Source organism: Typha latifolia, chromosome 3, assembly GCF_019914945.1.
Source record: "Typha latifolia isolate L0001 chromosome 3, TyphaL0001v2, whole genome shotgun sequence".
Lineage (NCBI taxonomy): Eukaryota > Viridiplantae > Streptophyta > Magnoliopsida > Poales > Typhaceae > Typha > Typha latifolia.
Window position 1 is genome coordinate 7,170,322 of NC_133088.1, and position 72,089 is coordinate 7,242,410.

Below are 72,089 nucleotides of genomic sequence, written 5' to 3' on the forward strand. Positions count from 1 at the left end.
GGATTTGCGAACGCGATGCAGGCGTTCGAACGCGCAATCGAACGCGCCTGTCGGTATTTGCGAACGCGATGCAGGCGTTCATAGTGCGTTCGAACGCACCGCGTTCGAACGCATAGTACATTCTCTTCACCACGTTCACAACCCCGTTCACAAACCGCGTTCGAACTCACTCCACCCGCGTTCGAATGTGATTTACAGAAAACTTATTTTAATGGAAATTAAACACTAAAATATGAAATAAAAACACTCCTAAAGTGAATCCATGCTCGAGACGACGTCGGTGAAGTCTGAATCGTATCATAAACATATACCAATCCAAGATCAAGTGAAAATAACTTGAAATGAATAAACAATCCAAACACAAGTTATCAATGGAGCATAAGTTCAAAAGTACTTAAATAGACAAAGTTCACAATTCCTCCAAGCGAAGTTATAAGCAATTACAAAGACAGAAAGACTCTAATAAACTCCCCCTATTACCATGCTCCCCCTACACACCTACACACCTAGACACTCTCCCCCTTTTTGACACAAATGCCAAAGACTAGGAACTCGGAGAAAACTGACGATGAAGAATCATCAACACAGAGTCAAGTACAGTCCCCTGACGAGCTTGTTCAGCTCGTAAATCATTCACTGCCGAATGGAGATCCTGCACTTGAGTACTAAGCTGATCAAAACGGTCCGAGTACTGTGGTAACTCCCCCTCAGAGTGAGATGTGTCACCGTCAGAGCTATTATCAGAACTGTCGAGGTGCGATGAGCGACCAACGGCGGAAGAGGACGGCTTGAGAGGAGATGATTGGTCGTGAGCTTGACTCTGCTTAAGAGTAATCCGATCCAACGGTTTGTGCGAAGTAAGAGAAGGTTCCGAAGCATCCACACGCACCCCACTCTGAGTGCACAAGTTTGTAATAAAGATGCCAAACGGTAACCCCTCACGAGGTGCTTCTTTCTGTGGAGCTGAGAGTATTGAATCATAGATTACCGCAGCCAAATCAACCGAGACTCCAGATAACATTGCATGAAGAAGGAATGCACGATCCAGACTAATACTTGAATGTCGAGTCTTGGGGGTGACATTGTACAGACAAAACATGTGAAGCATGCGAGCCACGAACGTCAGCTTCGCATGCGGCATCATGTTTCCCTTCCAACGTTCCCCTTTGATCAGTATAATGCCAGCATATTCATCGACATCTGGAAGTGGAACAGACGTTGGATACTGGAACTCACCATCAGGAAGACGAAGTTCAGCACGAATAACATCTAAGTCCAAGTATACAGACACCCTACGAATAGTAGAACGTATACAGCGGTCTAAGACCATGGCATTAATAAAAAATTCCCGAACAACTTCCACATAAGCAGTCCCTCTCATCCCACACACCGATAACCATCCTCGCTTAGTAAATATCTATTCTATCCCCAAAGAAGAAAAATCAGAAATGACCACAGGTCGTTCACAGATAACAGGATGGGTGCCAAAGTTATGTTTGTAACGAATGCCCCGCGGCCGTAGATGTCGAAAAGTTAGGAGCCGAAGTAGGTGAGGAAGGCGGCCTAGGTTTCTTAGAAACTGCAGCTTTTCTAGGCATTCTTGAGAAAGAAACAAGATGCAAGATTCAATACATGCCCAAAGCAAACAAAAAGATAGCAAGAAATAAAAAAAATCCAAGAAATCATGAAGACCCTAAATGAAATCCATCATCCACTTGAAAACGCTAAGATATCACGTTCAATCACACAAGAAACATCAAGATAGTAACTTTAACGTGATCAAAACTCGAAAACGCACGAAATCAATCAAGATCAAGAGACTTAATTGAATAAAAAGTAGGAAAATTGATGGATGATCATACCTCGCAAAAGTGAAGAAAAACTAAGAAATTCTGCCGAAAGATGCTAGATCCAGAGGAGAACTACCCTTTAAAAGGGTTTCTGGTGAGAAATTTGATGAAAAATACCAAGATCTTGAAGATTTGAGAGGGAGAAAATGAAGGGTTTCTAGGGTTTGGAGGATGGAAGATGAAAACCCTTGGGTTCGGACGTAATATATAAAGAATCCTCGAGTGCGTTCGAACGCACCAGTCTGCGCGTTCGAATGCGCCAGTCACCGCGTGCGAACTCAAAAATTTGTGTTCGAACGCCCTTTTTATTTTTTTAAATAAAAAATCTAAGAAAAAATTAAAAAATCTTTTTGGAGATGCACCTCTAAAAATTCAAAATAGATTCAAGACATAGAATATGACAATCGAATGAAATAAGTCATACACAAATCAATCAAATCATCAAAAACATATTATAATCAATTCTAATGCATCACTCAAAATTAAATTAATCTTGATTGATCATATAACAATATACATATGCAAGGTGAGCATAGATAACATAAAACATTCTTCTTAAATAAACTTTCCTATTTAAACAATGATACAACACAGTAGTCAAACCGACTTAGTATTTAAATTTGCACTTTTCGACTTATTCTCCATAACCAAATAGGAATTTTTCTTGTAATATTTTTTATACATAAACCATATAGGTGCAATGATGGCTTTCACACATGAGTAGGTAGCCCTTTTCTTGTAGTACATATCAAACAATGTGCAAGAAGATATTCACAAACATCAAAAATTTTATTTAATTTGCAAGCAATGTACCGAGTCAAACTGGACTCTAAACAAGATGGCTTTCACACAAACTCATTGTAGCCCTTTTCATTGATCTTTTATGAATACATTTGTGATGACTAAGCATGAGGTCAAACTATGCAAATCAACGTCAATAGTGAGCTATTTAAAAAAAAAATTCATGATGTCATGCTCACTCAAGAATATACACACATTATGAGTGCATTAAATTTAGTTTAATAATCATAGAAGTCGAGAGAGTGAACAAATCAGAAATGATATAATATACTGCAAGATGACAGAATTGATTACCATAACTCATAATCAAGAGAAAAATCATATTTATATGTCAAGAGTATATTAATGAATCTAGAGGTGCATCAAATTTTTTTTATGACAAAAACTCTTGACAAATCTGAAACTAAAACCAAAGAAAAGTTCAGAGTAAAGAAAACCTAAAAAGAAACGATAAGAAATAATAAAAAAAAACACGCAAACCAAACCAAAAAAAAAATCAATCCAAAGCACAAATCCCTAAAGAAGTACAAAGATACTCAAATCTTTGTAATCCAAAGGTTTTGTAAATAGATCACCTAACTGTTTCTCCGTCTCAACATGTTCTAGTGCTATTGTTTTGTCTTCAACTAATTCGCGTATAAAATGATGTCGGATATCAATATGCTTTGTACGCGAGTGTTGAACAGGATTTTTCGAAATATTAATAGCACTCATGTTGTCACAATAAAGCACCATAGTATCTTGTTCAATGCCGTAATTTTTGACCATCTGTTTCATCCATAGTAACTGAGAACAACAACTTCCCACTGCAATGTACTCGGCCTCCACAGTAGATAAAGATATCGAGTTTTGTTTCTTACTATGCCAAGCAACCAGATTGTTTCCAATATAAAAACATCCACCTGAGTTACTTTTTCTATCATCACATGAACCTACCCAATCAGAATCCGTGTATCCAGATATGATAGCTCCCGAGTCATACGTAAACCAGATATCTAAGTCAACTGTGCCACCGACATATTTTATAATACGTTTCACAGCAAACAAATGTGTCTCCTTAGGTTCAGACTGAAACCTAGCACACACACCGACACTAAATGCAATGTCTGGTCTACTAGCAGTTAAGTACAAAAGACTACCAGTTATGCTCCTATATAGTGTCTAATCAACACTTTTTCCTGAAATATCCTTACTTAGTTTGGTAGTTGTACTCATAGGAGTTCTAGCATGTTTTACATTTTCTAAACCGAACTTAATCACAAGATCCTTAGCATATTTGGTTTGAGCGATAAATATCCCTCTTTCCGATTGAGTAATTTGAAGTCCCAAAAAGAACTTCAACTCACCCATCATGCTCATCTCAAAATGACTATGTATAAGATTTGCAAACTCCTTAGCTAATGATCGACTCGTTGCCCCGAAGACAATGTCATCCACATATATTTGTGCCACAACTAAACTCTTGTTTGACCGTCTAATGAACAATGTCTTGTCCACTCCCCCTCGAGTGAACGGGATCCACTAAAAAAGTGATCAACTTCTCATACCAAGCTCTTGGAGCTTGTTTTAGCCCGTAGAGGGCCTTTTTTAGTTTAAACACATGAGAAAGAAATTTTTGATCTTCGAACCCTTTCGGTTGTTCCACATAAACATCTTCATTCAGAGTACCATTCAAGAAAGCACTTTTCACATCCATTTGAAACAATTTAAATTTTAAGTGACAAGCAATAGCAAGCAGTATACGAATAGATTCCAATCTAGCAACAGGAGCAAATGTCTCATCATAATCTATACCCTCAACCTGAGTATATCCCTGTGCTATGAGTCTAGCTTTATTTTGAACTATATTGCCATATTCATCACTTTTATTCTTGTAAATCCATTTTATTCCAATGACGTTCACATTCTTAGGTCTAGGAACTAAATACCAAACATCATTCCTAGAAAATTGCTCTAATTCCTCATGCATAGCATTAACCCAAGAATCGTCTAACAATGCTTCCTTCACATTTTTAGGTTCAAAAGAAGATGTATAACAAGTAAATGATACCTCACTTTGGATTTGTCGTCTAGTCTTAATTGGTTCATTCACGTCTCCGATCACTTGTGACAGTGGATGATTTGATTTCACTCTGGCAGATGGTTCCGGTACATTGCAGTCATCTTTGTTCATTTCAACTTTGTCCTCGTCCTGATTCTCAATTTCCAAATCAAGCTCCTTTCCTATTTCTTCGTCATATGTATCTGCAGAAACAGAAATAGGAGTAGCTTCAGTTAAATCAGTCATGGATTCATCTATCATAACATTAGCATATTCCATAACAGTAGAAGTGTCAAGATTAAATAATCTGTAGGTTCTACTATTATTCAAATACCCCAAGAAGATGCCTTCGCTACTTCTAGTGTCAAATTTAGTCAAATATTCTCGATCACGCAAGATATAACATTTACTACCAAAAACTAGAAAATATTTAACTCTAGGTTTCTTACCTTTCCAGATTTCATAAGCAATCATTTTTGTACCTAGTCTTAGATAAACACGATTTATCACATGTGCCGCTGTATTGACCGCCTCCGCCCAAAACCTTTAACCTTTTTAGCGTGAAGCATAACCCTAGCCATTTCCTGCACAACTTAGTTCTTTCTTTCAACAATCCCGTTCTCATGTTGAATACCAAGAGAATCGCAAAATATAGAAAAATTTTCATTTTCAAATTCTCTAGCATGATCAGAACGAATCCTAACTAGGGTTGTAGATTTTTCATTCTGCAATTTTAAGCATAGTGATTTAAAAACTTCAAAGGTTTCAGACTTCTCACGTAGAAAGGTAACCCAGGTATATCTGGAGTAATCATCGACCATTAAGAATATATAGCATTTACCTCCAGGACTTTCCATTTTTTTTGGACCCAGCAAGTCCATATGAACTAATTGAAGCACACGGTCGGTGGTAGCTGCATTTACCTTCTTGTGTGAGATCCGAATTTATTTTCAGTTTTGACACGAACCGCACACTCTTTTTGACATTTCTTTCATCCTAGGTATTCCTCTTACCACTTCTTATTTAGACAGAGTAAATAATTCCTTATGATTCACATGTCCAAGACGTTGATGCCAAAGATCTGCAATGTCGAAAGAGGCACTGTTACATTTCAGTTTATGTGATGTTCCAATAATATAGCAATTATCAGATGTTCTAGATCCATAACATATAATATTACCACCATGATCTAGAATAGTACAATCATTTTTGGACAATTTTACCTCATAATCTTCATCACAAAATTGACTGATACTCAGAAGATTTGCTTTCAAGCCCTTAACATAAAAAACATTTTTAAGAATAGGAACCCCCGGAGAACTTACCTTTCCTTTACCTATTACCTTGGATGCATTACCATCTCCGAATGTCCCAACTCCCCCTTCATGTTTTTCAAGATTAGAAAATAACGACTTGTCACCCGACATATGTCTTGAACAGTCACTGTCTAAATACCACAAATCAGAATTTAAAGCTTTCAAGGCTGTATGCACAACATAACATTTCAAATCACTTTTCTTGACCCATATATCCTTTGTTTTCATCCCATAAATGAAAGCAGTTCTAGGTTTTTGCAAAATTTGCAATGAGGTCGAATATGCCCTAGAATGCCGCAATGATAGCATGTTGGAACAAACCCTTTTCTACTCACCTTTTGTCGAGGAGTGTGACTAAAGTTTACCTTTGGTGCCGTTGACGATTCACCAGTTTGTAGATTCACCTTCAGTTTAGAAGCATTCATCCAGGATTGCTTTTTAAATGCGGTTGATGACTTCAGATATTCTTCCTTTTGTATACCTGCAGAAATGAAGACAGTTTTATTATTATTTGAATTACTAGTGTATCCAACACCATACATGTCTTTTCCAGAGATCTGAGCCTTTAGAATCTCGTCAAGTTTGTTCTTCCCTTTTAGAAATGTCACTTCCTTATTCAGTCGCTCTAGTTCAATTTCATCAGCCTTCATTTTATTTTTTGCATTGTCAAGTTGTTTAGAAAGGTCTTTGACACGTTCAAGTTCCAATTCGTACTTCTCCTCAAATTGAATTCTTTCTAGTTCGATTACCTTGAGTCGTTGAAGTAGTCTAAGATTGCTTTTCTTGAGTTTAAAGGACTCCACGTACAGGTCATTATATGCCTTTTGAATTTTAGATTCATCTTCCTCAGCTGGTAACATATCCTAATCATCTGTACTATCAGTATCAACAACAGAATCGATATTAAGTAGAGAAGAGGCAAAAGCAAGAAAGTTTTCTTCGTCTTTTCTAGAATCATCATCAGATTCATCTGAGTCATCCCAAGTAACTTTCATAGCTTTACCCTTCTTCTTAAAGCGATTAGGGCATTCTTGTGCTATGTGTCCAAAACCAGAACATTCAAAACATCGAACTTTATTCTCAGAATTCTTATTTTTCTATTTGACACTGTTGTTGCTCACACCTATATTCGAACTCGTAGTATTCTTCTTTTTCACAAAGGCTTTGCTTTTCTCAAGTTTTTCAGCATTCAACTTGTTTGGCTTCCGAAAGAATTTATTAAACTTTTTGACGAACATGGCCAACATCTCAATATCTAAATCACCTTCATCATCAGACTCCTATATAATTTCTTCAACTGTGGATAGAGCAATCCCTTTGGACTTCCTCGGTTTTGAAAGACTGGACTCAAATGTTTGTAGATTTTCTATCAATTGTTCAACTTTCATAGAATCGATGTCCTTACTTTCCTCAATAGCTATAGCTTTCACCTGAAACCTCTTTGGAAGAGACCTAAGGATCTTACGGACAATTCTATTTTTAGGAATTTTCTCTCCTAGGTTGAAACTGGAGTTGACTATATCACTCAGCTTTGCATAGAACTCATCAAATATCTCATTCTCCTCTATACGTAGAGTTTCAAAACTAGTAGTCAACCTCTGATGTTTAGAAAGTTTTACAGCCATAGTTCCTTCCTGAGTAGTTTCTAAGATCATCCAAGCTTCTTTTGCTATCTCACGAGTAGAAATTCTTCTAAATTCTTCCGAGGAAACACAACTAAAAATTGCATTTATTGCCTTGCTATTCCATCCAACTTTTTCATAGTCTAACATATCCCATGACTCTATCAGTTTATCAGCAAGTTTATCATCCACCATGTACATTGGTGGATTCCAACCGTTCACAACGGCAAACCATACTCGTTCATCTATAGACTTCAAGTAAGCTCTCATCATAGCTTTCCAATATCCATAATTTGATCAATCTAGGATAGGAGTGATACGATTCGGACTTCACCGACGTCGTCTCGAGCTTGGATTTACCTTAGGATAAGATTGAGTTTTAGGATAAGATTGAGTTTTAGGATAAGATTGTGTTTTAGGATAAGATTGTGTTTTAGGATAAGATTGGGTTTTAGGATAAGATTGTGTTTTAGGATAAGATTGAGTTGTTGGTTAGCCTATAAAAGTATGTGTAGGGCAACCAAAATTGAGAATTGAATATTGAGAATTGAGTTTGCCTTGCCTCCTTCATCTTCTTCGCTCTCGTTCCCTCAATCTCCCCGGCGACGCCGCTTCTAATCTCCTCGACGGGCCAATCACCCTAGTCCCTTAGGAGTGGCCCTCTTCTCCCCCTTCTTCCAATTTATCCATCGCTATCCCTAACTTTTCCATCATCCATAACCCTTCCACCATCACTTTTACACCGGTGCCACCCCATCAACACCGGCCCTCCACAATCCACCATTACCCAGGATTTCGTGCCTTCATCCACGGAATCCAAAAACAGAGTATCCTGACGTTCGTCCACTAAACGAACGATATCTCGAGATCCCCAACTCCGATTCGCCTCAAACTAGATCCGTTGGAAAGCTCTTTTCCAGGCCTACATCATATCAAAATTTCACAGCGATCCAACGGTAGGATATTTCGGGATCTGATCTCAAAGTTCCGTGCAAGATCGTAACAATCTGGTATCAGGGCCATAGCACCAAAAGAGGGTTCGTATCAAGCTGGTATCAGAGCCTATAGCCGAGGAAGGATCGTAACAAGGAGGTCTAATAGATGATGGTCCATCTCTATGAAAATCCATGCCTATCTGATCTCTCTCAAAGGGTGAGAGAACCTGCTCTGATACCAATTGAAAAACCCCTAGACACAAGTATGTATCTAAATACTAGGCAATGATATCACTCGTTCGCTTAAGTAAAAGTCCGTAGAAATATTAGGAACGAAAGCAAAGATGAACGCCAAGATTTTAACATGGAAAAATCCAAACGGGAAAAAACTACGGATCCAAACTCGGATCAAAACCAATCACTAGAATAGTAGCAGTTACAAGACTGACTGACAAAACAACCCGTCGATCCAAACGACTTTGTTCTTCTCAGTCTTGCTTGCTAGAACCCACGATTCACTGCTTCTCATGATTGAAGTCCAACCTCAGTAACCCTCGAGATTGATCTTTCATCTAGATAGCCCTTAAGACGAAAGATTAACTTTTGTAGATGAGTGGAATCTTGTTAGTTGAAGAACCGATGTAGCCTCAAGAAGTCTCCTTCAATAATGCTTCTTCAACCACCGTAGAGATAGGACATCACAATCCTTATATATGATCTCCAAGATAGAGCCAAATCCAAGTCTTATCCGTACTTATGAAAGTCCAATTTTATCAAACTTCGTTGGTGCGTTCGAACGCGGCCCGGGTGCGTTCGAACAGCATGACTTGATCTCAGGTGCGTTCGAATAGGCCCGAGTGCGTTCGAACGCGACAACTTGAATTCTTCAGGTTGCGTTCAAATGCGTTTGTGAACGCAGTTCTCAGTCTGTGTGAACGCAGTACCCACGTTCGAACGCCTTTGTGAGCGCGGCTCTCTGTTTGTGTGAACGCAGTATACACTACCGTCTTTATTGCTTTTGTCCACAAGAATTTAAGAATATTGGAGCTGCTAAGTATACTCTGCACCATATCTAACAATGTTCGGTTTCTTCTTTCTACCATACTATTCTCATCTGATGATACAAGCATGGTGTATTGGGCAACTATCCCATGCTCTTGAAGAAACTTATCGAATGAACTAGGTATTTGTCCATCTTCAGTGTATCTACCATAGTACTCTCCACCTCTATATGATCTCACAATTTTAATTTATTTTTCGCATTGTTTCTCTATTTCAACCTTAAATATCTTGAAGACATCTAATGCTTCATTCTTATTATGAATCAAGTAGAGATACATATATCGTGAGTAATCATCAATAAAGGTGATGAAGAGTCTCTGACCATTTGAGTTCACATCTGGACTACATATATCAGTGTATATGATTTCTAATAAACCTGAACTCCTATTGGCACTCTTTTTTGACTTATTGGTTTGTTTTCCCTTAATGCAGCCAACACATGTCTTAAAATCAGTGAAATCTAGAGTACTAAGTACTCCATCATTCACTAATCACTTAATTCTTTCTATGGAGTACTAAGTACTCCATCATTCACTAATCAGTTTTACCAAAGCCATTGGAGGAGACAGCGATCGTAGAGTTAGTTCGTGTACTTGCTAGGCGCCGATGACATCATGGTACTAGATTAGAGATGGAGATTCTAATCGAGTGGCTTGGCAAACCATCTGATGAGGCGATATGAGAGTTAGAGACGGACATCTTGGAGTGTTTCCCTGACTTTACACCTTGAGGGTAAGGTGGGGGATGCTTGGTGGGAAAGCGTGGCTAAGGGTCCATAACCAAGTTCATGGACTAGCCATGAACTCAAATGAAATGCCACCCTGTGCTTTTGGGTTGAGTTGGGTTCTAATGTTTGTGTTGAACCCTATTTTACTTATATTAGGTCTCTGCCATCTCCTTAACAAATAGTATTAGTGTAAAGGTCCTTATTTAGGACAATGTTGCATGAAATTAGATGTATGAGGTCAAACGAGTGAGTTCTTGGTGACATTTGAAGAATCAGTTGATGGTATTGAAGATCCAAACTATTTAGACCTATGCATATATAAAAGAGAAGTTAGGCACAAGACTTAGTTAAAAGTAATAGATTGGACTCGAGAGTGAGCAATTGATGTTGGACTAAACAAGTAAAAGGAGAGATTATTGATAATCATATGTGAGAGTTTAGTCTCACATTAAAATGAGAATAAAAAGTGAAAGAATTAGCTTAGTTGTCCAATTCATAAATTCTTAAGGCTAGCCTCTTTATCTTGCCTATAGCCCATGAGCTTATAATCTATCAAAAAAATCTCTATCTTTAAATAGGCAACAAGCTCAATAAAGGGGCCAGTATTCTCTAATATATAGGGAAATTTATATATAACACCATGCCTTTTAACTAAATTTGCATTTACACCCTACGTTTTCACTATTTGTAGATCGAGCCCTATGATTCAATTAATATTTACAGAAAACACCCTATTGTTAGTTATGTTAGCTTAACTTAACCAAACCCTACGGTTAAGTTAACTACACTAATATGATTACCAAAATACCCTCGTCTAAGTTACCCAACATATACACAATTTAACCCAAACCCAACCCACCTAACCTAGCCTAACCTAACCCAACCTAACCTAATGTAACCTAACTTAACCTAACCAAACTTAACCTAACAAATACCCAAATCTATCTCAGATTTCAGAAAACCATCAATGCGATCATTGTTAATTTAAAATCTTCTATTTTGTTCTTCTTCGTATTATAAACTCGAATTTTGCAAACACCCCTACCACAAGGGCAACTAAAGATATCGCCACATCATTGCAACTCAAATTTGAGCTCATTGATGATGATATTAATCCTCTTGGGAGCTACATTAAAAGTAAATTTGAGCTCATTAATTAGCTAATAACTATGCCATTTCTGAAATCCAAACTTTAACATTTCAAATAGGATGTAGGTTCAGGATTTGATTAGTAAAATTGTTGTAAAAAGTAAAACCCAAGCTGTGCCATTTCCAAAAATGGAAGCTATGCCATTTCCCAAATCTAAAACTAAATCTAAAGAAAATATCAAACCCAAGATAGAGGAGGAGAAGAGAGAATTGTTAGAAAAATAATTCTACCTTTTCTTGATTGAAAGAAGCTATAGGATTTTGCCCTAAAAGAGAGGAAGAGAGAAGAAGTAGAAATAGGGAGGAAGAAGAAGAAGTGTAAGGGTATTTTCATCATTTAATAAAATTAATTGTAAATTTCACGGAATATTCTCATCTGCCCAAACGGTGTTAGTTAAAATCTAACACATGGTGTTTTCTGCAAATATTAATTAGCTCATAGGGCTCGATCTGCAAATAGTGAAAACGTAGGATGTAAATGCAAATTTAGCTAAAAGGTAGTGTGTTCTATACAAATTTCCCTAATATATAAATTGACGATTGAACCAACTCTTCTAATCCCTAACGTATGTTGCAGTTCTTAATCCGACATGCATTCTAATGCCCCTCAATTGCGTTTGAACTCCCAAAAATAGGGCTCCGAATGTGCAAATATAAATCAAGCATTCAAACGAACCTGCTAGAAGTTATCTAATTTCTCTAAAACATAAATAGAAAATAATATAATTTCAAGTAGGTTAATCTTGTCCAATATATATCTAAATCAAGAACTGCAACAACCCACCACGCTTCCCTCACCTTGTCCTCATGGTGCAAAGTGAGAAAAACTGTCCATCAAGTCATCATTCATCTTTCACGTCGCATCATCGATAATCCGTCTAAGACACTCCGCTAGAACCTCCTTCTTCATGCTTTGGTGGTAATCCCTTCGGTTCCTCCTTAGTCTCTCCATCAATCAGCATCACCGTGCCAGTCAGCCATGCACAATGGTGTCCCGAGGTGACTTCTCATCGCACTTAAAGCACAACTCCTTAGCTCTTCGCTCCTCTACCTAGGTAGGTGTTAGAGTTTGCATGGGGTCCTATGGGTTGTTTTCACATAATTAGAAATACGAAAAAGTGGTCGCTGTCCAGTTGCATGTAGGAAATTCGAGCCATCAAGTGCATGCGTCGATAGTAGTTGTAGCTTGCTACTCCATAGTTGCCTCAAGTGCCCTTAAGTGCTCAATGTTTATCCTCCATAAGAAGACTATAATAACCCAAGGTTAAAAAAAAAAAAAATTATTTCTGCACTGCATGGCATGACAGCTCGTGCCATGCAGTGGCAGAGATGGGCGCCACGCGCCCCAAGCGCTGGCCCGGCCAACCTGGCCGAGCCAGCTGGCGCGGTGGGCCCCTGCCGCCGCTGCAGCCTCCCTCCCCACCGCCTCTCTTCCCCTTTTCTTTCTCTCTCTCTCTCTCTCTCTTTCTCTTTCGAGCTCTCGCTGACCTTTCTCTCTTCCTCTCTCTCTCCCAAACACCCTCTCTCTTTACCCACTGTCGCCGCCACCTCCTCTAGCTCCGGTGAGCCTCCCTCCCTCTCTCTCTCTCCCTCCCTCTCTCCCTCTCTCTATCTCTCTCTCTCTCTCTCTCTCTCTCTCTCTCTCTCTCTCTCTCTTTTTCTCTTTTTCTCCTTGTCGGCTTACTCTTGGAACCGTCGGAGTATTGAGCCGTCGGCGAGAGGCCAGCCGCTGAGTGGCCACCAGCGGCCGCACCCCTCCCCCATGGCCCAACCCTCTTTTTCTTCTTTTTCTTTCTTCTTCTCCTTCTTCTTCTCTTCCTTCTTCCTCTCCTCCTCTCCTCTGTCTGCACTCTGCAAGTGGCGCTGGGCCGAGCCCAGCACTAAATGCAATTCTATTTTCTGTTTTTTTTTGTTTTCTCTCTCCTCTCTTTCTATATATATATATATATATATATATGCACAATTAGGTTAGCTTAGTTAATTTAATGTAATTAAGTTATACAAATTAAATATAATTATATCATAGCTAGTATATAGTTCTAATTATACCATGTTTAACAAAATGCCTGCAATATAAATTACTATTTTAATCCTAAGGAATTTTAGGGTTATGTACGTATATTTTTACGTAATTAATTGCAGTAACTTAATTCTTATTTTCTTAATTATCAAAAAGAATAATAGACAGATAAAATATATTCTAAATATACAAATAAATAATATAATTATGATTGATAAATAACAAAAACAAATATTTGAAGAGTACATAATTACAATAAGAAACTATTCTTTTGTCTGGTTAATTTTAAATTAATAGAAAGACGAACATATTTGCTATAAATAATTTTAGATCCCGACCCCTCTGTTCAAGATTCTGTGGACTTAGCTATCGAGGCGTGATCGATAGCGTAATAGCGTGAACGAGTGGTGGTTTGGTATTTGCAGTGGGGTGAGTAGTCTTATCCCTTAGACACCTTTCTCAAATTAGGTTACATTATATATTTGTATATATGCATGTTTTGACATCCAGCATGATTATATGATTTTATCTAGAGATGATTATAGTCGAGCATATTTTATCATGCATTCGATTACGCTGATTTGGAATAAGAGTACATTGGTGATATATATATAGAGATAATCAAAGATGATTCTACTGTTATGATTGTTTACCGAGTTGATCTGTAGCATGAGTATGCATGTAATAGATTAGCATGAGTATGCATATGTTGACGATACAGTTGGAGACTACATTGCATCATTTTCTCTTGATTCCTATTCCACCTAAATTCTGTTATGCATTGACTTGTTATCGTCTTTGGATATATGCATATGATTTGTCATTTAGAAGGAAAGCATGAAATGTGATTGATAGGATAGTTGATAGAAAGCGTGAGGATACCCGAGTGGGCGCGAGGGTTAGGACGCGCTTGGTGGATGATTGATCGCTCGACATGGTCGTGATCCTATTGGCCTTACGTCTAAGGTCGTTAGTCTGTGTGCGCAGCAAACATTCGGACACGTGCCGTTCGCCAGGGCATATGTGGCGAGTTATCCTCACGAGGTTTCTATCAACTATGTGTGTGCCCGGTATGGATGGATGTTGATACCCTAGCAGGTGGCGGGCTATGATTATATTTGAGATACTCCTTGCGGATGGCAGAGTATGCTCGAGCCTTCGGGCATGATGTTGAGACCGGTGCACGGTATTATTGTGCACGGTGGTCTAGTACGACGATATTATACCGAGATGTCGGTAATGATCGTGATGTTAAGAAATGCATATGACTTCATTATTATCGACATACCCGATTATTGAGTGGTCAATATACATCATATATAATTTTTATCGATATCATAGCATTGTCAGGGTCGGCATGCATCGTGTGTCACATTTGAGAGAGAGTTATGATGATCATATGACGTGGTGATCTGTTTATTCATCGTCGAGGATTATGTATTTTTATCATTTATGACATGACATGTGATCTATATTTCATTTATGTAGTATTGAGGACACATTCATTTACTCATTCATGACATGATACTCTTTCTGATTCATATTATCCAGTACTTGATTTACTCTCTGCTTAGCATTACTGATTCGGGGTAAGGTCTATTCACTGAGCCTTTAACTCATGACTCTCTTGTTTTCTACTTTCCAAAAACCCAGGTGATTGAGAAGAACAGGATACTCCCTTAGAGGTCTTGCTGGTGCATGAGGAATAGCGTGTGGTTAGTGTTGTATGCCAGTTGAGTTATCTTATCTGATGTAATAGTAGACATCCTTCAAAGTATATCTGTATCCTTGTCTTATACCTTAGCAGGTGACTTTGTACTTGTATAATTATGTATATACCTCTGTTGTGTATATGTAGTTGTGAAGAGCTCTTGATGATGTGTTGTGGCTTGTGTGGGGCCCAAGTAAGGTTATCTCGTATCTTTGTTGACAGTTAGACTTGGGTTATTCTTAGTTTAGATATTGTGGAGAAAATTATGATGTTACTACGTGTTTATTTGATTGTCAGTAACAAACCGATTGGTCAGGTGCTATGCACGTGTCGTGTGGGCTCGTGCTATGCACGTGTTCAGAGTGTGGGTGTCACAAAGACCATCCTCTATGGCTTGCCCTAGATCTGTAGGTCATAGCGCTCATGCGTCAGCTTGAACGTCCTCTCGCAAACTGGTGATGAAAGTGAATTTGAGCTGAATAATCGACCATGGTGGTGTGCATAGGCTAGACACTAGTTCAAATTCCTCTTAGTAGGCTTTCACCATCATCTTCTAGACCGTCTTCGTCAAGATAGTATGAAAATCTTTGTAGTTTGACGATCTAAACCATTTGTATACCAAATGGTGAAACTCCACCCATGTTTTGATCGGCCTATGAATGGTAGCCTACCAAAATTACCGTAGCGCCGCATCTTTGAGGTGGAAAGATGCAAGGAGAACCTTTGGTCCTTCTCCGTGCCCTGGAAGATGAAGAATTGTTTGGCATAGTAGAGCCAATCTACTGGATCTCTACCTCGAAAAATTAGAAACTCCAATTGAACAATGCACTCATGAATGCCGATATCACGGTTGTCATTGAATCTTACTCTAGCTCAAATCAGAGATGGGTTCTCCTCTAGCCATAAATGATTCCTCTAATGTCCTCTATTAGCTTCACGATCTTTCTCTTCATCCCTCTCAATCCAAGGATCATCATCATCTTCATGTACAAATTGGGCTCGTCAACAAGGCCCACCTTGCCTCGGTTTAGGTGTGGTCTCCCTCCCTTGTCCTTGGTCTATAACGCCCCCGCCTGGCACGGACATGTGCATGCCCACACGCCCACATGGCATGCTCAGCACATGCGACCGGTCGAGCAAGGCTTGTCAGGCACAGTTACACTCCTGTGCCCATATAATCATGGCATCATCAAATAAAACCTGCTAATATATTCATGCTCACATAATTCATCACCAAATAAATTATATTATTAACTAAATAAACATGTTAATATATGCACATCCAAGTTCATAATAATATATTCTAGACCAGTATATAATCTAGTAGGACTCACATAGGCCATGACAAACTAGTAAGATGCAACTAAGACAACTAATATATGAGTACACTATAATCTAACATATATTATACAAACCATCATCTGATACAATAAAATACAAATGTAACAAACAACAATACAACCCAATTTCTATACAAATTATTTTCTACACCGTCTCGCACCTATAGTTCACCTCATAATCCCAAAATATCTGGATACGATCTCCCTTAGGCTAAGATAGATCTATCCTATTTTTTAGATCTAGACAAGATCTGGCACAGAATTTTGAAAAAGGATTTCGAACGTTGCAGCCATTGGAAATTTTTATATATTGTAGCCCTAGAAAAGAGCTTTCCAACAAATCTAATTTCTAGGAAATCGGACAGTGGGATCTCGAGATATCGTCCGAGAAGTAGACGAACGTCAAGAAGTCCATCTATGGATCCATGGATGGAGGCACGAGATCCTAGGTGAGGATGAATGTGATAGACTGGTGGTAATAGGGTGGCACTAGTGAGTGAGTGGTGGTGGAAGGATTATGAATGATGGAAGGGGTTAGGGCAAGGTAATAGATAGATTGGAAGAAGGGGGAGAGTGGGCCTCCCCTAAGGGACTAGAGTGAGTGGTCGGTCAAGGGAGGATAGAAGCGGCGACGCCGGGGAACGAGAGAATGAGAGAGAAGAAGAAGAAGACTAGGGCAGACCTCAATTCATTCAATAATGACTCCTTGGTTGCTATCCACATCTTTATAGGCTAACCAAACAATTCAAAAACGATAATTATTAACCCTAAAAATAGTGGATTTTCATCGATCACGTTCGAACGCGCTCGAAGGCACATTTTGCATTCTCTGTATTTGCGAACCTGATGCAGGCATTCACAAACGCGTTCGAACGCACCCCACCCGCGTTGGAACGTAATATACAGAAAAATATTTTATTTTCTCCTGAAATAAACACTAAAACAAGAATAAAAGACAATCCTAAATTATATCCATGCTCGAGACGACATCAGTGAAGTCCGAATCGTATCAATATCTTCTTAGGATATCTCAAGTCCCTATCACGTACCATATATTTAAGGGGTTAGAAAAGAAATAAAGAGAGTCATGAACAAAGGCTCAGTGAATAGACATTACCTCGTATCAGTGATGCCAAATAGAGAGTAAATCATGTAATGGATAATATGAATCACATAGGAGCATCATGTCATGAATGAGTATATGAATGTATCCTCAATAATATATAAATGAAATATAGATATCATGTCATAACAGATCAAAGTATATAATTCTCGATAATGTATAAATAAATCTCCATGTCATACCATCATTATAACTCTCTCTCAAATATGTCATATTTGAAGCATGTTGACTATGATTATGCTGTGATATCAAATACAACGACATACGATGTATATTGGCCACTCGATAATCAGTATGTTAGATAATAATGAACTCATATGTATTTCTCAACATCTCAATCATCAATATCATATCTAAAATCATCGTCATACTAGACCAGTATGCATAGTCAACATCTAGTACTCGATCTCATAATCCAACATAAAGGCTCAAAGTATACTTTGCCAATTGTTAAGGGTATCATCATCATCCAAACCCGGGTACCCAACTAGCTAACAGAAATCACATAAGGATAACTCGCTATATATGCCCTAATAAATGACATATGTCCGAAAGTCTACTACGCACACAGACTATTTACCTCAGATATAAGGCCAAATGATCGTGACTTTTTCGAGCGATCAATCATCTCCAGGCACACTCTAACCCTTACGCCCACTTGAGTATCCTCATGCTTTCTACCAACTATCATATCAACTAGATTTTATGCTTTCCTTCTAAATGAGATCATATGCCTTTTGTCCAGTACTATAAGAAGTCATGCATATCAGGAATTTAGTTGGAAGAGGAGTCAAAAGAAATGTATGATGCGATGAAATCTCTAATAGTATATGTATCACATACATACTCAAGCAATAGATCATCTCGACATAAAGTCATAATAGTATAGTTATCTCTAATCATCTCTATATATCATCAACATACTCATATCCAAGATCAGTCTACTCACATGAATGATAAAATATGCTCGATTGAAATCATCTCTAGATAAGATCATATAATCATGCTAGAGGCAAAAATATGCATATACATAATTATATAGCATATTGTGATTTGAAAAAGACGTCTAGAAGATAAGACTACTTTTGATCAGAAGACCCAACACACATATCCGTCACGTCCATCGATCAACCACCACTTATCGCTAGTAAAATCTACGGGGTCTTAAATAAGGAGTTTGAGGTCTGAAACTATTTAAGTAGCATAAAGTTAGCCGCTTATCCAATTAGAATTAATTCAAGTAAAATATAAAAGTTTATTAAGTTTAGAATCACTTCTTTTATTTTTGATTACATAAGATATACAATAAATATACGATCCAAATACTATAAAATGCTAGTTATAATATAAGGATAAAATGTTTGTTTCTTTTTATATAAAATTATTTTAAATATATAATTATGAAATAAAATAGAATGCTAAATAACTATAAATAAGGTATAAGTATAGACACGATCTATTTATAATTAATTTTATAATTCTTACTTTATCTTGATCAATAAGGAAGTATATAGTCTTTACTTAATTATACAAAATAATAAATTAATTGATTAATTACCGAAAAGACTAGTATCTTATTCTATACACAGTAGTATATAATAAATTATTAAAATTACTCAAAATGTATATATTATGAATATTAGTATATATCTATAAGTTTCATGATTATAATTAAGGAAACTATTTATTAATCTAACAAAACATATATATATATATATATAAATATATATATATATATATATATATATTAGATAACACCAATATTTATATGCAACAATTTACAATATAAATAATCATTAATTGTACTAGTTTATTAAGAATAATCATGTTAACGAATATATATATATATATATATTAAAGTAATTAATGTCTAAAATAATCTAGTTATATTAAGTAAAAACAAATAAATAGATTAAAAGGAAATAAATAAATAAAATAAAATAAAAATTTCACTACAACAGTGTTGGGCTCTAGCCCAGCATCGAAGCGCTGTGGGCATTGGGCCGAGCCCAGCACCTAAGCGCAACCTTACGCTATAGGGTGCTAGGGCCAGCCTAGTACCATTGCAGCCAAGGTTGCCTGAGAGAAGAAAAAAGAGGAGGAGAGGAAGAAGAAAAAGAAGATAAGGGGGAGGGAGGAGGAGTCGGGCCAATGGGGAGGGGCTCAGCCGTTGCTGGCCAGCCAGCGGCCGGCCTCTCACCAGCGGCTCGGTTCCGACGAACCCAAACCAAGGAGGAAGAGAGAGAGAAAGAGAGAGAGAAAGAGGGAGAGAGAGAGAGAGAGAGAGAGAGAGAGAGAGAGAGAAAGGGAAGGAAAGAGAGAGGTAGTGAGGACATTGGCACTGCGGCTATGACAGTAGTAGGCCTACCAAATCTCGATGGCCCGGCCTGGTTGGCCGAGCCGGCGGTTGGGAGTGCATAGCACCTCGAGCACGCGCCACTACAATATGGCACGTGCTTTTTTTTAGGATAGGTTGTTACATAGTCAACTAGTGGAATCATCATGGGGGATTCTAGTATGGAAGATCTGAGTGCCTCATGTCCTCAGATCGGCTGTTCTTGAATCGTCTGCGACAACTGACATTTTGATATGTGATTGTTTGACTCAAGATTCCAATGATTTGAGCGAGGATAATGGAGAATGTATGTCCCAAAGCTTCAATAGACCTTGATAGCATCTCCATATTTGGATTCGTGAAGGAGGATAGAGAAGACAACATTGTGTGTGCATGATCCTCTTGCCCTTGGGTGCTCGTGTGTGGAGGTGTAAAGTTTCTCACTTTTATGGGCGTGAATGTCTCCCTTTCTTCTTCTCTTCTTTGCACCGCCCTAGATCTAGTGGTTGGCATCATTGTGGATGCGTGCCAAGGAAGGCTATCTCTGATATTAGCTTGTTACGGTTACCTTTGGTGAAGATGATTGTCTATCTGATTTATTAATCTAGGCAAAACTCAATATAGAATTTGCAAAAGAAATAGGAACTGGTCCAACCGTTGAAATGATCTAAGATTCGGATATGTTAATCCTCTAGAAGATAGGAATCAAACGCAATCAAAATCTTGTTGATCGGCTTAGTAGATCAAAAGTAATGTAGGAAATAATGACCGAAGGTTAGGAGGTGATGGGATAGACATGGATTATTTGGTTAGGGTAATGGAAGATAATAATGGGTATGGTGGATGGGTTAGTGCTTTAAAAAAGATGAGGTTAGAGAAGGGAGCTTCTAGGTGTGGCTGGTCGCTAGAGGGAGGAGGGAGAAGTGATAGAGGATTAACCTTAGACGCTCACGAGAGCTTAGGTTGGATATCGAGGGGAAGGAAGGAGGAGGGAGAAGTTGGCTCAAGCTTAGATGCAAAACAAGTTTCATGAATCAATAATCTAAAGAGGTTGCTTTTTCATATATTTAGAGGCTAACCAATCATCTAAAAACCTTAAACAAATCTTAATATGAAAACTAATGTGATGTGCGTTCTAACACCCCTCGATCTTGTTTAAACGCCTAAAAATAGAGCTCTGGATGTGGAAATGGAAATCAGGCATTCGAATGCCGTGTCCGAATGCCATCCACTTACGTTCAAATGCACCTACCAAAAGTTATCTTATTTTCCTAAAATATAAATAAAAAATAATATAATTTGAAGTAGTTTAATCTTGTCCAATATGTATCTAAATTAAGAACCGCAATATTTAGGTTACTACTTTCTCTTGTACTCTTGTTGAGTATTATTTTGCCTCGAGTACTGGCAATCTATTGTACAACTAAAAGCAGCCAACTAGTTAGGTTGGAATAACACGAATAACACTGATTGCCTCTCCTTTTATATAGTAAAGGTTCATAATAGGTTAAGAGAAGACATGCTTGAGTTCATAGACTCACATATTAAAGTGTAGGAGGTATACTCACAACTCATTTTTGAAATAACATAAATTCTATGTTTATTTATATTTTTTATTTGGGTAAAGTTCAGTTAGTATGGATATATATTCTAGTATGCAATATATATCCGAATTTGTTTTCCTTTAAGATTCATGTCGTATTCCGTTATATTGATATCCATTTAATATCGGATTTAAATCTAATTTATATATATATATATATATTTAATTGATACGATTTTTGTTTATTATCTATATCCAAACCATATCGGTAAGTGGATAAAAAATTACCCAATCAGTATTCGTGCCAGGCCCATTTTAACCCATAGATGTAGATCATTGCAAATTCCTCGGGAAATCTATGCACATCTTGCTAAGATAGAGAGGGAAGGAGAGCAAACTCTCATGTCTGCGGTACGGTTGCCGCGAATCCTGACTCCTTCCTACGTAGCCCACCTAATCCGGCAGCAAAAAAACCCCCTTACCGCCCTCCACCTCTTCACTTCCGCTTCCCTTCGTTACCCTTCCTACCGCCACAACTCCGACGTCTACTCCGCCATCTCCACCCTCCTCTCTTCCACCCCCGACCACCTCCGCCTACTCCCCTCCCTCCTCTCCAACATCTCCCACCATTCCTCCTCTCCCGCCTCCGACTCCCTCTTCTCCTCAGCCATAGACTCTCTCGGACGTGCCGGCCTCGTAAACGACGCCCTCGCCGTCTTCCGCTCCATCCCAAACTCCAACTGCGTTTCCTGGACCGAATCATTCCACTCCATCCTCCGTTTACTCTTGTCTCGCGGCGATCTCGTAACTGCACTTCAGGTGTTCGTCGAAAACTCCGGCCGAAGAGAAGTCCGTATTGGCCCCAAAGCACTAAATTTACTCATCGATGCGCTTTGTCGCCGTCGCCGCGCTGATCTGGCTCTCCAGGTTTTTGGCGAATTCCGCGAGCATTGCTGCTATCCCGACGGGGATACGTACCGTAGTCTAATGCGCGGGCTTTGTGATGCCGGGATGCTTGATGAGGCTATACATCTTTTGTACTCCATGCTGTGGAGGATTTCCCAGAAGGGCTGCGATGCCGATGTCGTTGTTTACCGGACGTTGCTAGAAGCGCTCTGTGCTGCCGGGAGGGCCAGCGAGGCCGAAGAGGTGCTTGGGAAGGTGTTGAAGAAGGGGTTGCGGTCTCCGAGGAAGCGGCGGACTTTTCGCAGGGCAGATCTCTCTGGTGCGAATTTGGAGGATGCTAGGAAGATTATGGATGAGGCACTGGTAGTCGGCGGTGTAAAAAGTCTTGGGAGCTACACAGCGATGTTTGGAAATTTGTATGATGAGGGAAGGTTTGCAGATGCTGATAAGCTGTTTGAGGAAATGCTCCAAAGGGGTTTTCGGCCACCAGTCTCGGTATATGAGAGGAAGATTGTGGCATTGTGCAGGGATGGGAGGGCAAATGATGCAACGAAGGTGTTGGAGGAGGAGATGGTGGATCAGGACTGTGTCCCGACTGTTCGGACGTATAATTTGGTGATGGATGGGCTCTGCCAGGTTGGACAATCGAAAAGAGCAGTTGGGTACTTGGAGAAGATGACCAGGCAGGTTGGTTGTGTTCCTGGGAAGGAGACTTTTCAGATTTTGGTTAAGGGCTTGTCCTCCGAAGGCCAATTTGTTGATGCGTCACAGGTTCTGGAGAGGATGTTAAGGCAGCAGCACCGACCGGAGAATGATATCTTTAATAGTGTAATTCAAGGGCTCTGCTTTGTTGGTAGGAGATACGAAGCTGTGCTGTGGCTGGAAGAGATGATCAGCCATGGTAGGAAACCTGAGAATTATATTTGGGCTTCATTGGTGTCAATGGTATGTCTTGCTAACTCTGTTGAGCAATCTTATTGCATGGAGGCTTTCAAGATGTTGACTAGTAATGCATCATAGTTCAGTATTTTTCTCAAAGCAAAGATTATTGTATCATTTTGTGCCATATGTATCGTTACCAAACTAATATATTAATCTATTCAATGATTCAGTTGTGAGCTACTTTTGAAAATTCCAATAATACGACCTGAGGATTGGGCTCAATCAATTCAGCCAATGCTAGGCCAAACCACACTTGAGTTAGGGCTTGGGTTAGGTCTAGGGCATGTGCGCATGTGGGTTGGTTGGACCTTGGGTGCGTCTAGGACCTAAGCTTGCGCGTTTGGGATAGCTAGGTAGGTGATGCCCTAGGAAGGATGGAGGTAGGGGTTGACTAGGGTTTGTAGATATGGATAGAGGTTGAACATGATTTATGGACCCGAATTGGCTTAAGGGGCATGCTAGCTTGCACTAACCCGGTTTGGAGCTACGGTGTGTTTGGTTTTGAGAGGCACGTCCTATGGTTTGTGGGGGATGGTTAGAGGCAATAGGAGTGGCTAGGGTTGAGGGTTGGTGTCAGCTTTGGGATGAGGATAACCAACGATGGGTGGTGGTAGCTGCAAGGGATTGGGGCATTTTAGGGATGGGAGGTTTCGGCCAGGTGTGGGTGGATTTATTATCCTAGGAAATGTAAGATGGATTTTTCTTCTCTTACTTCTACAATGTCATCTTTAATTTAATTTCTATTTGTTTTAATATCCTTTTGTACAACTAATCTTAATTTGGTAAAGATTTTACCTAGTGTCAAATCCCATCTTTCTCTCGCAAAAAAGAAGGCACAATCTAGTATTTTTAAATAGAGGCATGATCCTTGTCGTGAAATGGCTTGAAACAAGATTCTATTCCTAGATGGTTAGATCTATCATGGTCTAAAATTGATATTTTTATATGTTACTTAACCAACCTATCCGACAATTTAACCTACACTTCCTTAAGAATTGTCAGCTAAGTGTGGAGAGAGAGCAACTTACAATCACCATGGTGTTGCGGGTGTATCAAAGGTTTGGGAGATCCGCCTCACCATCCTCTTGTCGTGGGTACCATGTTTGAGTACTCATGGTGTGCTTTGGTGGCTACACCATGTCTTCCACAGCTAGTTTTCTTCCAAGCGCTCCATCGCCATTAGCGATCATAGCTGCATCTCTATAGTCTATCATATTTTTCTCCTCAAGTAGAAGCAATAGGCAACTTTAACCACGTTTCCTTTCCCTTTTTTTCGGCCATTTATGCACATTAGGTTACTATTTAACCTATCGAACGACCTTAGATTAGTGGACTTGAACTCCAACAGTAGTAACCATTGACTACCATCTCATGTTTGCCTTCTCTTCTCAACCAATATTTTCTTCTTTCGAATAGGAAGGAGATGGTGACCCAACTCACTAGTTTGGTTCTAAGCTGTGGTTTAGCTTGTAGCCCTAATCTACCAATTTTAGGCCTAAGGGCCAACCTAATTCATGATTCTAGGTGGGATGCGATTGAGTCATAGCCTAGTCCAAATCTTTGGGCCATGGGTTGGCTCAAAAAGGTAGATTAACTACTTTTAGTCTCCGTTCACTTGTTGTAGAATAAGGATAGAATAAGCATAAGTATTCTAATTTTAATACCAGAAGAAGAGGGCTAATACTAGTATAAGGTGCAATAATTACATTTGATGTGATATAAAGTTGGTATTAAAATAAGGTAATTATATCGGGAATTGGTGATCTTTTAAACCCAATGACAAAAATACCCTTGACATATGTTAAAAAATAGTAGTAAATACTATTTTTCTAAAATAATATTATTTTCTATTAAAACTACGGACTTAAAATATTATATATATATCCACACTATGAATAAATAACTACGCATTGCGGGGTAATACAGAGTTATAAGTCCGTACTGCAAAAATAACTTTGCACTCTTTATATAAAATAACCATGCACTAAATAAAGAGGCATTGCGGGGTTATAACCTCGCACTAAAATAACAATACATTAGAGGATATAAAGAGGAACTATGAGGTAATGCGGGGTTATAAGCCTACACTTTATATAAAATTATACACGAGAATAAATGAACATAAAGTCATCGCACTCACAATGCATTTGCAACGCATTCAAACGCACACTAAAAGTGTTTGCACATACAAAGAGCATATTTTTGCCATTTGAACGAACCTTGGAAGCGTTCTCCAATACAGAGGTGTTGTCCTAGTTGTTCGAACACACCCCACACCTATTCGCACATACAGAGGTGCATACACGTTTGGGAAAATAAGTCACCGTATTCGAACGCACTGAGACTGCGTTCGAATGCCCCCGCATAACTTGCAAATTCTCGAGTTATAATGATACCGAATTTGACTTATATTTGTCCTATCTTTATAAGGTATGTAAATGTTGGTATGCTCTAAACCTAGAGAGGTCAGCTATTTCTTTTGAAGTGGAGTTTTTGAAGAACAATGTTCATTTACCAATCAAGGTCTGTCTCATCTTCTACACATCAAGAATTTTGTCTTAAGGGTCACCAAAGTGAAAGATCAATCTCGAGGGTTATTAAGATTAGAGATATATCACGAGAAATAGTAATGCAAGCTCTAGCGATCAAGAGTGAGTTAAATAAAGTCGTGAGGATTAACGAGTTTTTTTGTATGTTAGTCTTGTTAATTGCTATAGGTAATTAATGATTGATTTGATCCAAGTTTGAATATGTGGGTTTTCCTAGTTGGGTTTTTCCACATTAAAAATCTTGATGTTCACTAATTCAGTTTTATGCAAAATTCACTAATTCTAATTTCAACCTAGAAGAGAGAATTCCTAAAAGGTCACAGCCATTGAGAAAAGTAAGGACATTAACACAATGAAGGTTGAACAATTGAAATAGATCCTGAGATGATAGCTATGTTTGTTAAGGTCACTAAACCTTTGAATCCACTCTCAAAGTATGGCCTTAATCACTATTAGAGAAGATTTAGAAGAGTCCGATAATGAAACTTAAATAGATCCTGAGATGATAGCTATGTTTGTTAAATAGTTCACTAAATTCTTTAAGAAACCAAATAAGTTTAGTGGTGAGAAGTTTGAGAAAAACAAAAACATTGAGAGAGAAAAATCTTGTTAGTGCAAATGTTGGGATTGGTAACAATAATTTTAAATAGAAAACAAAAATTAAGATAGTAAAATATGATGCTATGAATGTTTTAGTTTTGGTCATATTGCTAAGGAATGTCCTAATTGGCTCAAGAGGAAGGATAAGGCTATGAAGATCTCTTGGGGTGACTCGAATCAGTCAGATGATGATTCTGAGAAAAAATAAGAAAACTATGTAGCTTTCACCAACTCTCTCTTGCACTGACTCTATTGTTAATTCTGATAGTATAGATGAGTAGGAATTATTACCACCTGAAGGAGAAGAAGACTATAAATTTCAAAAAGCATTGAATGAATTGTACCTAGAGTCATTTAATTTAAAGAAAAGCAATCTAAGGCTGCTCCAAAGACTCAAGATAGTTGAAGTTGAAAGAATCCAGTTTGAAGAGAAATACAGCGTGGAACTTGAACAAGTCAAAATTCTCATGCAACAACAAAACAAAGCAAAAGAAAAGACAAAGACCGCAGAGACTAAACAAGAGCAATTGTTGAAAGAAGTGTCATTTTTAAAAGGGAAGAACAAATTGGACAAAATATTAAAAGCTCAAATTTCTAGAAAAGATAGGTATGGACTTGGATACACTGATAATTCAAGTAATAAATTACTATCTTTATTTCTGTAGACATTCAAAAGGGAGATAACATGAAATCATTAGTTGAATCTCTAAAACAAACATAGACGAATGTCTCGAAGTCAAAACTAAATCAACATCACGGTGAAACTTCAAAGGAGTAAAAGATAAACATGAATCATAGTCCTCGAGAAAAGGTAAAAAGAAAAGCTTTTATACCCACATTTTAACATTGTGACATTCTAGGGCATATTAGACTTAATTGTAAACTCTTGTAAAAACTTAGGGGTGTTTTTATTTATGGTGTGAAAACAAAGTTTATTTGAGTTAAGAAAAGGGAAATGTTATGTTATACATGCTACCTTGAAAGCTTTAAACTTAAATGTGTGGTATTTAGACAGTAGTTATTCAAGAAATATGTCCAGTGACAAATTCATGTTCTCTAAAATTGAAGGCTATGGAGGAGTTGTAATCTTTGAAGACATAAATTCAACCAAGGTAATTGATAAAGGAAAGGTAAGTACTTTAGGTATACCTATTCTTGAAAATGTTTGTATGTTAAAAGTTTAAAAGCTAATCTCCTTAGTATTAGTCACTTCTATGATGAAAATTATGAGATAAAATTCTCCAAAAATGATTGTACAATTCTAGATCATTAAGGTAATGCAATATGTTGTGGATTTAGAATATTTAATAATTTCTATGTGGTTGTAATTTCAAATAATTTGAAATGTAATAGTGCTACTTTGGAAATAAATGATATATATTTCTAATAGTTGATGATTACTCTAGATTTTCCTGGGTTGTCCTTTTATGTAAAAAATCTGAAACTTTTGGAACTTTTAAATCCCTATGTTTGAGATTGCAAAATGAAAAACTACTACACTTGTTAGAATTCGATCTAATCATGGTAGAGAATTTGAAAATAAAAATTATTCTATGCAACTTAGTGGTTCGCAACGCGACTTGGCAACTCGCTAAGTTTGCCCATGTGGTCTGGCCGCCAAGGTTGCCTCACACATAAAGTGATGGTGTTCTGGCCATTCGAACACACTTAGTACCTGTTCACAATGCGTTCACACATGCAGAGATGCATATTTGGTCGTTCGAACGTACTTGGGGAAATAAGTCACCGCATTCGAATGCTTGGACGTAACTGATACATTTAGTTAGGATCTTTTTTTATTGCATTAGGTGTTTATTTTCATTAAAATAAAATTCCAGTATAGTGGGGACACCACTTTTTGTCACGTGTATTCTCGTAAGCACAAAAGGGTTGCACTCATGGCCCTTTGGCTTAACGAGGATTGTGACTAGTCACCTTCTAGGGCTATTTTCATCTTTTGTCTTTTACTTTATTTTGCTTATATAAAGGCTTGTAATCATTTTTTATGGGTTAATAAATATTTTAAGAGCTTTTGCATATTGAGTGTTTGTTGGTGGGTTCCAACGTTGATCGATTTCGACACCCCGATTGGTGGATTCCACGGGTTTGATTATTTCTCCCTACTTTTTCTTCTCAACTCTACAATCAAGACGTTGTCCTACATCAACTTTGGTATCAGAGCAGATCGTTTCCTAGTTTATGGACGCTCCATCGCCTAGATTCTACACAGTGCCTCATCTTTTCTTCGTCAGATCAATCGCTTCGTGATCCATCGCCCGATAACATTAGGATCCAGATCCGAGTTACGTGAGGAGATCACCCTCAAGGAGGAAAACAATAAACCATTACCATCATCAAATCTCCACGCAAGGAGATAATCACAAGTAATCTTTATTTAATAGATTTTCTAGCGTCCTACCATGGGTGATCAGGCACAGGTAACGAAGTGTAAAGTCCAGTGTTTTGTTTTCTGTGCTTTGCTAACTGACAAGTTCTACATTGACCAACTAATTTTGTGACGTCACGTTTGAGACTTGGCTAGTAGAATTGGCGCTCAATGGTTTTATCACGTCCAAAATGTCCCGATAGGCCACCGGCATGGATCTCCCAAACAAGGAAGTCACGCACGGTCCGTCTTGGAGGGAATAACTGTCCAAAGCTAAGTTTGGATTAGTCAGCAAAGTGAGAACGATTTTGCCAAAGTTCGGATAAGTTGTATAATCTTCCTTCATTTTGTCAAACCCAGTGACTTTGATGCTAATAGCAGACAAAAGGTTAACCCTTCGACTAAGCGCATCAACCGCCTTATTCTCAACCTCAGCTCTATGTTTGAGTACAAAAGTGTACTCCTATAAGAACTCGATCTAACGAGCATGTCTCGAATTTAGTTTCTTCTGAGAATTTAGAAATCGAAGAGCTTCGTGGTCGGAATAAAGCACGAATTCATGCGGAAGTAAATAATGGCGCCGATAGCATAAAGCTTGAATAACCGCATAAAATTCCTTATCATAAATGGAGTACTTTTGCTTAGCCTCATTTAGTTTTTCGCTGAAATAGGCAACAGAATGGCGTTCCTGGCTAAGGACACCGTCGATCCCAATGCCTGAGGCTACACCACAAGAAATTTTCCCATGAATGGGCGAAGCACTTGTGTCATAACACGCATGAAAGTGCTTGGGGCATTTGATAAACCGAAATGCATTACCAACTATTCATACAACTCGTCTTTCGTCTTAAAAGTAGTTTTCCATTCATCGCCTGGGCGAATTCGGATTTGGTGATAACCACTTTTAAGATCGATCTTAGAGAAAATTGAAGCTCCCGCCATCATATCAAGCATGTCATTAAGTCGTGGAATAGGAAAACGATATTTGACTATTATTGTATTGATGGCTCGACTATCGATACACATACGCCAACACCCATCCTTCTTTGGCGTGAGCAAGGCAAGCACCGCACAAGGGCTTAGGCTCTCGCAGATGAAACCTTTCATAAGAAGTTCATTTACCTGATGTTGCAGTTCAGCATGTTCTTTGGGGCTCATTCGATAGTGTGGCAAGTTTGGGAGAGATGCTCTAGGGACAAAGTCAATTGCATGTTGGATATCACGTAAACGAGGCAATTGGTCCGGCAAATCATCTGGGAACACATCTTGAAACTCATTTAGCATAGGCGCAGATTCATCGGATGATGGAGTGAGGGTAGTGCTCCCAACTTCACGAGCCACCAAGGCAAACACAATAGAGCCTTGGTTTGCTTCCTTTTCAAATTCTTTAGAATTTATTATGTGCAAACCCTTTTTTACTAAGAGCATTTTTTTTATTATCTTTATTAATTATGTGCAATCTTTAGTCCCATATTTAATGTAAGTGCGGAATATTGCATTCCTTCGCTAATCATCGATCTTCCGGGGTTGCGTCAAAGCGCAACGAACGACACCAACATAAGGTCTCCATAATCACGATCTTCATCACTATCTTGGACATCATCAGGGTTAGGTTCATAAACTTGTTCATCGAGCTTATTTTCCCCGATAGTGTCATCCTGTTCCCCAAGATAAAGGGTCTTTCGAGGATAGTTTGAAGCCACATGACCAACTTGTCTGTATTTGTGACATTGACGGGGGTCATTAATAGGTGTAGTTTCATAGAGGGGCCCCTTTCCTTTGTCAGGTTGTGCAGGTGCGGTAGTTTGGGTAGTTCTGGTAGGTATCGATGGTGATGGAGCTTTTACGCCAGTAGGTGCATAACTGGAAGGGGTGTGCCCAATTGGTCGAACAGGCAATTGTTGCCTATTAACCATCTCGTAGTTCAACACAAGAGTGTAAGTTTGGTCTAAGGAGGTAACCTCCTGAAAAACTAACTCTCTTCGAATATCGTCGTTAAGGCCATGCCTAAAATGACTCAGCATCATCCTCTCATCCTCCACAACATTAGACCTTAGCATATATTCCTCAAATTGAGAGACAAATCGCTCACAAGCCTATTTCCTTGTTTAAAATTATTTCATTGATCCAAAAGGTCACCAAGATAAGAATGTGGCAAATATTTTTCTTCTAATTTTTCTTTCATTTCATGCCAATGAATTATGGCAGGTTGGTTTCGTCGCACAAAAAGTTGTTCTATACTTTGCCAAAACAGTTTGGCTCGGTCGACTAGTTTTATTTGGGCAAATCTGACGCATCGATTTTCTGGTAGATCATACCACTCAAAGAAGTGGTCCATCTCACGAAGCCAGTCAGTAAATACAGCATGATCTAAGCGACTGTCAAAAGTTGGGGCATCTACCTTAATATTTTTTATAATTTGATTGTCATGGTTTTGAGATTCTCTAATGGCGACATTGCCTCTAAACCCCCCGTTATTATGAAAATCAAATGTATCTTCATAATAATTTTGCCTATGGGGTTCTCTCTCAGGACCTCTCTCATGGTGAGGGTAGTATAGAGCTTGTCGATTGGTCTCGACATTAGGAGCGGCATGGGTGGCACCCATGTTGGACGCACCGACGTCACTCCTGATCTCATGTTGGTCACGACTCATCTCAATAGCCTCAATGGACTCTTGTAAAAATCGACGAAAATCTTCCATAGTATTGGGTTCTATAACAGACTGGGATGAAGGGTGAGAGACTCTCGTACCACTACGAAGGTTCATATAAAGTGTCTCTACCACTAAAGAAATAAATGCAATAAATGAATGATGATATGCAAGCTAAGAGATCACAGCAAACAATAAGGGAGTAATAACTAGAATAACTTACAGCCACTTATAAAGTTTTTAGTAAGAGCTAGTCAGACTCAGCAGAAAAATTGCAAACTAGTAGTACAAGCTCTCGAGATCGAGACGGGGATTGTAGATATGTCAAGACTTTCCCTCTAACCTAGCTAGTTCTACGCTTAATATTAATTGTTTTTTTGTAACAAACAAAAAGAAGTAGGTAGGCAATATCAGGCTCAAGCGCTTGTTGAAATAAAATAAATAAATTAAGCAATATAAATAGGTAGACAATAGCAAACAATAACAGGTTCAATATGGTTATGATCCACACCAATAGAAAGACAGTTGCTATTTTAAGACTAACAAATAATAGTAAAGAAAGGACGGATGTTACCGAATGTTGCACTTCCACTGTAGAGGATGGTCATGATATCGATGGCCAGAATTCGACAACAGCGGCGATGGCGACAGCAGCGGTGGTAGGGACAACGACGGCGACTGTGGTGGCAGGGAGCTGCAAGAATGGCAGCGACGGCTGCAACGATGCAGTGGCAAGACCGCGCAGGGGCTGCAGCGACGGCAATAGTGGAGCGGCGGCGGCGGTAGAGATAGGCTGCGCTAGGGGTGGTGGAAGATGACGATGGGTTTGGATTGGGTTGTAGGTTTTAGGTTGGTTGGAATTAAGTTAGGAAAGTAGATAAGATTGTGGAAACTAAGACCTCTAATGTGTCACAAGTGGCCAAATTGTACTTTGTCCATATCGTCAAGTTATATGGTCTTCCAAAAACTATTGTTTCTGACCGGGATGTTCGCTTTATGAGCTATTTTTTGAAAACCTTATGGCACATGGTTGGCACAACATTAAAATTTTCTACTGCCTATCATCCTCAAACCGATGGTCAAACCGAGGTTGTTAATCGTAGTCTTGGAAATCTTTTGCACTGTCTCGTGTGTAATTATAAAAAAAAACTGGGATGCCATTCTTCCTATAGCCCAATTTGCATATAATAACTCCATTAATAGGTCTACTGGCATGAGCCCGTTTGAAGTTGTTTATGGTTATAAAGCACGCAAACTTCAAGATCTGTTGCCTATGTCATCTCATTCTAGAGTCTGTAAGTCTGCCGAAGCATTTGCATATCAGGTTCATTCTTTGTATCAAGAGATCACTAAGCGAATTGAGGCGAGTAATCACCAGTATAAAATACATGCCGATTTGCACAAATGTGCTAAGGAGTTCGATGTTGGAGATCATGTTACGATTCCCTTCGGGAGCTGTTCGAAAGTTGCATTCCCATAGTGCAGGACCTTTCCAAGTTCTGAAACGTGTCGGTGCTAACGCTTATGTCATTGATATTCCCCTTGATTATGGCATTAGTTGTACTTTTAATATTGAGGATATAGTAGCCCACCATCCACCTATGCATATCCCTATCGAACCCTATGCTACATCTACTACCCTTCCAGACATCCCTGCTATGCCACCTACCACTTCTTCTTTCCTATCCACATCACACGAAAAGATAGACGCTATTTTAGATAATCAAATAACATCTACTATAGAAGGAGGGGTTCACCGTTTTCTCGTTCGATTACACGGGCAGTCAGAGTCAGATTGTACGTGGATCACTAGCGAGGAGTTACAGTAGCTTGACCCTGACATTTTGGAGTACTATCAGAGCCAATCAACTGGGTCGAGTTTCTTCCACCCCGGGAGAGTTGGTGGGGACACCACTTTTCGTCACGTGTATTCTCGTAAGCACAAAAGGGCTGCACCCGTGGTCCTTTCGCTTAACGAGGGTTGTGACTAGTCACCTTCTAGGGCTATTTTCATCTTTTGTCTTTTACTTTATTTTGCCTATATAAAGGCTTGTAATCATCTTTTATAGGTTAGTAAATATTTTGAGAGCTTTTGCCTATTGAGTGTTTGTTGGTGGATTTCAACGTCGGGGGATTTGGACACCCCGATTGGTGGATTCTATGGGTTTGATTATTTCTCCCTACTTTTTCTTCTCAACTCTACAATCAATTCGTTGTTCTACACCACTGTAGGGCGCATTCGAACGCAGGTGGAGTCATGTTTGAATGCTTGTGAATCCTTGTGAACGCCTTGTGAACACATTTGTGAACGCTCGCGTTTGAACGACTTATGAACGCCTGTGTCGCATTCACAAATCTAGAGAAGGGGCTTTTTGAGTGCGTTTGAACGCGATGGGGCGCATTTGAACACGATCGACAAAAATCCTCTAGAATTAGGATTTCATATTATTTTAAGACATATTGGCTAGTCTCTATAAATATGTGGATGGCAACCAACTTCATATTGGAATTGGATTCTTGATTTCTTGCCTCCTATCTTCTCTCTAGACTCCTCTCTTCTCCCTCTTCACTATCCTTCCACCTCTACCATTGGCAATGTTTCTCCTCGCTTCTAATCTCCCTCGTCTGTTGAATCATCCCTCTTCTTTGGGATCTCGACCACTTCGTTCCCTTCGTCTACTTTCCTTAATTACTTTCACAATCTACCCTCATCTCCATACCCATCCATAACCCTAACATCTACTCCATCCGTCACCACCACCATCACCCACGTTATTCCGTGTTTTTGTTCCTGCTACAGTTTGAATCTGTGAAGGGCATAAATACAAAAGTTGTAGATTAGGAAGTTATAGATCCAACCCAGTTAGTTTCGTAATTTTTGACTACCAGAGAATAGCTGACGAATATTTTTCCTCGATTGCACGGACTGATTTATATAATAAATTCAGATCTTAAAGGAATCTTAGCGTAGCCTATCTTTGGTTCCAGATCTTATCAAATTGGTATCAGAGCCTAACAATTGGTATCAGAGCAGATGAACCTCAGACCTCCATTAATGGTTGAAACAAGAAAAATGACATCAACAAGTAGACCTATGGAGAGCACATCGACAAGGAATGACTCAATGCACGATGATCCTAACCGTGAGGCCGATTCCCTTAGAGCGACCACGGCAAGACCGAGTCAACCAACGTCCATGGGTTTGAATATGAATGAAATAAGGGGCATGTTCCAAACATTGTTGCATAGAGTTGACAACATACAAAAGGATCACAATGAATTCAAGGAATATGTCGTGAATCGATTGGGTTCGTCATCTCCTTGATGACGAACGGAGTTTCAAGAAGGACCAATGGTGGGACTCCATAGAACCGATACCCCATAGGTCCAAGTGCATGATATGAGTGTCAATGATCCCCTCCTACCTATGCCTTCACATCATCCCCCACCTCCGTTACAAAACCCAAGACCGGCGGTGGTGGAACCCGAGAAGCGTGCGGCATCGGTGTGCTTCGTCGATGAGGAGGATTGACACTATGAGGATGAGGTTGATCCCTATAGAGATGGTGATGGATGTGCTCGAGGATTTAGACCTGAACCAAGAATCTTTCGTGAACCGGACAATACTATTTGGGGGGAGAACCGCATGCTTGATCTTTTCAAAATTCCAAAGCGGTGATCCAACGGATTGGGTGTTTCAAGTTGAACAATATTTTGATTGTCAAGGTACAACAAAAGATGCAAAAGTCCATATGGCAAGCTTCCACCTCCAAGGAATGGCATTGCATTGGTATATGTTAGTTATTCGTGATTGTGGATTTACTGGATGGGTTGATTTTTGTAGGAGGATTACACGTAGATTTGGGACAGCGGCATATGAAGATTTTGCTGCCACATTAAGCAAGATGGTTCAAAGGACTTTTGTATTGGAGTACCAAGCTGAGTTTGAAAGAGTTAGTAGTCATTGTGAGCCACCCTAGCCCGAACGTACATTAATGAGTACATTTATTTCAGGGTTGCGAAAGGAGATACAAGCGGATGTTCGTGCTCTATATCCTACTACTCTTGAGGAGGCCTTTGAGAAGGCCGTGAGGATGGAACAAAAGCATAGGGCTCTAAAGATGGCAACAAAAACCAATTGGGGCAACTGAGATGGGCGGTCTGCACCTAGAACATCAACTGGAAATTCTTCGGTTTCAAAGACAGCAACTGCGACTACTAGACCACGACCACATTTGAGACATTCTTCCGACGTTAGAGGAGGCACAAGACCCACCGTTCAAACTCTCACACCTGCCCAAGTGGAGGAGCGAAGAGCGAAGGGCCTTTGCTTTCGATGTGATGAGCGTTTCACCCCCGGTCATCGGTGTTCTAAACCAATCGAGAGCTTGATGCTTATCGATGGTCCTGAGGAGGATGATGAGGTACTTGATGATGGAGAGTGTCCAGAGGACACCCATAAGGAGACTATTGAGGAGGGCGTGGAGGAGGATATCCAAGCTGAAATATCGATGCATGTATATTCGGGTACTTCTGCGCCGACAACGTTATGAGTAGACGAACTCGTTAGAAAGCATTGTGTGCACATCCTCATCGATTTAGGGAGTACATACAACTTTTTAAACGAGAGGCTAGTGAGAAGATTGGGTTTGGATGCTGAACCGACTACAGGGTTTGACGTTGCTATTGGAGACAGCACGAAGCTTAGGGCGGAGAGCTTATGTCGCCGAGTCGGTATATGGGTGCAAGGACATGACATTATTGTAGACTTGTATTCGTTGGCACTACGAGGAGCGGACATTATCCTTGGTGCTTAGTGGTTACAAAGTTTGGGACCTGTCACATTTGATTTTCGAAGTATGTGGATGAAATATAAATAAGGAAACAAAGATGTGCAACTTGATGGTGTTCGGACTTCGCCGATTCCTACGATGCAGCCTATGGTGGAGCTGCCTAGTGCGTATGATTTGGCCTATTTTCTTCAGTTAGGACTAGCAGGAGATGAGCCTCAAACGAGTTCAGGTACTATTATTGAATTGTCTAATCTATTAGATAACTTTTCTGGACTGTTTGAGGAACCGTAGGAGTTGCCACCGAGGAGAGCGGTGGACCATCGCATAGAGATTGTACCCAGGGTTGTACCGACGAACGTGAGGCCATATCGGTATCCACATGTGCAAAAAGAAGTTATCTCAAAGATGGTAGCCGAGATGTTAGAGTAAGGCCTTATACAACCAAGTCATAGCTCATACTCATCCTCCGTGCTTTTGGTGCGAAAAAAAGATGGGACATGACATTTTTGTGATGACTATCGAGCACTAAACGCTATTACCGTCAAGGACCGATATCCTATTTCGGTTATCGAGGAGTTGCTAGACGAGCTTGCAGGGGCAACTATATTTAATAAGCTTGACTTGAGGGTCGGGTATTATCAAATTAGAGTTCACCCGGCGGATGTGCACAAAACTGCATTTCGGACTCCGGACGGGCATTATGAGTTTCGAGTGATGCCTTTTGGTCTCATCAATGCTCCAGCTACCTTTCAAGGCCTCATGAATGATATATTTCGGCCTCTCTTACAAAGGTATGTCTTGGTATTTTTTAACGATATTTTGGTGTATAGCAAGACTAAATTAGAGCATTGGCGGCATTTGGAGAATGTGCTGAATTTGTTAGAACAAAACCTATTGAAGATCAAGAAGTTCAAGTGCCTATGGGGAGTACCGAAGGTGGAGTATTTAGGCCACATCATTTTAGCGGATGGTGTAGCGGCGAATCCTCAAAAGGTTGCATGTATGACTGCTTGGCATATTCCTACTACTACCACCGGATTGAGAGGATTTTTGGGGCTATGTAATACCCACAACCCTAAACACATGCTTGGCACGAGCCCACGTGGCACCTGACTATTTGCTTAGTTACTAACAATCAAATAAACATGTATTAACATCATAAATTATTCACAACATCTAAACTAAGAATAAAATAAGTTTAACTGTCAACAACACACAGATAACCCTGCTTGGGCCCCACACAGGCCACAACACATCATCAAGAGCTTCTCACCACAACATACACACAACGGTGGTATATACATCAGTATACAAGTACAAAATTACCTGCTAGAATATAAGACAAGGATAAAGACACACTTTGGAGAATGTCTACTAATACATCAAATAAGATAACTCATCTAGCGCAAAACACTAACCACACACTACTCTTCACCCACTAGTAAGGTCTCTAAGGGAGTATCCTTCTCCACTCACTCACTTGGGTTTTTGGAAAGGAGAAAACAAAGAGAGTCATAAGCTAAAGGCTTAGTAATTAGACATTACCCCGAATTAATGATGCCAAATAGAGAGTAAATCATATACTGGATAATATGAATCAGAAAGCAGCATGATGCCATGTATGAGCATGTATATATGTATCCTCAATGACATATATATGAATGAAATCAATTCTCATGAATGAGCATATTATATCCTCAACTAAAAATATATCACATGATGAAATTACCATATAACATCACCGAATATAATAACATATTATGTATAAAAATTATGATCCAATGATACTAGTTACATCAATGATGATGCATGATGCATGCCAACTACTAGATAATCGTATATGTCAGAGTCAAATATAATCCACATATCTCTCACTATCACAATCATCCGTCTCAACTCTGAATATCATCCACCATGCTTGGCTCGGCCAGGTTGGCCGGGCCAGCGCTTGGGGCGCGTGGCGCCCATCTCGGCTGCCACTGCATGGCACGAGCTGTCGCGCCATGCAGTGCAGAAATAATTTTTTTTTTTTTAACCTTGGGTTATTACATATAGTATTATAGAGTAAATTTCATACTTTGTCCACCTCTGGTTTCCAAGTTTTCTCTTTCCCCTTGCTGATGAGCTTGATCATATCGCCTCCACCTCTCTTTGCACTTTTTTCAGCCAACAACCCACTTCAAGTTACTATTTAGTCTATCGTAAGACCTTCGATTGGTGGACTTGAACTCTGACAACGGTGATTGCTAGCAACCATCTCTCATTTGCCTTCTCATCTAATGTGATTCAGGTTAGACCGGATCACCTCGTGCACATTAGGTTCATGGCATGAGACATTAAGCTCATGACTCGTTAATTATCTAGTTAGAGAGCTGATTCAGCACTTGTGTTTAACTATTTCTAGCTTATGTAGTTGAGTCAGTCTATTGGTGAATTTGATGTGGTTTAATTAATAATTGTGGTTTGGGTTAGCCTCCAATATAAATTATGGAGGGTAACCTGATTTAGTCATGCTTTGAACTAATTAATCAATTCCTCTATCTCCTTCCCTCTTGGCCTAACTCCTTTCTTGCTCCTTTCAATCCCTAGTCGCAAGGGCTACCATGCCGCCGGCAATCCTCCCCTTCTTCCATCAATTCTCCCATCTCCTAGGGCACTCACCACATTCTCTCCCCTCTTTCTTCACCCTTTATTATGTGCAAACCCTTCCTAGAAGCACTCATGTCTAGGCCTCCATCTCCACCATCATTACCATGATGAACGCCACCACTGAGTCACCCTACCACCCCTCACTCACCCTAGAACACCTTAGCCATCCTATAAACCACTCTCTATAGCCCCACCACGTTCTAAACTCCATTAAAGACCTGCAATCCACCTTTAGCCCTCTAACCTGATATCACCTCCAACACCACCACTGAAATGGTACGATGTCCCCTTAAAAAGGGTTGAGCTGACTCATAAGTAGATTTGTTAGGAATTTGTATAAAGCTTTCGAGAGATTTTTTTTACAAATCTAGCCGTTGGATTGACGTAAAATTGTGATATGTTATAACGCTAGGAAAGAGCTTTCCAACAATCTAATTTAGCTCAAATCAGATGACTAGATTGAAAGATATCTTCAAAATAGTGTACGAAGGTCGAAAGGTTAGAATTGATGCAGATGTTCGAACGGCACGTTCAAACTCCTTGCATTCAAATGCACCGGCCAGAAAATTTACTTATCGAGAAATCTCAAAAATTGAAATATGAAATGAATTCACAAGTCATATCCATGCACGTGATGACCCAAGTCATATCATAAAACTTCATTGATATTAGACCTAGCTATATTATGAATCTTGTAATAACCCAAGCCCAAGTAAAAAAAAAAAAAACTGCACTGCATGGCACGATAGCTCGTGCCATGCAGTGGCAGCTATGTTGGGCGCCACGCACCCCAAGCGCCGACCCGACCAACCTGGCCGAGCCAGCTGGCGCGATGGGCCCCTGCCGCCATCGCCGTCGCAGCCCCTCCCCACTGCTTCTCTCACTCTCTCTTTCTCTCTCTCTCTCTAATTCATTTTCACCCCCCTCTCTTTCTCTCTCTTTCTCTCTCAAACACCCCTTCTCTCTCACTCTACCTGTTACCTCCGCCACCTCCACTAACGCCGGTGAGCTTTCCTCCTTCTCCCTCTCTCTCTCTCTCCCTCTCTCTCTCTCTCTCTCTACCCCTCCCTCTCTACCTCTCTTTCTCTCTTTGTCGGCTTTCTCTCGGACCGCCGGAGGGTTGAGCCGTCGGAGAGAGGCCGGCCACTAAGTGGCCACCAGCGGCCGCACCCCTCCCCCATGGCCCAACCTTCTTCTTCTTCTTCTTCATTATTCTTCTTCTCCTTCTTCTTCTTCTTCTTCTCTTTCTTCTTCCTCTCCTCCTCCTTCTTCCCTTCTCTCCCTGGCTGCACTCTGCAAGGGTGCTGCCGCTCCCCCGGCGCCCTTTAGCGGCGCCTTTGCGTGCATGGTGTCAATGAGCCCAGCACTATATACATTTATATATTTTATATATATATATATGTGCACAATTAGTATAGCTTAGTTAATTTAATGTATTTAAGTTATACAAATTAAATATAATTGTATCACAATTAGTATATAATTCTAATTATATCATGTTTAGCAAAATACCTGCAATATAAATTATTATTTTAATCCTTAGTAGGTAATAGTAATTATTAGGGTTATGTATGTACATTCTTACATAATTAATTGCAGTAACTTAATTCTTATTTTCTTGATTATCAAAGAGAATAATAGACAGATAAAATATATTTTAAATACACAATTAAATAATATAATTATGATTAATAAATAACAAAAATAAATATAGAAATGAAGAGTACATAATTACAATAAGAAACTATCACTTTGTTGGGTTAATTTTAATTAATAGAAAGCGTGACATATTTGTTATAAATAATTTCAGATCCCGACCCCCCTGTTCAAGACCCTGCGGACCTAGCTATTGAGGCCTGATCGTTATCGTAGCAGCATGAACAAGTGCTGGTTTGGTATTTGCAGTGGAATGAGTAGTCTTATCCCCTAGACGCCTTTCTCAAATTAGGATATATTATATCATAGCATTGTCATAGTCGGCATGCATCATATATTATATTTGAGAGAGAGTTATGTGGATCATATGACGTGGTGACCTGTTTACTCATTGTCAAGGATTATGTATTCTTATCAGTTATGACATGTTATCTATATTTCATTTATGTATTATTGATGACACATTCATTTACTCATTCATGACATGATACTCTTTCTGATTCATATTATCCAGTACTTGATTTACTCTCTGTTTGACATCACTGATTCGGGGTAAGGTCTATTCACTGAGCCTTTAGCTCATGACTCTTTTGTTTTTCTCCTTTCCAAAAACTTAGGTGAACGAGAGAAGCAGGATACTCCCTTAGAGGTCTTGCCGGTGAGTGTGGAGTAGGATACTCCATCTGTAGAGGAGCGTGATCCTATTTCGCACCTCCTGGACAGTCAAGAAAGACTTATTGAGGAAATCCTTCGAGGTAGAGGAGCTAGCATATCAGCAGAGAGCTCTAAGCTGCCTTCTACAGCGGGCATCACCTTAAATAAGTTTATGCAGTTAAACCCCCCGATTTATAGTGGAGGTGTTGATCCACTGGAGGCTAGTGGATGGTTATTAGACATAGAGAAAATGTTGGATACTTTAGGATGTAATGATCAGCAGAAAGTAGCCTTTGTTGCCTTTATGCTCTGAGGTGAGGCAGAACAATGGTGGAAAGCTACAGAAAGACTAATAAAATCAAGGATAGGGGATGCAGTCATCACTTGGGAGTTATTTCTTGATGCTTTTGATCAAAAGCATTTTCGGCCCTGGAGGAAAGAAAAGATGGAGGAAGAATTTTTGCATTTATGTTAGGGTCCTATGACGGTGGCAAAGTACGAGGTCAAATTTAATGCTTTAGCCCGTTTTATACCCCACCAAGTTCCAAATGAAGCGCTAGAGCTTGACATTTCAAGCATGGGCTGAATTATGCTATACGTCAGAGTTTGGAGGCAGCAGGTCTCATCCCTTATGCTGATATAGTAGAGAGGGCTATGGCACTAGAGGGGGTGATTCAGGAGGAGAAGGCTATGGAAGCTCGGCGATCTAGGACACAGTCTGGGCGAGGCAGAAGTTCTAGGGTTCCTTCTGCAAGCCAGAGCCTACCGCATTCGCAGTCACAGCATCGCCTTCCCTACCATCCTTATCAGGGAAGTTCTAGCACTGGTTCATCTGCTAACCGATCTAATTCACGGGGATCTGGAGGACTTAGCCTAGTAGTGTCTCAAGTTAGTGTGACTGGACCGCCTTCCATTGGTAGAGGGGGTGGATCTACTGGAGGTCAGACTACTTGGAGAAGTCACTGCTTTGGGTGTGGGAAGTTTGGTCACCATCTTCGGGATTGCCCTAACCCACGTTTGTGCTTTGAGTGTGGACGGCCTAGTCATATAAGTCATGACTGTCCACGCGCTGCCACTGCCCTGATTTCCGCCGCTGCAGCATCTTCTAGAACTGCACCTCTTGGGGTTTCTGCTACGGCTGGCCGAGGTAAAGGAGTTGTTGGAGCAGGTTCCTCTCAGCCTGGGCGAAAGTCTAGAGGTGGCCGGATCTTCGCTATGACGGAGCATGACGCTTTGGCATCCAATGATGTGGCCACAGGTACTCTGAATTTATTTTCTCATGCAGCAAGAGTTTTATTTGATCCGAGTGCCACACATTCCTTTATTTCAAGTTCTTTTGCTTGCCATGCTGATATGCTAATGTAACCTTTAGAGAATATTCTGTTGGTTGCCACACTAGTATGAGAGACAGTTGTTATTGATTCGGCTTATAAATCCTGCACAGTTAGTTTTGGTGATAGAGAGTTCAAAGTAGATCTTTTGCCACTAGAGCTGACAGATTTTGATGTTACCTTAGGGATGGATTGGTTAGCTGCATATCATGCCAACATAGATTGCTATAGAAAGGAAATTGTGATGAATTTAGCTGATGGAGCAGAATATAGAATTAAGGGAAACAAATTCAGTAACCCTATGAAGATAATCTCTGCATTTGAAGCTTGTAGGTTACTAAATAAAGGATGTACAGGTGTCTTAGCTAGTCTGTCAGGGGATACTGATAAACAGATTAAATTAGAAGATGTCCGAGTTGTTAGAGAGTTTCCTGATGTTTTCCCAGATGATCTCCCCGGATTACCCCCGGATAGGGAAGTAGACTTTTCAATTGATTTAGCTCTTGATACTTCACCTATTTCTAAAACTCACTATAGAATGGCACCAATAGAATTGAAGGAACTTAAGTACAGTTGGAAGAACTATTACTGAAAGGCTTCATAAGACCTAGTGTCTCTCCTTGGGGAGCACCTGTTCTTTTTGTTAAGAAGAAGGATGGGACACTCAGGCTGTGTATAGACTATAGACAACTGAATCAAGTGACAATAAAAAATAAATATCCTCTACCTCGCATTGATGATTTGTTTGATCAGTTAAAGGGAGCTAGAGTATTCTCTAAAATAGACTTGAGGACTGGTTACCATCAGTTAAAAGTCCGTAAGGAGGATATTTCCAAAACTGCTTTTCGTACTAGATACAAACATTATGAGTTTTTGGTCATGCCATTTGGATTGACCAATGCTCGAGCTGTCTTCATGGATCTGATGAATAGAGTTTTTCAACCTTATTTGGATCAGTTTGTAATAGTTTTCATTGATGATATACTAATATATTCAGCTAGTGAGGAAGAACATGAATATCACTTGAGGTTAATTCTCCAGATTTTGAGAGAAAAGAAGTTATTTGCCAAATTTTCAAAATATGAGTTCTGGCTAGATCAGGTGGTCTTCCTAGGACATGTAGTATCACAGGAAGGGATCAGTGTGGATCAATCCAATATAGATGCTGTATTGAAATGGAGTCAACCAACTAATATCACGGAAGTGCGTAGTTTTCATGGTCTGGCTGGATATTATAGGAGGTTTGTAGAAGGATATGCAAAGATAGCTATGCCTCTTACTAGGTTGACTCAGAAGAATCAAAGGTTTGAGTGGAATGAAGAGTGTGAAAATAGTTTTCAAGAATTAAAAAGAAGATTGACTCGTGCACCAATTATGATTATTCCTTCCAGTGGAATAGGATTTCAAGTGTATTGTGATGCCTCATGTAAAGGATTAGGTTGTGTTTTAATGCAGAATGGTAATGTAGTGGCTTATGCATCTAGGCAGTTAAAAGATTATGAACAGAATTATCCTACTCATGATTTGGAGTTGGTCTTTGTAGTGTTTGCTTTAAAGATTTGGCGACACTATCTATATGGGGAAAAATGTGAAATTTTTACAGATCATAAAAGTCTTAAATATTTGTTTACTCAGAAAGAACTTAATTTGCGGCAAAGGAGATGGTTGGAATTAGTGAAGGATTATGATTGTACCATAAATTATCATCCAGGTAAAACAAATGTTGTTGTAGATGCCTTAAGTAGGAAGTCAGCTGGGAGTCTAGCATTTTTAATTACCCAACAAACTATGATACTTAAGGATATGCAAAGGCTAGAAGTTCCAATTGTGGCCAAGGTTGGTGGAGTTGGTTTACTTGCACAATTTACTATCAAACCTACATTGATAGATAGAATTAGTACATCTCAGAAGACTGATATTAAGGCTATGCAAATTGTGAAACAAGTACAGAATTCCAGTAAACCAGATTTCTCTATAGACTCTCTTAGGGATCTTTGCGTTTTAGAGGCAGATTATATGTTCCTAATTGTGAAGGACTTAGAAATGAAATTTTAAATGAAGCTCATAGTTCTACTTATGCTATGCACCCCGGGGGAACAAAAATGTATCATGAGTTGAAGAAGAAATTCTGGTGGGAAGGAATGAAAAGAAATATCGAGGAATTTGTGGCTAAGTGTTTAACTTGTTAGCAAGTCAAGATTGAGCACCAAAGGCCTGCAGGCGCACTACAACCTTTGCAGATTCCTGAATGGAAATGGGAACATATTAATATGGATTTTGTGACAGGATTACCAAAGACGTAGAAAGGGAAGAATGCAATTTGGGTGATTATTGATAGGCTAACCAAATCAGCACACTTTTTACTAGTTAGTACTACTGATTCAATGGAAAAGTTAGCTATCTTGTTCAGAGATGAAATTTTTGCTCACCATGGAATTCCTGTTAGTATCACTTCAGATAGAGATCCTCGTTTTGTGTCTAGATTTTGGAAGCAGTTTCATCAGTCTTTTGGAACAAAACTACAGTTTAGTACAGCTTATCATCCTCAGACAGATGGTCAATCTGAGCGTACTATTCAATCATTAGAGGATATGTTGAGAGCATGTGTAATTGATTTTGGATTGGGCTGGGACAAATACTTACCGTTGATAGAGTTTGCTTATAATAATAGTTATCATGCTAGTATTGGTATGCCTCCCTATGAAGCATTATATGGCAGAAATGGCAGATCACCAATCGATTGGGAAGAAGTTGGAGAAAAGAAGGTTGAAAACTCAATACTAGTGCAAGCTACAGTTGAGAAGATAAAGACAATTAGAGAACATATAAAGGTGGCACAAAGTAGAGAGAAAAATTATGCTGATAATAGGAGGCGTGATTTGGAGTTTTAGGTTGAGGACAAAGTATTCTTAAGAGTTTCGCCTTGGAAGGGTGCATTTCGCTTTGGAAAGAAAGGAAATTTATGTCCTAGGTATATAGGACCATATGAGATTCTTGGACGAGTGGGGCCTGTAGCTTATAAAGTAGCTTTACCCCCTAACTTAGCACAAATTCATAATGTGTTCCATGTGTCAGTACTAAGGAAATATATATCAGATCCTTCGCATGTGATTCATTATGAACCAGTCCAGCTGCAGCAAAATTTATCATACGAAGAGCAGCCTGTGAAAGTCCTTGCTAGAAGAGATAAAGTACTACGAACAAAAGTTATACCTTTAGTAAAAATCCTGTGGAGAAACCATGCAGTAGAAGAGGCTTCTTGGGAACGTGAAGATGAAATACGATCCAAATATCCAGAATTGTTTAAAGGTATGTAAATTTCGAGGTAGAAATTTTTATAAGGGGGGAAGGAAAATGTAATAACCCAAGCCCAAGTAAAAAAAAAAAAAACTGCACTGCATGGCACAACAGCTCGTGCCATGCAGTGGCAGCAGAGTTGGGCGCCACGTGCCCCAAGCGCCGGCCCAGCCAACCTGGCCGAGTCAACTAGCGCGGTAGGCCCCTGCTGCCGCCGCCGTCGCAGCCCCTCCCTACCGCTTCTCTCTCTCTCTCCCTTTCTCTCTCTCTCCCTTTCTCTCTCTCTCCCTTTCTCTATCTCTCTGATTCATTTTCAACCCCCTCTCTTTCTCTCTATTTCTCTCTCAAACACCCCTTCTCTCTCACCCTACCCGTTACCGCCGCCACCTCCACTAATGCTGGTGAGCTATCCTCCTTCTCCTTCTCCGTCTCTCTCTCTCTCTCTCTCTCTCTCTCTCTCTCTCTCTCTCTCTCTCTCTCTCTTTCTCTCTCTCTCTCTCTGTCTCTCTCCCTCTCTTTCTCTCTTTGTCGGCTTTCTCTCGGGTCGCCGGTGGGTTGAGCTGTCGGTGAGAGGCCGGCCGCTGAGTGGCCACCAGCAGCCGCACCCCTCCCCCATGGCCTAACCTTCTTCTTCTTCTTCTTCTTCTTCTTTCTTCTTCTTCTTCTTCTTCTTCTTCTTTCTTCTTCTTCTCCTTCTTCTTCTTCTTCTCTTTCTTCTTCCTCTCCTCCTCCTTCTTCCCTTCTCTCCCTGGCAGCACTCTAGAAGGGGTGCTGGGCTCGGCCCAGCGCCCTTGCAGCGCCAGGCGCTGGGCTCGGCCCAGCGTATACAAATTAAATATAATTGTATCACAGTTAGTATATAATTCTAATTATATCATGTTTAGCAAAATGCCTGCAATATAAATTATTATTTTAATCCTAAGTAGGTAATAGTAATTATTAGGGTTATGTACGTACATTCTTACATAATTAATTGCAGTAACTTAATTCTTATTTTCTTGATTACAAAGAGAATAATAGACAGATAAAATATATTTTAAATACACAATTAAATAATATAATTATGATTAATAAATAACAAAAACAAATATAGAAATTAAGAGTATATAATTACAATAGAAACTATCACTTTCAGATCCCGACCCCCCTGTTCAAGACCCTACGGACCTAGCTATTGAGGCCTGATCGTTATCGTAGCACCGTGAACGAGTGGTGGTTTGGTATTTGCAGTGGAATGAGTAGTCTTATCCCCTAGACGCCTTTCTCAAATTAGGATATATTATATCTTATGTACACGCATGTTTTGGCCTCCAGCATGATTATATAATTTTATCTAGAGATAATTACAGTCGAGCATATTTTATCATGCATTCGATTATGCTGATTTGGTATATGAGCACATTGGTGATATATATAGAGATAATTAGAGATGATTCTATTGTTATGATTGTTTACCGAGTTGATCTGTAGCATGAGTATGCATGTGTTGACGATATAGTTGGAGACTACATTGCATCATTTTCTCTTGATTCCTATTCCACCTAAATTCCTGTTATGCATTGACTTGTTATCGTACTGGATATATGCATTTGCTCTATCATTTAGAAGGAAAGCATGAAATATGATTGATAGGATAGTTGATAGAATGCGTGAGGATACCCGAGTGGGCGCGAGGGTCAAGGCGTGCCTGGAGATGATTGATCGCTCGGCATAGTCGCGATCCTGTTGGCCTTACGTCTGAGGTCGTTAGTCTGTGTGCGCAGCAGACATTCGGACACATGCCGTTCGTCAGGGCATATGTGGCGAGTTATCCTCACGAGGTTTCTATCAACTATGTGGGTGCCCGGTCTGGATGGATGTTAATACCCTAGCGGGTGGCGGGGTATGGTTATATTAGAGATACTCTTGTGGGTGGCGGAGTATGCTCTGAGCCTTTGGACATGATGTTGAGACCGGGTACCGGGTATTGACGGTGCACAGTGGTCTAGTATGATGATATTATACCGAGATGTCGGTGATGATCGTGATGTTGAGAAATGCATATGATTTCATTATTATCTGACATACCTAATTATTGAGTGGTCAATATACATCACATATGATTGCATTTGATATCATAGCATTGTCATGGTCGGCATGCATCATATATCATATTTGAGAGAGAGTTATGAGGATCATATGACGTGGTGACCTATTTACTCATTGTCGAGGATTATGTATTCTTATCAATTATGACATGTTATCTATATTTCAGTTATGTATTATTGATGACACATTCATTTAATCATTCATGACATGATACTATTTCTGATTCATATTATCCAGTACTTGATTTACTCTCTGTTTGGCATCACTAATTCGGGGTAAGGTCTATTCACTAAGCCTTTAGCTCATGACTCTTTTGTTTTTCTCCTTTCCAAAAACTCAGGTGAACGAGAGGAGCAGGATACTTCCTTAGAGGTCTTGCCGGTGAGTGTGGAGTAGAGCGAGGTTAGTGTTATATGTCAGATGAGTTATCTTATCCAATGTACTAGTGGACATTCTCCAAAGTGTATCTGTATCCTTGACTTATATTTTAGTAGGTGACATTGTACTTGTATAATTAGGTATATATTACTGTTGTGTAGATATAGTTGTGAAAAGCTCTTGATGATGTGTTGTAGCCTATGTAGGGCCCATGTAGGGTTATTTGTATGCTGTTGACAGTGAGACTTGAGTTATTCTTAATTTAGAGGTTGTGGATAAAATTATGATGTTGCTATAGGTTTATTTGATTGTTAGTATCTAACCAAATAGTCAGGTGCTACTCATGTGCCGTGTGAGCTCTTGCCATGCTACAGATTTTATTTTTGACTTATTGTCTCTATTATGTAATAGTGTCGAAATTATAGATCATGTAAATTTTTTAAATTGGTATTAATGATGTTGACAAATTAGTAGCAAGGTTACAGTTTGATTATTATTTTTGATAACTCATTAAATCTATATCAATTAATATTATAGTTTCTTGGACAATAAATGTAAAAGCTTAAGTTAAACTTACTCGTGCTTAGGACGGCAACACGTGATTTATGTAATTAATTAGATCTAGATGGGTCATTTTTTATATTTATGTACCAATTACCTTCATTAATTGATAGATCCATTAGTGTGAGAAGGATCTTGAGACAAATGAGAAGCTTTATATTTGAGGAGTATTTGACCGGTTCAAATATATTTCATGCTAGTTAGATTCTATGTTAGTTTATGAGTACTGTAAATATTTTAATAATAATTACTCTACATTTTGCTGCTTTCTATTATGTACACATGCATTTTTCTATTTAATTATTGGTTATTTACTATTCATTACTTTCCTAATGATAGACTCGATGCATACATCTGTGATATATGTTAACCTTGATGATCATGTTATAAATAATAAGATAAGAGACATTGCACTATTTACATGTGTTGCACTATTTACATGTGTTGCACTATTTCCATGCATTGTTAAGTAATAGAGTCCCATCTTAGCAATGCCCTCTACTTCCTTAGCTTAGGGTTAAGGCAGAGCATATTATATATTAATTATATTATTATCGGCCAACCTTGAGGTTGTATAGCTTGTGTGGCATTTAGGTAATTACATTACCTTGTATAGATATTAGAAACTTAGTGACAGTAGAAAGATGATTGTGAGCTAAGGGTTAGGGCATCTATTATTTAGTTGTGTGCTCTTAATTTCTATTGTGTGCAATGAGGATGATGACGATAGAGATAGAGATATGGGCTTATAAATAAGGTTCTTAATTTGATAACCATGGACAATCTGTCATATTAGGTATGTACGGATGACTACCGCTAGATTTTTCTTATCTCTCTTCATTGTGATACGATTCGGACTTCACCGACGTCGTCTCGAACATGGATTCACTTTAGGAGTGTTTTTATTTCATGTTTTAGTGTTTAATTTCTATTAAAATAAGTTTTCTGTAAGTCGCGTTCGAACGCGGTCAGCAAAAATTGTGTTTTAGGGTTAATGTGAGTTGTTGGTTAGCCTATAAAAGGATGTCTAGGGCAACCAAAATTATTATTGATTATTGAGATTGAGTTTTGCCTTGCCTCCTTCGTCTTCTTCGCTCCCGTTCTCTCAATCCCCGGCGACGCCGTTTCTAACCTCCCTCGTCCGGCTAATCACCCTAGTCCCTTAGGGGTGACCCTCTTCCCCCCCTTCGTCCAATCTATCCCACACCTGCCCTAATCCTTCCATCAACCACAACCCTTCCACCATCACTTTTCACTAGTGCCACCACATTAACGCCGGTCCTCCACCATCCACCATTACCTAGGATCTCGTGCCTCCATCCACGGATCCAAAACAGAGCATCCTGACGTTCATCCACTAAATGAACGATATCTCGAGATCCCCAACTCCGATTCGCCTGAAACTTGATTTGTTGGAAAGCTCTTTTCCGGGCCTAACACATATTTCGGGATCTTATTTCAAAGTTCCATATAAGATCTAGTCCAGATCTGAGAATTAGAAAAGATCGATCTTTAGCCCTAAAGGAGAGATCGTATCAAGCTGGTATCAGAGCCTTAGCCCCAAAGAGAAGATCGTATCAATCTGGTATCAGAGCTCCATAGCTAGAGGCGTGATCGTATCACATTGTTGTGTTTGTCATACAATTTATGGTTGTGTGAGAATATAATGATATATTATATTATGATTTTATGTGAGTATTTCATGTAAATTGATTTTCTTATTGACTTTAAGATATGAGTAAGGATTTATTAATGATCTTATCAATTATGTGTTATTATTGTTATACTTGTGAGCATGCATTGAAATACTCATCATACGTTTGTGTTTTTTTTTTTGACTATTTTGGACTATAGTTGCTCGACTGTGTCCCCACTACTGTTTGGTAAAATGTTAATAGATTTAGGTGAGGACAATGTCGATATCGAGAAGTAGATGATTTTATTATTTCTAGTTATTTATTTTTGGACTAGTTGAGTTTAGCTTATGAGTGTCATGTATCTCTAGAGGCTTGTTAAGGCCTATGATATTTTATATTTTAGATTATTTTTCTTAGATTATTTATGGTAATTAGACGTTCTCTTTGGGCTATGTGAGTCTTTAGTTCTAGCTGAACAAGCTCGAGTTGGATCCATGTGGCCATTGAACCATTTCTTGCAGCTCAGCCCTTCAGTTTAAGTGGCACGACCAGTTCTATGTAGACAAACAGGTGGATCGTGGAAGTGAAGAAGATTTTGACTGCTTTCAAATATCGAGAGGATCAGCAAGTAAATTTTGATACCATTCTTTTATGTGAGGAGGCGGAAGAGTGGTGGAAGGCCATCAAGTGCTTAATGCTTGCCCCCTCTTCAAGAGAGTACATTATTTGGACGACCTTCTTAGACACCGTTGGCTAAATTTTTTTATTTTTGGCATCATTATAATTTGTGTTGAAGAGGGAGTTCACTCAACTAAACTCGGGAAATATGACCATAGCACAATATGAGGAAGGTTAAAACTCTATCTTGATTTGCCCATTAGGTTATACCAAATGATGTTACAAGAGCTAAACAATTCAAAATAGGTCTTCAGATTGAGATCCATAAGTAGATAAATATGATGAGGAACTTGACTTATGTAGAGGAGCTCCCCTACCGACATGAGCAAGTGTAGGGATATCCACCTCCAATTTGAAATCCTTGAAAACTTTAGCAACTTCAGATTTTTCATGAAGGAGATAAAAATTCATAAACCTAGAATAGTCATCGATAAAGGTGATAAAAAATTTATGACCTATAAAACATGGGCTAAAAGGTCCACAAACATCTGAATAAATCAAATCTAAAGTTGCTTGGTATCTTGTGGCATGTTTCCTATATGTGTTGGTTGTTTTTCACTTTATGAAATCAACACATGTCAAAATCAGTGAAATCTAATGATCCTAAGATACTATCCGTCACAAATCTATTTGCCCTCTTTTAGGGATATATGTCTTAGCCTTACATGCAATACGATACTTAAGCTATTACATTCAATTTAAATAATCCATCAATAATAATTGTACCAATGGGAATATTTCCCTTAATTAAAGATATTCTTGAAGCATTTGATAGACACTTCTCCAATCGGCAATCTTAGTTTCTTGCCTCCTCTATCCTCTCTCTAGTCTCTCTACCCTAATCTCCCTCCTCCCTCTTCACAAATCTACAACCTCTACTATTGGCAATGTCTCTTCTAACTTCTAATCTCCCTCATTTCTCAAGTCCTCCCTCTTCCTTGGGATCTTGACCATTTTTTCCCTTCGTCTTTATCCCTTAAGCAACATCAACTATTGACCCTCATCTCCATTATCATCCATAACCCTAACATCCACTCTACCCATCACCACCACCATCATTCGCACTTTATCATATTTTTGTCCCAGTTTCAATCATAATCTGTGAATGGCATAAATACAAAAGACATAGATTAGGAAGTTACAGATCGATCCAACTTAGTTTCGTAATTTTCTCACTACCGGAGAATATTTGGAGAATATTTTCCCTCGATTGCGCGACTGCTTTCTACAATCAATCCAGATCTTTAAGGGATTGTTCCATAGCCTATCAATCTCAATGAGTATCTTATCTTGAACGTTTGCAGTAGACCTAGCTTATATATCGGAGGTCGAATCTCTCATCCAAGGATATCTTTGTGCCCATGGGAATCGATAGACTAATAGATAATAATTTTGGCTGCCATCCACACATTTATAAAGGATAGCCAATAAGCCAAAATAATAATTATTAACTCTAATTCTATTGGACTCCCGCCGATCGCGTTTGAATGCGCCCGATTGTGTTCAAACGCACAAAAGGAGTTCATTGTCGATGCGAACCTGATGCAGAAGTTCGAACGCGCCCGACCACGTTCGAACGCACATTTCGCGTTCTCTATTTTTGAGAACCTAATGCAAGCATTCGCAAAGACATTCGAACGTGCCCCCTTCCGCATTCGAACGCGACCTACAAATAATTTATTTTAATAAAAATAAATAACTAATGCAATAAGAAAAGACTCTAACAAAGTGTATTAGCCCACCACGCTTCTCACACCTTGCCATCAAGGTCTAAAGTCAAGAAAATGCTCCAAAATATCTGTCTCCAACTTCAGTGTCGCCTAATTGGATGGCTTGTGACCTTGACGAGTTCTATTTCCAGTCTGGTAGAATCTCCATCTTTAATCTGGTACCATGATGTCGGCGACGACTAGCAAGTACACGATCTTTGTCTCCTCTAAAGGCTCCGGTAGAATTGATCCAATGACCTGATGATCTTCAATCTGCTCCCTCAACAATGAAACATGAAAGACAAGATATACTCTAGACTCCTTCGGCAGCTCCAAGCGATATGCAACCAGACTAATATTCTCTAACACCTGAAATGGACCAAGGTAGAGATTTGCTAACTTTTAGTTACGCATCGAACGCAAGGTCATTTGTCCATACGGTTGTACCCTCACAAACACCCAACTGCCAATGTCGAACTCCTGCTCCTAATGGCTGCGGTCATAAACTTGCTTCATGCGATTTTGAGCAAGTTTAAGATGGGCACGCAACCTCCTTAATATGGCATCTCTATCCACCAAAGCTCAGTCCACCTCTATTCAATCTATAGATGCCACTAAGTCATAAGCGCGTAATGTCGGAGTCGTGCGTCCATACACCACCTCGAACGGAGTCATGCCAATGTTGTTGTGATGGGCGGTGTTGTAATGCCACTCCGCCCACAATAAGAACTCCAACCATCGTCTCAACATCTCTCCAACAAAGCACCACAAGTATTGCTCAATGCTTCGATTGACCACCTCTGTTTGGCCGTCCCTCTATGGATAGTAGGCCGAACTAAGGTTCAATCGAGTCCCCTACAATCTGAAAAACTATATCCAAAAGTCGCTGACAAATATACGATCACAATCGGAGACAATCGTGTGTGGCATGCTATGCAACTGAGCAACATCTCTAATAAAAATTTCAGCCACTTGGCTAAAAATGGATGTGACAATGTAGAAAAGTGCGTATTCTTGCTCAATCTGTCAACCACTACAAAAATAACAGAATAACCACATACCAGTGGAAGACCCTCTATGAAATTCATAGAAAAATCTTTCCAAACATGGTCCGGTATTAGTAGAGGCTAAAGTAATTCGGCCGGTTTTAATGTGGTTGCCTTAGCCCTTAGATAGATTTCGCACGCATGGATAAAACTCCTCATATCCCGCCTCAGTCTTGGCCATGTGTAGCTTTGTGATATCCTCCTATAAGTTCTCAAGACATCCTCATGACCAACCTCTGGTGTTTGGTACAAGTTCTCCAAAAATTTCTATCGCAATCCATCATTTGTGGGCACCCGAATGCACCCACGATCTAACAGCAAAATGCCTCAGTTCTCAAACTCTGGATGGTGTTTCGGATCATCCAATACCTCCTATAACAATCTCAAAACATCTAGGTCAAATGTACATGCATACCTTAGCTCGTCAAAGAAGGGAAAAGTAGGAGAAGAATATATTGCGAGCTCGGCGGTATCGGGTTGGCGCGATAGTGCATCCACTGCCCTATTTTCCATTCCCTTCTTGTATTGGATTTCATAATCATACCCTAGCAATTTTGTGACCCATCTTTGCTGTGCCAGAGTGTGGATACACTATCCTGTAAAGTATGAAAGGCTCCTTTGATTGGTTCAGATAATGAATCGCCTACTGATCAAATAAGGCCTCCACTTTATCACTGCATGCAGAATTGCCAACATCTCTCTCTCGTAGATCGATAATTGCTGGGAATTTTATGATAAAGTCTTGCTAAGAAAGACTATGGGATGTCCTCCTTGCATTAGTATAGCTCCAATACCAACTCCCAATGCATCACATTCCACAACGAACTCTTTGGTGAAGTTTGGTAAAGCTAGAGCGAGCACCGTTGTCATTGCTATTTTTAGTTTTCAAAGGCTGTAGTGGCTTCATCTGTCCATCTAAAAGAGTCCTTCCTCAGCAAAGAAGTGAGAGGAGCAGCGATCTTACTATACCCGATGATGAAACGGCGATAATACCTGGTCAGCCCCAAGAATCCTCGCAATCCTATGGTGGAAGTAGGGATCGGCCAAGCGGTCATGCATGCTACCTTTTGAGGATCCGCCACCACTCCTTGCCCTGTGATAATGTAGCCTAAATACTCCACTTGTGGTAGTCCCCATAGGCATTTGGACTTCTTAATCTTCAGCTAGTTTTGCTTCAACAAATTCAGCACATCCTCCAAATGCCACCAATGCTCTAATTCAGTCCTACTGCACACCAAAATATCATCAAAGAATACTAAGACATACCTTCATAGTAGAGGCCAAAAAATATCATTCATGAGGCCTTGAAATATAACTGGAGCACCCTGCCCTCAAGTCAAGCTTGCTGAATATGGTCGCCCCTACAAGCTCATCCAATAGCTCCTCTATGATCGGAATGGGATACTAGTCTTTGACGGTGATAGCATTTAGTGCCCTGTAGTCGACATAAAAATGCCACGTCCTATCCTTCTTTCGCACCAATAACACGGGCGATGAGTGAGAGCTATGACTTGGTTGAATGAGGCCTTGCTCCAACATCTCGGGCTACCATCTTGGATATAACTTCCTTTTGCACATGTAGATACTAATATGGCCTCACATTCACCGGTGCAGCTCCGGGCACAATCTCTATGCGATGGTCCGCCGTTTGCCTTACTGGCAACTCCTTTGGTTCCCCAAATAGTCTAGCAAATTTATCTAATAAATTAGGCAATTCAATTGTAATACCTAAAATTATTAGAAGCTCATCTCCTGTTGATCCTAACTGAAAAAGATAGGCCAAATCACTCGCACAAGGCCATCAGCTACATCGCTGGAATCGGCGGAGATTGAACGCCATCAAGCCACACATCTTTGTTTCCTTCCTTAAATTTCATCCACATGCTCTAAAAATCAAATGTGTCGGGTCCTAAGCTCTGTAACTGCTGAGTGCCAAGAACAATGTCCACTCCTCATAGCGCCAACGGATACAAGTCCACAATGATATCGTGTCCTTTCACTTGTATACCGACTCGGCGACACAAGCTCTCCGCCCGAAGCTTCGTGCCATCTCTAATAGCAACGTCAAACCCCGCGGTCGGTTTGGCGTCCAAGCCTAATCTCCTCACTAACCTCTCATCTAGAAAGTTGTGTGTACTCTCTGAATCGATGAGGATGTGCACACAATGCTTTCTAACAAGTTTGTCCACTCGCAATGTCCTCTGTGCGGAAGTACCTGAATATGCATGCATCGATATTTTAGCTTGGATATCTTCTTTGGCGCCCTCCTTCACAGCCTCTTCATGGACTTTCTTTGAACACTCTCCATCACCAACAATCTCATCGTCCTCCTTGAGATCGTCGATGAGCATCACACACCCAATCGGTTTGGAGCACCGATGATCGGGGGTGAAACGTTCATCTCATCTAAAGCAAAGACCCATCGCTCTTCGCTCCTCCACCTGGGAAGGTGTAAGAGTTCGAACGGGGGGTCTTGTGCCTCTTCTAACATCGGAAGAAGGTTCCAAAGGTGGTCGTGCTCTAGTACTAGTAGCCGCTATCTTTGAACCCGCAGAACAGCCCATCTTAGTTGCCCTAGCTGGTTTTCGCTGCCATCTTGAGAGCCTTGTGCTTTTGCTCCATCCTCATGGCCTTCTCAAAGGCCTCCTCAAGAGTGGTAGGACAAAGAGCACAAACATCCGCTTGGATCTCCTCCCTCAGCCCTGAAATGAATGTGCTCATCAATGTCGATTCAGGCCAAGGTGGCTCACAACAACTGCCAACTCTTTCAAATTTTGCTTAGTACTCTAATACGGTATTCCTCTGAACCATCTTACTTAATGTGGCAGCAAAATCTTCATATGCCACTGTCCCAAATCTGCATATAATCCTCCTACAAAAGTCGACCCAACTAGTAAATCCTCCACCATGAATAGGCAATCGATACCAATGCAATGCCATTCCTTGGAGGTAAAAGCTTGTCATCTAGACCTTTGTGTCCTCCACTATCCCTTGGCAATCAAAGTATTGCTCCACTTGAAACACCCAATCCGTTGGAGTGAGCCTTAGAATTTTGGAAAGTCCATGAGTGCGGTTCCCCCCCGGATAGCAATGTCGGATTCGTGAAAGATCCTAGGTTCAGGTCTAAACCTTTGTACTTATTGATCTCCTTCTCTAAATCCTCGAGCACGTCCATCACCATCTCCAAAGGGATCAACTTCATCATCAAAGTGCCAATCCTCTTCATCGACAAAGCGCACTGGTGCCGCACACCTCTCGGGCTCCACCACTATCGGTTTTGGGTTTTGTATCGAAGGTGGGGCATGATGTGTAGGCATAGATAAAAAAGGATCATTGATATTAACATATCATACTTGGACCTGTGGGGTATCGATTCAGTGTGGTCCCACCCCTGGTCCTTCTTGAGGCACCAAACTTCGTCGAGGAGATGACGAAGCCGATCGGTTCATGACATATTCCTTTAAAGCATTATGATCATTCTGCATTGCGTCCACCCTATGCAGCAATGGAACATGCCCCTAAGTTCATTCACTAAGCCCATGTTCACACCTATGGACGTTGGTTGACTCGATCCTGCCGTGGTAACCCCAAAGAAATCGGCCTCACGGTTAGGGTTATCATAGATTGAGTCTTCTCTTGTCAGTGTGTTCTCCATTAATCTCCTTATTGATGTCATCTTCCTTGTTTCCACCATTAATGGAGGTCTAAGGTTCGCTTAGCTCTAATACCAATGATAGGGCACGGAATGATCCCTTCAAGATCTTGATTGATTATAGGAAGTAATTCGCGCAACTGAGGAAAAATATTCATCAAATATTCTCTGTAGTTAGAAAATTACGAAAATAAGTTGGATTGATCCATAATTTCCTAATCTATGTTGTTCGAATTTACGCTCTTCGCAGATTCGCACGGCAAGTCGGACAAAAACACGATATAGTGCGGAAGATAATGGTGGTGACAGGTGGAGTGGATATTAGGGTTATGGATGATAATGGAGATGAGAGTGGATGGGTGATGTTGTTTAAAAGATATTGTTTAAAAGATAAAGACGAAGGGGAGGAAGTGGTCAAGATCCTAAAGAAGAGGGACGACTCGACAGACGAGGGAGTTAGAAGTTAGGAGAGACCTTGCCAACGGTAGAGGTGGTAGGTTGGTGAAGAGATAGAAGGGAGATTAGGGTAGAGAGACTAGAGAGATGATAGATAGGCAAGAAACCAATATTTTAATAGTATAATAATTTTGGTTGTCATCCACACCTTTATAGAGGCTAGCCAACTAACAAAAATAACAATTATTAACCCTAATTTTAGTGGACTCCTGTCGGTCGCGTTCGAATGCATCCGATCGTGTTCAAATGCACAAAAGTTGTTCACTAGCGATGAGAACCTGATGCAGATGTGAACGCAGCATTCGAACGCGCCCGACCGCATTCGGATACACATTTTACATTTCCTATGTTTGCAAACTTGATGTAGGCATTTGAATGCACCCTCTTCCGCGTTCGATCGCGACCTACAGAAAATTTATTTTAATAAAAATAAATAATTGTGCAATAAGAAAAGACTCTAATAAGGTATATCACTCGTTCTCTCCTCCCAAGTAGTAGCCACCACTTTGACTCTACTGCCTCTAATTCTCGTTCACTAGCCAACCATCCTAGTCTCTTAGAGGTGGGCCCACTCCTCGTTCTTTTTCTACTCTCTATTATTGCCCTAACCACCTTCACTGACCCTAACATTCTCCTATCACCTTTCTCCCCTTTTGACCTAGTGCCTCTCCCTCCTCTCCCTCCTCCCTTCAAACCCTAACCGAGCAAGCTTCCTTAGTTGTCAGCTCCTCCCTTCCTCTATCAAACCTCCCCTCCTCCTTGGGCACCAACCACCTTCTCCCTTCTCTTCCCTCTCTCCTTTTCATGTTCAGCCACTATCCAGAGTTATCCACGTTTTGACCAATTTCACTATCTTCCCGTCAGCCTAGCCATCTCATGCTCCCCAACCTCTAATCATTGATTTGATCATATCTTCCGATCTAGCCATCCAAATCTCAAGATATTAGATTCATTGGAAAGCTCTCTTCTAGAGCTAGAATCTAAATTCTATGAGGTTTCAATGGGTAGGTCATCTAAAATATTACTCGAAAAGTCTGCCCTAGAATCTTCCACCGGCTAACCGCACATCTCTGGTACTGGCACTATCTCCATCCCTTGTCCTTCCTCCCTCTTCCACCACCACTCACTCACCCTAGACCTTCACCCCCCTACCCTCGGAACTACCAACCATAATCCTCACCACATTCTGGACTCTATTAAAGGCCAACCTTCATCACCGATCTAAACCTCATCCTAGATACTATTATAGCAATATTATTGAATCCTAAATGTCATCTCTAATCTCTGGGTCAAACTAAGCCACCACCACTTCCCTAGACCTCCTTACCACGTCTTATATCTACCCTAGCTTCATTGCCCAAGTCCAAAACTTTCTCCACGAGCCACCCACCCTTAGGGCTGACCTCGACCATCCGATCGGTGCAACATCGGATAATCTGTTTCGACCCCTTTTCGACCTTCCCTCACCCTTTTGGCAATAACTTCTTGCTCCGATCTTTAAATCTACTCAAACTAGAGCCAAAAGAACCATATTCGTATGTCCTTAAAATTTCATAATTTTTCTACAAGCGGATTGTTTCAGATGTGGTTCATAACAAAGCTCTTTCATGTTTGAAATAAGTTAAAGAAATAGAGACCATTTTATAAAATATTTAATATGTATAGATTTTGGTAAGATTTTATAAACTATCTGGGCTAAGCACTATGGTACTCGCCCGATTGCCTCCTCGGCCTCTATGTCACCATGATCGGAGCTGAAGGTTGTGTATCTAGTTGACCCGCTCTCTACCCATCTATGCCCTCAAACCGCTCGCTTCTTGCTATCTCTGTCGTCATGCCTCGCCTCAGCCTTCATCATTGCACCTCAACCCGTCTAGCCTCGACTTTCGTCACTACTCCATCGCCTTGGCTTGCCTTGCCTCGGCCTTCGTCACCGTGCCTCACCTTGACTCACCTCGGCTTTCATCGTTACATCTCAACTACCCTCGCCTAGCTTTCATCACCATCAACACTAGGATCTACCCTATTTCTTCCTATTTTGGGCCATCTATTCTTTTGAATTAAATATCTATGTGAATGCAATGAGATATAATAGGCAGTATATCTTTGCTCTCCCCCCTCACTGTTTGTTTCCTTTCTCTCTTCCTTTTTTGCTTGTTCTGTTCTTACATTCACAGATTTACTCAAATGTGTTCTTTAGGTTTTTTATTAAATTCACCGGACTTCATCACTAGCGGGCCTATATCCCTATCAAAGCTTGCTCCTTATGTAACACACGCCACCAAACACGTGACCTGCTTCAATATTTTAACACAATATACAAGCAAAAAGCCCACATATCCACAAATAATAAAGACAAAGAAGAAGCCCATAACACCATAGGCTACAACAAGCCCTAAAATACATATCCATAGACAGATAAAAAAAATGCCCACATAAGGCCTACAAGACATTTAGCTTATTTACATGAATAAAAATAAGAATAAGGATAAGAATTATATTAAGAAGACTCAAGCCGGTCTTCACCGGATCTGCCATGAACTCCATCTCATCTACTAATCTGAAAATATTTCCACTAGAAGATGGTGAGCATAAAGCCCAGCAAATTTCTATTTCTATAATTTAAAAGTAATACAATGAATGATGCAATAATAAGTGAATATGAGTTATGCACATCATGATCAAATTAATGCATCAGTTTGGACTATCAAATCCTCAAACTTGAGCTCACACTGAGCTCCACCCATAGGCCATGTCAACACCACACCACAAAATATGTATCTCAGATCGTGCAAAAATTATCGCACCACCGTGCAAAAATCAAGATTCATCGCTCACGGACGCCCTCACCCTACGTTATCGGGTATTGCTAGGTCTACATCATCCTGCCCTTCTCTCTCTATCTATCTTAAATACCCTAAAGGGTATAACTCTCGTCAATCAATAATAAATCACCCATCGCCAGGCGAAACATTTGCCTGATTATCTAGGATCAATAAACTAAGACCTCAGGCGTGGGCCATAATATATATAAGTCGGGTACTATCGAGATGCAGTAGTGACCCCCCTAATGGTCATGCATATGTACAAGTGGCATGAAATTATACAACACAACAAGTATAATAAAACACATCATTATCATAATTTACTTGCCAAGACACATGTTCATGACCAATAAATATGCATAGAAATTATGATATGTAAAATCTTACCGAACAACAAAATAAATTACCATGCATGACGTACAATAATAACAGTAAGGAGAACGTATGCACATGCATGCTATCAATGTGATGATGTTATAAGGTAAGTTACTTTATTCTCTACACTACTCTTAGATTATAGGTGTTTCACTTGCCTAAACTGCTTTTCTGATACTAGTTGCAACTATGCCACGAGATCGTCCTCATAGAATACGGAGTCCACCTCAATAAGAAAAGTAAATAAAAAGCATAAGCACAACAATCCTATCACTAATAAGTTAAATAATCTTACTAACGTTCACTAAAGGCTTGAGTAGATCCATCTACGAGAGCTAGCATAGTTGTACTAGCACCTAACACGTTATTAAAAGAAATTTAAAGTAATTTACCTTAAATTCTCGTTCCATTAAATATTATCATTTAGGTAAATCACATAGGCAACACTAGATTAGACCGTTTCACTAATTAAGATAATCTACTTAATATACTTTTCCTATGATGATCTGTATTAATTCTCCGGCAGGAGCAATTAATACAGATACACACAGATCACTAACTCAATTTGCTAAAAATTAATCTAATCAAGTATACACGACATTTGCTAAATCCAAATTAAGTTAGCTTCATTTATGTGTTATTTATAACGGCACTCTCTCAGGCCACGGTCTAATTCATTAAAAATTAATTTATAAGATAATTAATAAAGCGAACACTACTCTCTGCTAAAATTATTGATTAATTAAGGCTCACGATTGCCAGCATTAAAAATGATTAACTAATGACTTAGGTAATTACTCTATTTAGCCAGCACAAAGCCAAAATAAACTGATGGGTTCTTGTACTAAAAGGTCGGCTACAGAACGATTCCTTCAATATCTGGATTTATTATAGGAATTAGTCTGCGTAATTGTGGGAAAATATTCGTCAGCTATTCTCTTGTAGTCAGAAAATTACAAAACCATGTGAATTAGATTCATAACTTCCTAATCTACCACTTTTGTATTTATGCCCTTCATAGATTCGAACCACAACTGGAACAAAAGCACAGAATAACGTGGGTGATGGTAGTGGTGATGGGTGGAGTGGATGTTAGGGTTATGGATGGGTATGGAGATGAAGGTGGAAGGTGGATGTGATTAAGGGATATAGACAAAGGGAACGAAGTGGTCGAGATCCCAAAGAAGAGGGGTGACTTGATAGTCGAGGGAGATTAGAAGTTAGGAGAAACCTTACCAATGATAGAGGTGGAAGGATGGTGAAGAGAAAGGAGGGAGAGAGTCTAAAGATAAGATAGGAGGCAAAAAATCAATAATCAAATAGCATAATGAATTTGGTCATATTTATAGAGGCTAACCAATAAGTCATAAAACAATAAGTAACCCTAATTCTAGAGGATTCCCGTCGATCACCTTCAAACGCCCCCGATCACATTCAAACTCACAAAAGACATTCTCTTTATGTGGGAACAGCGTTCGAATGCACCCAACCGTGTTCGAATGCGCATTACGCGTTCTTTGTATTTGCGAACCTAATGTAGGCGTTCGCAAGTGCATTCAAACGCGATCCCTCCTGCGTTCGAACGCGACCTACAAGAATTTTATTTTAATAAAAATAAGCAACTAATGCAATAAAAAAAAGATCCTAACTAAGTGTATCATAAACACCCCAAAAATGGCCCAAAGCTCACATTAACTAAAATGACACATGGATATAGCCCAACCCACCCCCAAATTGGGTTGGGCTATCTACAACCTAGCCACACCCTAGAGCACGGGCTGGGCTGCACCTAACCCAACCTAGAACGCAAATGCGGGCCTCAGCTGGGCCACACCTAGCCCGACCCAGAACGCGGGCCCGAGCTACGTCACACCGAACCTAGCACGCGGGCTGGGCTGCAACCAGCCCGACCCAAAACTCGGGCTAGGTCGTACGTAGCTCGACTCAACACTCGGGCTGGCTGCACCTAGCCTAAGCCCGACCCAGCACTTGGGCTTGCTACACCTAGCCCAAGCTCTCCTTTCTTACCTTGACTAAAAGGAGGAAGGGAGGATGGTGGTCGATGGTCACTATCATCGATAGCTAGGGCCAACAGGCCTACCGACGACCCCGCCGGTGGGGAAGACACACACCGACGGCAAGGACCCAATCGGAGGGGGGAGAGGCGCTACCGATGGACCCGACCACTGACAAGCCAGTTGTACCCACCGACACGCTCCCCTCGGCAAGCAAAAGCCAACTGAGGGGAAGCTGAGCTGTTAGAGGTGGCCTACGGCGAGAATCCACCTCGCATTGACCACCGGCCAAGACGAGGGGTTGCTTGGTAGCTCTAATTGCAAGGGCACCGAAGGAAGCACTGGGGGCATCCTTGCGAAGAGGAGAAGCTCACCGAACCAACGCGGCCAGGCACGAGACCGTTAGCCGGCCGAATCACGACGAGACCAAGAGGGAAAATTTTGAAGAAGAAAAACTCAAACGCTAACACATTTTTAAATTAAATTTACCTAACGAGAGAGGCAGCTCTAGCGCTTCGATCCATAAGGTCAGTGGTTCCAGTGGTACTCTGACAAAGTGGGAAGAAGAAAGAGGGAGAGTGAGCTGGCAGGGAGAAGAAGGAAGAAAGAAAAAGAAAAAAAGGAAAGGAGAAAAGGGAGAAAAGGAAGAGAGGAAAGGGACGCATGTGCCCCGCACATGCACACCCTTAAGTCAACACACGTGCCAAGCACATGCATGCCCAATTTTTTTTTTATGGTTGTTACACCTTAGTTTGGCGCTTAGCTTCTCAAGGCTCATATTGTTCTACCTGTAGTGCTGCCAATTGGCTAGACGAGAAGCTTGCTACTAGAGCATTGCTTGTGTAACGCCCTCGCCCGGCATAGGTACGTGCACGCCCACGCACCCACATGACACGTGCGGCGCATGTGACAGGTCGAGCAGGGCCCGTCACGCACAGATACTCTCCTATGCACATATAATCATGACATCATCAAATAAAACCTGCTAACCTATCCATGATCACATAATCCATCACCAAATAAATTATACTATTAACTAAATAAACCTGTTAACATATGAATATCCAAGTCCATAATAAAAAACCCTAGACACAAGTATGTATCTAAATACTAAGCAATGATATCACTCGTTCGTTTAAGTAAAAGTTCGTAGAAATATTAAGAACGAAAGCAGAGATGAACGCCAAGATTTTAACGTGGAAAAATCCAAACGGGAAAAAACCACGGATCCAAACTCGGATCAAAACCAATCACTAGAATAGTAGCAGTTACAAGACTGACTCACAAAATAACCCGATGATCCAAACGACTTTGTTCCAATCAGTCTTACTCGCTAGAACCCACGATTCACTGCTTCTCGTGATTGAAGTCCAACCTCAGTAACCCTCGAGATTGATCTTTCGTCTAGATAGCCCTTAAGACAAAAGATTAACTTTTTAATGATGAGTGGAACCTTGTTAGTTGAAGAACTGATGTAGCCTCAAGAAGTCTCCTTCAATAATGCTTCTTCAACCACACTCAAGATAGGCCATCACAATCCTTATATATGATCTCCAAGATATAGCCAAATCCAAGTCTTATCCGTACTCACGAAAGTCCAATTTTATCAAACTTTGTTGGTGCGTTCAAACGCGGCCCGGGTGCGTTCGAACGACATGACTTGAACTCAGGTGCGTTCGAACCGGCCCGAGTGCGTTCGAACGCGACAACTTGAATTCTTCAGGTTGCGTTTGAACGCGTTTGTGAACGCAGCTCTCGGTCTGCATTAACGCAGTACCCGCGTTTGAACGCGTTTGTGAACACGGCTCTTTGTCTGTGCGAACGCAGTACCCGCGTTCAAACACATTTGTGAACGCGGCTCTCTGTCTGTGTGAATGCAGTACTCGCATTTGAACGCGTTTGTGAACGTGGCTCTCTGTTTGTGTGAACGCAGTACCCACGTTCGAACGCGTTTGTGAACGCAGCTCTCTGTCTATGTGAATGCAGTACCCGCGTTCGAGCGCGTTTGTGAACGCGGTGTGAACTCGACAGCTTTTCTCCAATAATCTTGCAATTCCTCAAACCAGAGATATTCTAGACTTGTGTAAAGCTCATATACATGAAAAAATACACTTAGAATATTTTATACACAATTGCCAACAAATAAAAACCTAACAATCTCCCCCTTTGGCAATTTGTGACAAAACACCTAGGTTACAAGAAATTACAAAGACTTCAAATTGAGTAATCAATAAGACTAGAATATTTTGCACATCAATCCCTGCAAATAAACATATACCAATCCAACAACAAGTGAAAATAACTTGAAATGAATAAACAATCCAAACACAAGTTATCAATGGAGCATAAGTTCAAAAGTACTTAAACATACAAAGTTCACAATTTCTCCAAAAAGCAAAGTTATAAGCAAGATTAGAAAGACAGAAAAACTCTAATAAACTCCCCCTATTACCATGCTCTCCCTACACACCTAGACACCTAGACATTCTCCCCCTTTTTGCCACAAATGTCAAAGACTAGGAACTCGGAGGAAACTGACGCTGAAGAATCGTCAACACAGAGTCAAGGACAGTCCCCTGACGAGCTTGCTCAGCTCGTAAATCATTCACGGCCGAATGGAGATCATGTACTTGAGTACTAAGCTGATCAAAACGGTCAGAGTACTGTGGTAACTCCCCCTCAGAGTGAGATGTGTCACCATCAGAGCTATCATCAGAACTGTCGAGGTGCGAGGAGCGACAAGCGGCCGAAGAGGACGGCTTGAGAGGAGATGACTGGTCGTGAGCTTGACTCCGCTTAAGAGTAATCCGATCCAATGACTTCTGCGAAGTAAGAGAAGGTTCCAAAGCATCCACACGCACCCCACTCTGAGTGCACAAATTTGTAACAAAGATGCCAAATGGTAACCCCTCACGAGGTGCTTTGTTCTGGGCAGCTGTGAGAATCGAATCATAGATCACCGCAGCCAAATCAACAGAAACTCCAATTAACATTGTATGAAGAAGGAATGCACGATCCAGACTAATACTGGAATGTCGAGTCTTGGGGGTGATGTTGTACAGACAAAATAGGTGAAGCATGCGAGCCACTGGTGTCAGCTTCGCATGCGGCATCATGTTTCTCTTACAACGTTCCCCTTTGATCAGTACAGTGCCAGCATATTCATCGACATCAAGAAGTGGAGCAAACATGGGGTACTGGAACTCACCATCAGGAAGACGAAGTTCAGCGCGAATAACATCTGAGTCCAAGTATATAGACATCCCACGAACAGTAGAATGAATACAGCGTTCTAAAACTATGGCATTACAAAAAAATTCTCGAACAACTTCCACATAAGCAGTCCTGCTCATCCGACACACCGATAACCATCCTCGCTCAGTAAATATCTGTTCTATCCCTAAAGTAGAAAATTCGGAAATGACCACGGGTCGTTCACAGATAACAGGACGGGTGCCAAAATTATGTTTGTATCGCCCTGCAGCCGTTGAAGTAGAAAACTTTGGAGCCGAAGTAGATGAGGAAGGCGACCTAAGTTTCTTGGAAACTGCAGCTTTTCTAGGCAATCTTGAGAAAGAAACAAGATGCAAGTTCAATACATGCCCAAAGCAACCAAAAAAATAGCAAGAAATCCAAAAAAAATTTCAAGAAACCATGAAGGCCCTAAATGAAATCCATCTTTCACTTGAAAACTCTAAGATATCACGTTCAATCACACAAGAAACATCAAGATAGTAACTTTAATGTGATTAAAACTCAAAAATGCACGAAATCAATCAAGATCAAAAGACTTAATTGAATAAAAAAATTGGAAAATTGATGGATGATCATACCTCGAAAAAGTGAAGAAAAACTCAGAAATTCGGCCGAAAGACGCTAGATCCGGAGGAGAACTACCCTCTAAAAGGGTTTATAATGAGAAATTTGATGAAAAATACCAAGATCTTGAAGATTTGAGAGGGAGAAAATGAAGGGTTTCTAGGGTTTGGAAGATGGAAGATGAAAATCCTTGGGTTCAGACGCAATATATAAAGAATCCTCGAGTGCGTTCGAACGCACCAGTCTGCGCGTTCGAACGCGCTAGTTACCGCGTTCGAACTCAAAAATTTGCGCTCGAACGCCCTTTTTTTTTAAGTAAAAAATCTAAGAAAAAAATCAAAAAATCTTTTTGGAGATGCACCTCTAAAAATTCAAAATAGATTCAAGACATAGAATATGACAATCGAATGAAATAAGTCATACACAGATCAATCAGATCATCAAAAGCATATTATAATCAATTCTAATGCATCACTCAAAATTAAATTAATCTTGATTGATCATAACAATATACATATGCAAGGTGAGCATAGATAACATGAAACATTCTTCTTAAAAAAACTTTCCTATTTAAACAATGATACAACACAGTAGTCAAACCGACTTAGTATTTAAATTTGCACTTTTCGACTTATTCTCCATAACCGAACAGAAATTTTTCCTGTATTATTTATTTTTATATATTAACCATATAGGTGCAATGATGGCTTTCACACATGAGTAGGTAGACATTTTCTTGTAGTACATATCAAACAATGTGCAAGAAGATATTCACAAACATCAAAAAAAATTTATTTAATTTGCAAGCAATGTACTGAGTCAAACTGGACTCTAAACAAGATGGCTTTCACATAAACTCATTGTAGGCCTTTTCATTGATCATGCAACTCAGAAATTTAGGTGGTAAAGATGCCAAGAGAAAAATGATATAATGCAGACTCCAACCATGTATCTAACACATGCGTACTCTTGCTAGTCCATCACATGCACACTCATGATAGAGATCATTCCGACATAAAATCATAACAGTATAATCATCTCCAATTATCTCTATATATCACCAATGTACTCAAATCTTAGATCAGCTTAATCAAAATGCATGATAAAATATGTTTGATTGAAATCATCTCTATATAAAGTCATATAATCATACTAGAGGCCAAAATATGTATGTACATAATATATGATATATCCTAATTTGAGAAAGACGTCTAGGGGATAAGACTACTCACCTCCGATCAGAAAACCCAACACAGGTATCCCTCACGTCCATCAATCAACCGTCCACACATCACTAATAAATCCACAGGGTCTCAAATAAGAGGGTTGGAATCTAAAAATGTTTAACTAATATAAAATTATTTATTTATCCAATTGGGTTCCATTTGTGTAACATATGATGATTTATTAGGTTTAAAATTTCTTTTTTTGTTCTTATTAAATAATTTGATCTATATGATAGATCTAATTATAATAATATTAATATGTTATTATTCTAATTGTAGATTTATTTATAAAACTATAGTTTGCTAATTATATATTAAGTATATAATAGTCAATCTCTTTTGATAATAAAAAACATAAAAGAGCTACGTGCACAATAGTATAATTTAAAATACAAGCACATATATTATATAATATTATATAATTATACTATAATTATTTTGTCACTACTACCCTTACTAAGCAAATTAAGAGTTGCATATAAAATAATCTTTACTTAATCATGTAATATAAACATTAAGTAAGCCTACTATTATATTACATGCATAATAATGTATAATAAGTTGTACATATATATCCCTAATTATAAAGACATGTATTAATCTAATAAAAATATATTTATGTACAAATATTTATAATTATAATTAACTGAAATTACACTAATTACACTTATCTAATAACCATGTTACTAAATATATCTATTCTTGAAAAATTAAACTAAAAATCTAATTTAGATTAACTAAATAATATAATTAATTTAGACATGTGTTTTATTGCGAGAGAAGGTAAAACGAAGAGAGGAAAAAGGAGGAAAAAGGAGTAGTGGAAAAGAAGAAGAAGAAGAAGAAGTAGAAGAAGAGAAGGGAAGGGAGGGAGGCTCACCTAGGCTGCGGCGGTGGCGGCGGTGACGGCGACGGCGACAGCGGTAGACCGGCGTCGATAAGAGAAGGGAAAGAGAGCTCGAGAGAGAGAGGTGATTGAGAGAGAGGGGAGGGTAAGAGAGAGAGAGAACGAGAGAGCTAGAGAGAGAAGGTGGTGAGGGGTGCGGCAGCGACAACGGCAATGGCGAGAAGCCGTCGGCGAGGAGAGAAAGAGAGAGGTGATAGAGAGAGAGAAAGAGAGGAGGGTAAGAGAGAGAGAACGAGAGAGTTAGAGAGAGAAGGTGGTGAGGGGTGCGGCGGCGACAACGGCGACGGCGAGAAGCCGTCGGCGAGGAGAGAAAGAGAGAGGTGATAGAAAGAGAGAAAGAGAGGAGGGTAAGAGAGAGAGAACAAGAGAGTTAGAGAGAGAAGGTGGTGAGGGGTGCGGCGGCGACGACGGTGACAGCAAGAAGCCGTCGGCGAGGAGAGAAAGAGAGAGGTAATAGAGAGAGAGAGAGAAAGAGAGGAGGGTAAGAGAGAGAGAATGAGAGAGTTAGAGAGAGAAGGTGGTGAGGGGTGCGGCGAAGACGACGGCGACGGCGAGAAGCCGTCGGTGAGGAGGGAAAGAGAGAGGTGATAGAGAGAGAGAGAGAGGAGGGTAAGAGAGAGAGTTAGAGAGAGAAGGTGGTGAGTGGTGCGGCGGCGACGACGGTGACGGCGAGAAGCCGTTGGCGATGAGAGAAAGATTGAGGTGATAGAGAGACAGAAAGATAGGAGGGTAAAACAGAGAGAGAAGGAACGAGCGAGTTAGAGAGAGAGCTATAGAGACAGACGGTGAGCGGGGGTTACGGCAGCGACGGCAGCGACGGTGGCGGTAGGCCGGCGTCAGCAAGGGAAGGAGAGAAAGAGAGAGCTCGAGAGAGCGGGGAGGGTAAGAGAGAGAGTGAGAGAGAGAGTTAGAGAGAGTGAGAGAGAGCGAGAGACTGAAAGATAGGGAGAGAGATTTAGAGGGAGAGAGCGAGAGAGGCGATGAAGAAGGGGAAGGGCGGCAGCTGCGGCGGCGACGGGGCCCGCCGCAGCCAGCTAGCATGGCTCAGTTGGCCGGGCCAGTGGTTGTGGGCGCACGTGGCGCCCGCAACGTGCGCCCACAATTTGCATGGCACGAGCTCGTGCCATGTAACAATTTTTTTTATTTCTTTCTTTTGTCTTTTTTTATATATTTAATATATATATTATTATTATTGTTATTAATATTATTATTTTATTTTATTTTTATTTTTATTTTTATTTATTTTTATTTTTATTTTTTTATCTGGGTTATTACAGCTTGAGTACTTATTTTAATACCTGCGTTAATGCAGCCAAGTATGGGGCTTAGTTCTAGGGCTCCTGTCCTATTTTCCCATTTCATCTTTTGTATCAAGTTGTAACCTATTGATTAAAATGAATTATATGATCAGTCTACGGACTTGCTTTAAAAAAATTTATTTATTTTGTTATCATTAAAATAAATTAGTAATAATCGTTGAAACTATATGGCTAAAATTAATTACCCAAAAAGAAAAGTAACATAACTTTGGTCTCAAAAAGAGTTAATTGGATTCTCGTATAATGGTAAGTAACAATTGCTCATATATATATATATATATATAAGCATTATGGTTTAACCTAATTTTAACTTTTCCTCGTAAAATTTAAATTTATTTTACCTAGTTGGTTTTCAATTCGGCGAGATAAGGTTTTTTTCGATTGTCCTTACACTTGAAATTTTTTCTTTATTTTTCTTCTAATTTTATCATTTCTATCATTTAGGGCCTCATTAAATATTGACGAGACACTATAAGAGAGAGAAATGACTTTGTACTCATCTTTTTCATCATCATCATCTTCTTCTTCTTCATTTCCTTCATCTTCTAATTCATATGCTACTGTTTCTTTTTCTTCTTCTTATTTGTTTTCTTCTTTTACTGCTCCTTTTTTAATCTCTTAATCTTCTTTTTTTCTTTATAAGTTTTTCTAATCACTCTTTAATTATATAACTATAGATTAATCAGAAATAGTTATGATATAATTAGGATTAGTTAAATAACTAAAAATATAACTGTCTATGATTATTATTTATTTCGATGTAAATTTTAATGTGAAATATGTAAATTCTGCAATATACAAAAATACATAGAAAAAGCAACCAAAACTATTTTCGTACTTAAACTACATATTTCATTTTAGCACAGTTTTAGAAAAATATTCAGAATATAATTATTTGACATCTGACTCTTTTCCTTTTGATTTCTCATATATTTCATAAAACGGACTCTGTATAGATCCCAATGATCAATCCAATAGCTAAGGATCCAATAATTCCAACATTGATTCCTTCGGATATGTCAATTGGACAAATACGTACATAGTGGCTAGGATGGATATCTCCTAAAACTAGCAGTTCGCCCCGTCAATTCTCGTGGGCCTAAATAACCCAAATATTATGAAACTAATTGGATATAACATGCTCTACAGCTTTTATATTTGGAGTTTTTTCATATTAGGATTCTATTTATGACGAAACAAATAATTCCTAATTTAAATATAAAATTATGAATTATAGTCAGAATTTTATAGTTAAACACATAATTTCGTACTTAAATGCAGAATTTTAATTTTACACAATCTTAGAAAAATATTCAAAATATAATTATCAGACATCCAAAAATTATAAAACTAATTAGATAAAATCGTTGACATCATGATTTAGAACTTTGTATTCAGAGTTTCTTT

At 39.7% G+C, this 72,089-nt stretch overlaps 1 protein-coding gene across 2 annotated transcripts; it reads left to right on the plus strand.

Moving 5' to 3' along the window:
- Positions 1 to 21,902: 21,902 nt before the first annotated feature.
- Positions 21,903 to 48,601, plus strand: LOC140784491 (pentatricopeptide repeat-containing protein At1g05600). 2 transcript variants are annotated; one of them, XM_073131941.1, is made up of 2 exons: positions 21,903 to 23,426; positions 48,420 to 48,601. In XM_073131941.1, the coding sequence occupies exons 1-2, from the start codon at positions 21,978 to 21,980 to the stop codon at positions 48,447 to 48,449; spliced, it is 1,479 nt and encodes a 492-aa protein (XP_072988042.1). In that variant the 5' UTR covers positions 21,903 to 21,977; the 3' UTR covers positions 48,450 to 48,601. The 2 variants fall into 2 exon arrangements, with proteins under 2 accessions (XP_072988042.1, XP_072988043.1); XM_073131942.1 differs by lacking the exon at positions 48,420 to 48,601 and adding an exon at positions 41,327 to 41,382.
- The last annotated feature ends 23,488 nt before the right edge of the window (positions 48,602 to 72,089 follow it).

Excerpts from the sequence above, each read along its gene's own strand:
- LOC140784491 (XM_073131941.1), top strand. The coding sequence starts at position 21,978 with ATGTCTGCGGTACGGTTGCCGCGAATCCTGACTCCTTCCTACGTAGCC. Across the intron at positions 23,427-48,419 it reads GGGCTTCATTGGTGTCAATG|GTGAACGAGAGGAGCAGGAT; the intron begins GTATGTCTTGCT and ends CCAAAAACTCAG.